The sequence below is a fragment of the Vulpes vulpes genome, chromosome 2, assembly GCF_048418805.1.
Source record: "Vulpes vulpes isolate BD-2025 chromosome 2, VulVul3, whole genome shotgun sequence".
Taxonomy (NCBI): domain Eukaryota; kingdom Metazoa; phylum Chordata; class Mammalia; order Carnivora; family Canidae; genus Vulpes; species Vulpes vulpes.
The window spans coordinates 136477654-136549742 of NC_132781.1; the positions used below are offsets into that span (position 1 = coordinate 136477654).

General features: G+C 42.1%; 1 long non-coding RNA gene across 1 annotated transcript; it reads right to left on the reverse strand.

The window, feature by feature from the left end:
- Positions 1 to 4372: 4372 nt before the first annotated feature.
- Positions 4373 to 43112, reverse strand: LOC112907819 (uncharacterized). The gene is made up of 4 exons (XR_012000038.1): positions 42926 to 43112; positions 35049 to 35158; positions 7426 to 7572; positions 4373 to 4635 (listed from the first exon to the last, which is right to left on the reverse strand). It is a non-coding gene; the product is annotated as an uncharacterized lncRNA (long non-coding RNA).
- Positions 43113 to 72089: the final 28977 nt, after the last annotated feature.

The window sequence follows — 72089 nt, forward strand, 5'->3', positions numbered from 1 at the left end:
TTACTTCAGGTCTGTTTGAGGCATAAAAGTCCCTAAAATGGAGGGATCCTTCATTTGGTATTTTATTCCTAAAGTCGCCATCACTGGGCTTAGTTGTTCGTTCTAACAAACTATGTACAACCTGCTGGTCTGTGGAGTCATAAGACCAGGCCATTTCCAAATCACACGATAGGGCACATGCAAGATACACAGAGAAAATAGACTCAAGAGACGACACTCAAGCTTCTATTTCCAAGTGGAAATAAGCACATCTGAGAAATGGATTGGAAGTGGAAACCTACAGATTGGACAGAGAGTAGAAGCTTCAGCTTGGACGTTGTATTGATACCAATTTCCTCTTTATTGTAGCCTTTGCTGAAGGTGGAATTTTTTTTAAGAGTTCAGATTTTCCTTTGCTTTCCTCAGTCTTTCCTAGTTACAACCACTTGAACCATCTTTTTTTTTTTTTTTTTAAAGTCCCTCTTTGTGGTGTTTGGTTACACCCTCAAATGCTCCTTGGTATTTATTTCCCCCTTCAGGCGTCATTTGGCCAAGTTCTGCATATTTAATTCTTTTACTTTTCCCCATAAATGAATACTTCTGGCCCTTTGATCCTCCCCTTTCCATTCAGGAACAAGCTGAACTGAGCTATTGATGGGCTCAGGCCTCCTTCCCTTCAGATGACGGGAGGAGTGAGGGCAGGTACTTAGTACACTGCTTATCCCAGTACAAGTGCACAGATTTTCTTATTGCAAGACACAGAGGAAGCTGTGGTTTTGAAAGTTATTTGGATGGAGGAATGAGAGATTTGCATGGGGAAGCAAGGAGCAACAGAAAGTTATATCAAAGGCTTGGCTCCTCATATGGGGCCTTCTGGAATTTCCTTGCCTTGGAATTTCTCCCTCTTCCAAATAGGACTGGATAAATAGATCTTGAAAATCACATAGTCTGTGCTTGTTTACCCTGGCTGCTTTATTTGGTCACTTGAATATTGGAAGTATGGTGGGATTTGGTGTGGGTCACTCTCAGAGACTGGTTCCATCTTCCAGAAGGACCTCAGAAAGGGGCCTCAGAAGGACTAGTGAATCGGTCCTGGTGAAGGGCGTTCAAAGTCCAAGTGAAAGGCACACCTTGCTGATTCTCATTGAGGTTTGGTCTTTCAAGTGTATGTTCACACGAAAATCCTTACTTCTCTTTTATTGCCGAATTGGCTGTATTTATGGAAGCACACTGGAGAAACTCGGAACTCCAGGCACGGGGTCTAATTCAGGAATTGTTCTGGGGCATTAGGATAGATCATCAGTGCAGTTTCCCTACCTAATTACAATGGACGATTTTCACCATGAGTAAACAAAGTCTTGTTGTTAAGAGAGCTGAGGTGGGGGTGCCTGGGTGCCCTAAGTGACCGACTCAGCTTAGGTCATGAGCTCAGGGTCTTGATGTGGAGCCCCACTTCGGGCTGTGCACTGAGCATGGAGCCTACTGAAGATTCTCTCTCTCTCCCCCTCTGCCCCTCTCCCCTGCTCGAGGGCTTGTGTATTCTCTCTCTCTCTCTCTCTCTAAATAAACAAACAAAAAAGAGCTGAGATATACAGACAAATGCTGCTTATTGCTGGACCAGCAGCAGTGGGGATTTTCCCTGGGTCTCTGGGCTGATAGGCCGCCGGAGGCTCTCCACGTGCTGACTGGAGTGGGGAGTGGGACTGTCACCTTTCCCTCCTCCTGCCAAGCGTTGGGATGCAGCAAGGACTGGACTAAGACTAAATGTTCAAGGAGAACATTTAGGAGTGGAAGAAAGGATCACAGCAGGACAGAGCCAATAAATGAAGGCTCAGGAACTAGAATCTCTTATCAACCAGAGATAAAACTACTTTTAAGTCCAGTGGTCTTTTAATTTTTTTTTTTCTCCATTTGGAATGTTTCCTGTGTTTTCTCTGGTCTTCTTCCTAGGGATTAGGTTGAGGCCAGAGCTATTTAAGGAATATGGGGAGAACTCCTGGGCCATTGTGGGATTCTCTGCCAAAATGTCTAATACGAGGAAAGTATGTCAGTTGACATAGCCCTGGTTGCCTCTCTGTGTTCATTCACTCTGTCAGCTTTTGGGCAAACAGGTATCCATGTGCTCTCTGTAACTGTTACACACGATTGTACATGTCTCCTTTGCCTGTCTCCTTTCGAGTGTGGTCACAGTCTCACTTTTACACTTTGCAGGTATTCATTCATTCACTAATTCCCCAATTCAATTAGTCAACATATATTTATTGGGTATCTAATATGTGCTTGAGATAGATTCTAGCAAAGGCAAGTGTAACCAGTGTCTATGCTCTTTACAATCCAGGAAATGCAGGCCAAGCTCTTGAAGGGTCCCCTTCAAGCCTGTTCTCTAGGTGTGGGTTGGAGTGGGAAGTGCACAGTGTATTGGTAACTATCTCCGAAGAAATCCTCTCTCCTGACCCCCCAACTTAAACTTCTCAAATGGGTGGGTTTAAGGGCCAATCTCCACCCCCTTGTAAGTTTTGCAAGAATGGTCCAGTATCTTTAAAGCTACGGTTTTGTGTTTTGGGGGGGACTCTTCCAACAGTCTGAGGTAGCAGGAAGAGAGGAAGAACTGCATTTAGCATCTGGCCACACTTAAGTGCCCTGCTATGTGAGAGTATGTGGGGCTGGAGAGGTCAGGGGTGGCTCTCTAAGAGAGCAAAGAAGGAAGAGAACAGGGAAGGACAGGGAGGCAGCAAGAGGACATTAGAGGTGAGTGACTCAGTCACAAGTACAAACAAATCCTGAGTGAAACCAGATGCTCTTTTATTACCGTTCTTTTCTCTGCATTCTTTATCTTGCCCTATTCCATGTGGGGCAGGTAACTTCTCCCTCTGACATTTCATTGTCCTTTCCATTGGCCCTCGTGGGGGAGGCCACATGCCTCTCAGGGCGCAGGAGCCTTTCTTCAGGCTCCAAGAAGATGCCTGCCCTCTCCAGGGGCAGGCTGTACAAGTCAAGCCCAAGTATTGTTGCTTGTCTCTTGTGGATCTTCAGGCAAGTTACTAAGTATTTCTGACTCTCAGTTTTCTCATCTGTAACAGAGGGCATGATAAAGGGGCCCACGGAGCATGGTGGCTCCGAAAACTAAATCAATAAGACACGTGAAGGCATGTGTTAAAGTTCTATACAAATGTTAGTTTTTCCACTTCTTTAGTCTACTGTGTCATTTCCAACATAATGTGTATGTGCACTGTTGTGTATTTACCTCATTAAAATGGGAGAGGGTCAGCTATGATCCTCAAAGTATAATTTGCCTTTCATCTCCTCCGACCACAATTCCCTCTTTCTTTCAGAGTTTGAATTAACTCATGTGCTGGTCTTTGGCTAGATATTGCACGCTCCCTAAGAGGTTGGGCCATGCCTTTGCTATACTCAGTTGAGCGCCTTGCTAGTTGTTGAGAACACACCCCTTCCTCTCTCTCACCCCCCGGCCCCCTGATTTCACTAATTATACCTGCATACAGGAAACAGGATGGATCTGAAGCCACCATGGGACAGTCACTTTAGTGGGGCCCAGGGCTCAGGAGCCTTTATGCTAGCATTTGCTCTCCCAGACCATTTGGGTTTGGTTTTTGCCTTCAGGTCCTTTCTGTTGTCAGGAGGATGTACATAAATAAACAGAAAAAGGACATGTGAGAAGGTGCCAATGAGGGACACAGAAGAGGTGCCAACACTGGCATCACAAAGGCCAGGCTCTTAATTGGCCCTGAAACAGAATCAAAACACAGCCCTCAGTCTTTTCAGGGCCACAGCTGTTTTGGATCAGAAAAACTGTCAGTATGTGTAATGGCTAATGGAAACTCTTCCATGCTTGCCTGTTAGGGGAAAGAAAACACTTTTCCATGTTATGTCTTAATGGACACTGTTATCAGCTCTGTACAAGCAAGGAAATCAGCTGCCAAGATCAGGGCTGACTGGGTATGGCCTGTAAGAGGAGATTAATGTCTTACCACAGGAATTTTTCAGTGTTTTAGTGGAAAATGCCTGGTGATTCTGTTACCTATGACAGGCAAGCTATACATGAAGATTGTTTAATCGTGTGGGTTTTTTTTCCCCACACTGCGTTGATTTCTCCACTAGGTATAGGGTTTGTAACTCATTCGTTGGTGTCTTCTCAGTGCCTAGGATGGTACCCAAGTGGTAGTAGTTGCTCAATAAGTTTCTCTGGAATTAAGTTGAGAAAAGAAGTGCTGACAGCATTAATTATTAATAAATATTAATTAAATAGAAGAAAGTCTGAGAGAAATCCAGAACGTTAAAAAAACCTTGCTGATTCCCCCCTACCCCCCCACCCCCCCGCCACTAGATTAGTGCTATTGGGCACATTTTACCAAAATTGCTTCTGCCTTGGGGCTTGGAAAAAGCAGATGAAATTTTATTAGACCAACAGGAATAGGCATTTTCTGTTTGAAGTAGAGTTGGGTAAACAGTTAGTTGAGAGGTGATGTGCCCAAGCAGCCAGCTGGGAGGGAAGGACGTTAGGCAAGATGAGGCCAGGACAGGAGCATTGTTTTTGACTTGGCTGGGGCTCCAGAGTGGTCTCAACAGGGCTTCTTGTTTCCATGGGAGTAGCTGGCAAGAGTTTCCTCCCCAGCAGCAGCGTGTGGCCTGTGTTGGCTTGGGTGCAGACAGAAGGGAAAAACAAGGTCAGGTTAAAATGGTGCTGGTGGGCAAAGGTCTTGGGGGCTGGGATCATGGTAGCCCGGCCTATTTGAACCTTCTTCCCAGTATTATGTTGTGGTGGATTAAGGGAGAGAAAAGGACAACAAATCTTTTTTTTTTTTCTTTCTTGAGGTTAGGGATTGTAATGAGTTTAAGGAGGCTCTTCATCACTTGCTCAGGGGTAACCCAGTTCTGAAGGAGATTAATACCAAATAACATTGTCCGTTAAAAGCAGGACCCCAAAGACAACAAGGAAACAAAAAAAATGTGTGTGTGGGAAAGATAGAACAAGAAAGTCGAGAAAAAGAATTCAGCTCCCCCCTTCCAATTTTCTAAAACTGCTTCTGTTTCTGAGGGGAGCACACAGATTCCCTCAAAATCTGTTTGCTTGGAGGAGAAGGGAGACCAGCCCAGAGGTCTGGGCCTGCCAGGCATCAAGTAAGGGCTGGATGTGGCCCTCGCTTGCCCTCAGCCTGTGTCTCCCCAGGCCAGTTTTGATTTCTGTTCCAAAGTACATGGGTCCTTATGTGTCATATTTCATTGTTGAGATCCAAGCGCTACATTTAAAACTTAGGTATATCTGTTGAAATAATATTCCAGCTAGAGTGAGAGGGAGAAAGCTGGGCAGTTTGCTTGGGAGCACTCACCCTTTTCTCACTGAATAGCAAAAATTCTAGGAGATCCTGCCAATGATGATCAAGGGCCATCTTTGGCAGAGGTGGGGTAGATTTAATGGAAAGTGCAATATAATGGAAAGGAATGTGGGCTTTGGAGTCAGGCTTGGGTTCAAATCTCAGCTCTATCCCTTACTTAGGGTGGGATAGCAGGCTAGTTACTGGCCTTGGTGTGACCTAAATCCCCTCAGCGGTAAAATGAGGAGTAACAACTACATCATGGTGTTGTTGTGAAGTTAATGTAAGTCAGCATTTAGAAAGTGCCAAGAGGGGGGAGGAGGGTGGGTGGTGGAGGGGAATGGGTGACGGGCACTGAGGTGGACACTTGACGGGATGAGCACTGGGTGTTTTTCTGTATGTTGGTAAATTGAACACCAATAAAAATTAATTAAAAAAAATGTCAAAAAAAAAAAAGTGCCAAGAATGTATCATTGTTGGGCTTACTATGCCCTTGCTACTGTGTTGGTGAAAAGAGAAAAATGACATAATTACATATAAATATATAAGGGACGGTAGAGAGAGGAAAGAGTGACCAGACCCATTGTGGGTGGTAGCCCCGAGTAGACCTGGGAAGTGGCCGGAGTAGACCTTTGGAAGGGCTCTATCTCCTCTGTCTACCATACTCTTGCTTTCATCCCCCACATCCATATTGTCCTTCAGGTTCCCTGGAATCATGGCAGCACAGTGGCAAATGGCCCAAAGGGTTCTGGCCTGGGAAGGGAAGAGGCCTAGTAAATGGACTATTTGCTACCCAGACACCCATGACCTCTTCTGGAGGTCAAGGAGATGTAGTTGCTCTTCTTCGTCTGAGAGGAAGGACACTGGGATAGAAGGTGTCACCAGTCCTGTCCTTCACCCGCAGATGTAATAGGACAGGAGCCTGAGGTCACCCTTGCTGCTTCCTTAAAGAAAAAAAAAGATGGAGGGGCTTCTGGGTGGCTCAGTTGGTTAAGTGTCAAGTCTTGGTTTCTGCTCAGGTCATGATCTTGGAGTCGTGAGATGGAGTCCCGCATTGGGCTTTGTGCTCGGCATGGAGTCTGCTTGTCCTCTCCCTCTGCTCCCCCCCCTCCGACTCTCTCTCTCCCTCTCTCTCTCTCTCAAATGAATAAATAAATAGAATCTTAAAAAAAATAGGACCTTGCTAGAGTCTGAGATGACTAATATGATTCCCCTCAAGCCAAGTTTAAACAAAAATTTCCATGGCCCAGTGACTCTCTGCCAGGACATTTTGCCAAGGACATTCCATATGTTAGATCTCATCCTTCTAAAGGCAGAGAGAGGAGGTCATCATTATTCCCATTTTGCAGCTGAGGAAATCAAGGCTCAGGCTAGAAAGTGGAAGATCCAAAATTTGCACTTAAAGGTATCTGATGAAGCCCTACTGAATACCCCAGAATTATCCCCCCTCATTTCTTGTCATGAACTCTCCCCATCCTCTCAAAGCTCTTGTCTCAGCTAGCCATTCTGACTAAAAGGTAGCCAACAGGCCACATCTCAGTGAAGTGTTAAAGACTGTTAAATCATGCGTCATTCCCCTCGCTGCGATTCTGGGTAAGGGCCTTGGAGGAAGCTAGGAGGTGAGCCAAGGAAGTGAATCTCAAAAGATGGAATTTCACTGACTGTGGATAAGAATGGGAGGGGCAGAGGACACGATCGAGCTGTAGTTTTTCCCCTGGTGTCCATTTGATATGTGGTAGGGCTTGTAATTTGCCTATTTATTAGGTCACTCTGAGTTCCTGGAATTATTAAAATATGAGTGTAACTCATTAGTTTCTGATCTTGTTTTCCAAGTATCTTAGTAAGAGGTCTCCTTTACTTGTTCCACTTTATTTTTTTAATAGATTTTATTTATTTATTTGATAGAGAGCAAGCATGCATGTGAGCAAGTGCAGCAGCAGGGTGAGGGACAGAGGGACAAGCAGACTCACCGCCGAGCAGAGAGCCTGATGTAGGACTCGGTCCCAGGACCCTGGGATCATGACCCGAGCTAAAGGCAGACACTTAACCAACAGAGCCACCCAGGTGCCCCTACTTGTTCCTAGGGTAGACTGATGGGGAGCTTTGTTCTTACCTGAACTTCCTGCGCTCCATTCCACAAGTAGGCCAACTGAGGATGTATGCTCCAACACTGGCTCTAGTTCTTGGAACACAGAGGCCTTGATGCCTTGCCTGTCTTCTGCCTCCACCCACTAATGTGAATTATCATCCAGGTGTTACCCTGTGAGAATCAGAAGCCATGTCATAATAGAAGACAAGTTTTTCAGGAGCAAAATGGTTAGGATTTTGCTCAGCAATTAGGGAACAGGTTCTGGTCAGTGCAGGGAGCCGCTCAGGACCCACAGCAGGGCTTTCAATAGGGAAGACTGAAGATAGGGAATTGGTTAAACATGTTTTAGAAAAAGCAAAAAGGGAGCACCGAGGTCATACGGAAGTAAGAATTGCATGAAGTGGTGGCCACTCTCAGGGCCTGAGGACAAGGGAAGGGATGGAGTCGATCTGAGCCTGGAGGCTCAGAGCTGGGACTCGGCCCTGTGAGAACAGATACCTCAGTAGCTCAGGGCCCAGACCCTGGGACCGGGGGTGATAAGGCTGCTCCCGAATGGGGCACAAGGAGACAGGAGACTGGAACCAGCTGCCCCTTCTGGGATGAGGGGCCACTGTTGGGTTGATGCAGACAGAAACAAGAAGCAGATGATAGAAAGAACATTGCATCTCCTGACTGCTACCTTGCAGTTTCCTTCTAGTGCCCCCTATTGGTAGAGCTGAATATAGAGCCACTTGGCAAAGGACAAATGGGGGTTAATAGTGGTCCAGCCCCAGCATCACTGAGCTGAGTATAAGGGGTTGGGTTTTGAAGCTAAGAAACAAACAGAAACTTAAAAACTGGCATATGGATGGATAGTTACATATGGTTGCCAGTAAATCACTAAAAGGAGCTTCAAACCTGGTGTTGGGAGAGAAGGAGACTGTCTAGTGAAGTGTGCGCTACCTCTGTGGGTCTGGGTACTTTCACTGTTGAGAATATTAACCATGTTATGCGCACGCGTGTGTGTATGTTTAAGGATTAGGAAGAGGGCTTGGCCTTTTTCACGTCTGAAGGAGTCCACTCCATCATGCTGGGAATAAACACTATCACTCTCCTCCGAGTTAATGAGACTCCAAAATAAATGTTTTCCTTTAGATTACACCTTGTAATTTATGATCCAGCCCCAGAAAAGCAACTTCAGTGTACTGGGAAGTGGGAAGAAGAAGAGGGTGTGCTCAAAGAAACTTAATGGGGGCCAGAGCTGGAAGGATTTGGAATAAGGACAAATCCAATTGCCAGTAAACCCCAGTTAAGCTTCATGTCTCCAGATCTTAGAAGCAAGCTCATGGCTTACAGTTTCCTCATCTTGCTTGCATAGTTCCAGGAAGACAGGCAGCCCACAGCCCAGAAAGCTCAGTAACTGAACTTTATGTAACACCTGGGAGCATCAGAGCGTGTGTGTGTGTGTGGGGGGGGGGAGTGATGATGGGCCCATTTGCAGGTTGAAGTTAGTGCCTGGAAATTGTTCATCACCTGCTCAGCAGGCAGGAACACTGGAAACTCAATTGATGGTGATTATGCAAGAGAGGTAAATGGGAGCTGCGTAAACACCGTGTGGAGGGCATTATGATTGTTGAATGGGTTAGAACCGTGGGGGCAACTTCGTGCTCCTTTCCTGAGTCTTGCTAAGGCCAAACGCAGGCCAAGTGGGAGCCCGCCGAGGAGGAGGAGCAAGTGCAGAGTGACTGCAGGTGTGCTGTGAGATACGTTCCTCCCTGGCGCTGGGTGGAGACGTGCTGATCTCACCGACATCACCCCCTGGCATGGTGGTGCCCTGGTACCCGAAACCATCAGCGACCCAGAGAGACGTCAGGGAGGCCACTGTTCATCCCAACCTGTCTGGGGGGTTCCTGTTGGCAGTGCCTTGGGTTAACAGAGTTGAAGGCATTCTTTTTTTTTTTTTTTGAGTTGAAGGTATAATTAAATTCATTTAACAGGAAGGCTGAAGAGCTTGGGTTCTGGAGTCAAATGAACCCTGGTGTCACTCCCCTCCCCCGTTATGTGTGTGTGATCTTGAGCGAATAACTTATCTAAGCCTCGGTGTCTTCATCTCTAAAGGGTGGAATCATGCTGTTGTTTCTCTTGCAGTGCATTTGTGAAGGCCGAATGAGGTGATGCAAATAAGATGTTCAACAGAGTTCTTGGCGCAAAGTAAAAGCTCCCAGAAATGCCTGCTGTTCCATGTTGATTGTTACTATTGCTATTAGTCTTGGTCCTCAATGAGAGCTTACTGTATACTCAGTGGCAGGCTCTAGAGATCAGGAGCTGAATTAGACCTTGCCTCTGCTGCCAGGGAGTTCGCTACCTCCTGCAAAAAAAAAGGTGCTCGAGAGCCTTTATTTAGGGAAAATGGCCCGGCTCAGGTGGCGGTGTGGGGAGTCCCCCTGGGGGATTTTTTTTCTATATATTTTTTCATTGAAGTTCGATTTGCCAACATATATAATGCGTGAGAGAAACAAAAGGGCCTGCAGGAGGAGAGCTGTGGATGCAAGGAGAATGCTGAAAACAGGAAGGGAGCTGCGTGTGCAAGGACTGGCTGGGAGCGACCGAGGAAGCCGGAGGAGATGGTTTGGGGGAGAACATCCCCTTTCTCTACCTTGGCTTCCAGTCTTCAGGACCCACAGGGCTGGATGAGCAGTAAGGGACACAGCACCTCCAACTCGGGGCTTGGATAAGGGAGGCAGTGGCATTGGGCTAATGAGGTCATCATGAAATGTTGTGAATTTTGCCAACCTTCTTGCCGTTAAATGGCTATCCACTTGTGACTGAGATCGATTAGCAAGGAAAAGTGTGAGATGTGTTGATTGCAAAATGGTTGGGAAGACCATGGCCTCCAGAAACGACTCAATCCTTGGGGTACGAAGAAGCAGGTGGGTCTCCTCCAGGCCTGTCAGCAGATCTGCTAGGTCCCTTATTGCTCATGACAAATAGGCTTTCAGTATCTCCCATGAAGAGAAACAGGGTGGCCTGGTTCTAAAAGGCCCCTTGAAGGATTTAAATACACTGCTTTGTAGAAGATGAAGGGTGGCAGGACCCTGAAGGCCACAGAGGACACAGCTGCGTGCTGCCAAGACTTAAGACATGATGCAGGTTATTTTGGGGGCCGTCCATACCTTCCTTGGTAAAAGGAAATAAAGAACCTGTCAATTAAAAGTTATTAATTTTTCCATCTTGCGACAGAAAATTAAATCTCGGTTAACATATGTGTTTACCTGACTGGGTTCTGGGCAATTGCTAGTATTCAGCTGTCAGCACTTCCTTATCTTTAGTGAGTCCCTTGCAAATTCTGTGAGAATTTTTAGGGTTGATAGGCAATCACTATTCTTTTTCATGTTGTTGCAGAAATTGGATAAACCACCGGATTTAAAAACCCCACGAAATACCACCCCAGCAAAAGGGAGATCATGGCTTTGGGGGTATACATTTTCTTTTTTGTACAAACACATTTTTTTTTTTTCTTATATGGAGTCTGCTATTTTGGGTTGACATGTGCAAACAGACGAAAGAAAGCTTAATCTTGGGTTAAAAAAAAAAAGCCACTAAATGGTTTATATTTTAGTGAGCCAGTAAAATCCAGAAGTTTTCCTTCTGGATAAAAGCTCTTTCCACATAGCGTATATTTCCAGAAATAAAAAAAATTGGATCATTTTTTCTGTGTTCTCTCTAAATTGGTTTGGCTCTTGGGAAAGGGAGTGGCATTTGTGAGGTTTATAGTAAATTCATTCATGGGACACTGGAACCTGCTATAAGATATCCCGGAGTCCATGTCATGAAGAAGTCATGGGTGAAATACCTTATAATTCAATCATTTTTCAGATCTCATTTTAGTGCTGTGGTGACCAAACCCCACGGATGCGAGTTCATTAAGAGGCTTTCATAAACACACACGGCAGGCTTGCCCATGAAATAGAGAGATGCTTTACGGAAAGTCAACGAGGATGACATTAAAACTCATTCAGCGCATCACACAGTTTTCTCATATCTTTCCATTGGCCCCGTTTTGGATAGCGTTGGATTTATTTATTTATTTATGGAGTAATTGGGCTTAATTGCAAATGTTTAAAGACTAATTAAAAATTCAAAAATTGTTTCCAGAAAGCAGTAGTTGATCTAAAAGAGGATGCTTTCTCTAACATTAAGGAAAATGACTGTGTTGGCTAGAAAATCAAAAATTCACCCACTGCCAAGCATGCCTGGCTTAGAGCAAAGCTTTTTTAGGAAACTTACTGTCCCTGGCTCCTCTGGTCTGATCATCCTCTCTCTTCTTTTCTCCTCAAATGTCCTTTCTCTCCTGTCCAGAATGCCCCATAGTGTCTCCTCTGATGCTCTAGGTCCCTGGGGTTGTCCATTTGAGTTAGTTTATTTTCCCTTAAATTTCTTCTGCTTAAAATCCTTTATTGTGATAATCTACTTCTCCCTCATTGGTCTATAAAAGTTCTGTTCCTTGGTATTGACAAGGTAGGGGATGGACCCAGGTGGACAGGAGAATGCAAAGATAGGGAAATAATGATAATAACAAAATCGTGGTTATGACTACTACTTATTACTTCATTAACAGCTTTACTGCAGCATTTTTACAGTAGCAACTGAAAATACTCTGAATGTACCTCAGTAGTGGGAATGATGACTATATTGGAGTGCATTTATACTATGGAATTTGGTATGGCTAATAAAATTAAAAGTTAGGTATTCATCTATTGACCAGAAAAGATGGCCAGATTATTTTTAGCTTTTCTTTTAAAAGGTAAATTTCAACATCGTGTGTGTAATAGAGAGTAAAAGAAAAAAGGAAAATGTCTTTAAATATGCATTTTGGTTTTATGAATTTGTGTAAGAGCAGAGAATGGTGTGAAAAGATGCACACCACAGTTTACATGGGCAACATCTGGGAATGAATAGAGAGCAGAGAGGAAGTTTATGAACTTAAAAACTCATCTCTGTGTTCCTTCCTGGTTACAATAAATGTGTAATTTTGTAATTAAAAATCCAATCAGGTTTAAAATGAAACCTAATATTTAATTAATGAGTTCTTCCTATGGGAAATCACTATACTAGACTTTAATAGATTATAAGAATCCTAATAACTCTACAGGTTGGTACTAATGTAGCTTCTACCTTATAGGTGAGGAAATTGAAGCCTAGAGAAGTACCCTGTCCAAGTTCACTGAGTGACAGAAATTACTCTATTATATATGCAAGTGGCAGGAACTGGAGATCTTCTGAGGAGAGTTTAGAGAAAAGCACCAACAGGCATGAAATTATTATTTTCTCTTAATTATTTTAAATAAATGATATTTTATTTTTAGATAAGATTTTATTTATTAAAAATTTTAAATTAAATGAAATACAATTTTCTTTTAAAAATGTTTATTTCTGGGGCACCTGGGGGCTCAGTGGTTGAGCGTCTGCCTTGGGCTCAGGTTGTGACCCTGGGGTCCTGGGATAGAGTCCCACGTTGGGCTCCCTAGAGGGAGCCTGCCTCTCCCTCTGCCTGTGTCTCTGCCTTTCTCTGTGTCTCTCAGGAATAAATAAATAAAATCTTTAAAAAATGTTTATTTCTTATTGAGGTATAGTTGATATATCGTATCCTGTTAGCTTCAGGCATATATCATAGTGATTTGATATTTTTACCTATTACAAAATGATGCCCAGGATGAGTCTAGTTACCATCTATCACCATACAAAGTTATTACAAGATTACTGACTACATTCACCAAGGTGTATATGGCATCCCCATGACTTTTTTTTTATTGTATAGCCGAAATATTTCACATTCCATGTGAAATATCCATACAATGGAATGTTATTAGGCACTAAAAAGGACTACAGTACTGATACATGGTACAACATGATTAAACCTTGAGAACATGATTCTGAGTGAAGGAGGTCAGACACAAGAGACTACATATATGATTCCATATGTCTGGAATGGGCAGATACAGAGAGACAGGAAGTAGACTGATGGCTACCTATGCCCCAGGGGACAAGGGATCAGGAATGATTGCATCTGGGTAGAGTTTCTTTTTGCAGGGACAGAAATGTTCTACGATTAAATTTTGGGGATGGTTGCACAACCCTGTGAATATATTAAAACCCACACTGTTAAGTGGTCGAGTTGGATTGTTTGAGTTATATCTCAATAAAGCTATTATAAAAAATAGCTCCATTTATAAGCATTCTTTACTGGACAGAAGGTTCCATCTAGACCCTTCTGCCTAGATTGTCCTGGACTCTCCTGGCATAGGACAGGACTCGTTTATACTCTGATTTATAAATCGCATTGCTCTAATTTTATAGACATTCTAGGAAACCTGAAAGAAAATGGCAATGGAACAAATGCTCCCAAGGTCTTAATTTTTTAAAAAAAGATTTTATTTATTTATTTATCAGAGAGAGAGAGAGAGAGAGAGAGAGAGAACAAGCAGGAGGAGCAGCACAGGGAGAGGGAGAAGGAGACTCCCTACTGAGCAGGGAGCCCAATGCAGAGCTCAATCCCAGGATCCCGGGATCATGACCTGAGCTGAAGACAAATGCTTAACCAGCTGAGACACCCAGGTGCTCTCCCTTTTTTTTTTTTTTTTTTGGTGTCTTTGGTATCATGTTCAAGAAGCTTACATAGATCTCCCTACTTCCTTATAATGATCTCCTCAGTGGTCTCTTTTTAAAATCAAATGGTGCTTCAATTTGGACATGGTGGGCAAATCTCTCTTGGAGTTGTGAGCCAGGCTTCTCAAGTCCTGGCTCTGGGGTTTATCATTATTTATTTCTTCAGCCATATTTTTTTTTTCTCAGAAACTTCAAAAAATTCAATTTCTCAGTTACTGTCTTTTAAACCTGTCATTCTTTTCACTTACCCTTTCCTCTGACTGATGCATTAGCACACATTCAGTTGTTAGTTTTCAGTTGCCCAAACACTATTAACAACAATTATTGTGTTTTACTAGTAAAATGGTTATAGCTACAATGTTTTTTAAAATTAAAAATAAATTATTACCAGTAACAGGTTAAAATTACTCTCAGAAGCTTTCTGTTACGATATTCACTGTTACCATTTGGGTAACGATTCACAATGCCACCACTGAGATGACTGGAAGAAATAAAAACCTCAATATGCTAATGAGGATGACTGTAAAAAAAAAAATCCAACAAATCTTTATTGAGTGTAGATTAGGTTTAGGACACTGGGATTTTTATGGGAGATTGAAAACCTGTTAAGAACTTAAAATCTTGTAGGGGGATCAGGCTTGAGGGACTGTAAGGTTGAGAAACAATAGAAGACTTAGCAATGAATGTCCCCAATGCTAGAATTGTTAACTGTTCAAAGTATAAAAGGAGGCTCTGTTAATTCATTCACGAAACAACTATTTATTCAGCATCTCCTGTACGCAAGCTCTTATAGATGAAGTGGATCCTTTGTGAAGCTTGATAAAATCACCATCTCTCTCCTTTTCCAGGAAGTAGCATTGAAAACTCCTAAGCCTCAGTGGGTTTACAATCCATGAGAGGACCAGCATGGGTGCAGTGACTCCACTATGACTTTACTCCAGTCCCTTAGACCCGGGCATGAGACCTCTTGCCCTGGGCCCCACCTTTCAAAGGCCCCACATTAGCCACCTCTGTGCAGGGAGGAGCTGATGGGACTATGAGGAGGTGCCCACCCAGCATCCATACGACCTTGCTCTGGACACTGGGCACTAGGGCCCTGGACTTCCCTCCTAGATGGCTCAAGTTAGCTTCTTGGACCAACCGGTGCAGGTTGCTGTTGATGTGAGCAAGAGAAGGAGGGGAGGCGTCAAAGGGCAGCTCTTTGTAAGTGATGTGGACACAGGTTGGAAGTGCAGGTTGGGGTGCTTGAAAGTGCATGAATAAGGTGCATTGTGATATAAGGAAAGAAAGGGAGTGGGCCACAGGCCAGAGGCTGACTCTTCCCACCTACCTGGCTCTGAACTAGAACTCGGAGGAGTTTGAGAATTTTAAATTTCAACTTGGTCTTCCATCTCACCATGAAGGTAATTCGTCAAAGTAGGTAAAATAGGATGAGCCTATTCTCCTTCATAGTCTGTTTTCTTACCCTGGGCCCTGCAAATGTGAGGAGTGAGTCTTTGGAATGTGGTAAGTGTTATGACAGAGGAAGGAGCAGCACCTTCTGATGAGGCTGCTTCATAGGAGGGCTGACATCTGCATTGGGCGTTGAAGGATCTGTGATCAATACCTTCCAGCGCTTGCATTGCGGTAGGCACATTGCTAGGCACTGAAATACTTAGATCTTCCCTTGTCCCTGCCAGCAGGGAATGTGCGATCTAATAAAGGAATGAGATTTGTAAATGAAAACTGCTATGAGGTAAGCTAGGCCCTAAAGTGGAGACTCTATAGGGTGTACTGGGGACACAACAAGGGGCCTGATAGCTTTTCCTGGGAGGTAATCGGTCAAGGCATCACAGAAGTCTGATTTGCTTTCAGATTTGGGTCTTTGCTTTGAGTCCAGAAGACAGTAGGAATTTTCAAGTCGGTAGGAGGATAACTGAAAACCATCCTGGGCAGAAGAGAATGGCATCCCTTTCTGGTGTCATACATTTGGGGAACTGCACATAATTTAGGATGGGTTATAGTGTAGACTTTATGTGTGGACAGAGTGATCAATGATAATTGTTCATCAGTGTATTAAACACTACTTTGGTCAGGCACTAAGAGTTCTAGACTAGGCCTGGTTGGTTAGAGGAGGGGGATGGGTTTGACATTTGATATCATTTGATATGATAAAGAGTTTGACATTTATCCAGAAGGGTAGGGGAACTACTATAGTTATTTAAGTAGGAAACTAGAGGCAAGACAATATAAGAGACTACTGTATTAGTCCAGGCAAAAGATGAGGATGGCCTGAACTAAGGGCAGTATCAATGCTGGCTTGGGGGATGGGGGAGAGAATATTTATGATTTATCCTGCTGATACAATAAAAAGAGGAAAGACCACTTTCAGGTTGTAAGGACCAGCATTGTTTGTGGTGATGGCTATTTATTAGGCTAGGATGAACAACATATTTAGTTGGAGCAAGAATGATGAGAATTAGATTCTGTTTTGGATGTACTGAGTCATTCATTTAGGTCACATAACCATATAGAAATGTCTAATGGGCATTTGGAACTATGAATCTGAGCTCAGATATGAATTGTGAACCAAATATGTAGATTTGTGAGCAGAGATGCAATAGAAAAAAACCCCCATGGGACTAGATGGAATTGTGCATTTATTAAGTACCCAGTGCATATTAGGAATTGTATTAGACTCTGGGGGTATGCCAGTTAAATAAGGTACTATTCCTTTTAAGTATCTTATGGTTTATGTGGGATTCAGATGGTTGAGAGGAGCACAAAATTATGTTCTGTAGGGAAAGATGAATCTTAAATAAGTGTTTTATTTTTTGTTTTCCAGATTCAAAGAAATTGGATAAATAAAGAGAAAGGAGGATTTTATGATCTAGAGGAGAATTGTTTAGATGGAATGACTATTAATACTGGTAGGATAGATGGAAATATTTAGAGAATGGGGCATCAGGTTTAATCATTTAGGACATGAGGATAAGTCCCTGTGTGAACCATGGGATTGGTTGCTGATGTGCAGAGCAAGAGAGAGTGATGGAGTCCAGAAGGCTTAGGAACTGTGAAATCAGGAGTTTGGTGACCCAAAGTCCTAGAGGTTGAGGTGCATTCATCCTCACTGGGTATCATTGGAGAGCCCCTGGAAGTGAAGGGGGGATGACATCAAGGAAAAGTAGAGGTGGTAAAGCTAACTACCATGAGTTTCAAAGGGACAGGGGGTTTCATTGAAGGCTGGAAGGATTAGTGATGGCTTGGGAAGAAGGTTTTACATTCTATTTGTTTTCATAGTATCTCCTGGAGATAGGGCTATAGGGACTTGGTGTTAACATTCCATAATGTGATTCATGGTGATGAGGACCTTTATTTCCAACAAAATTGCATAGGGCTTGGTGGAAAGAATTAGGAGGTAGGTCAACTTTGGGGGCTTCCTTGGGCAGAGACCCAGAGCAATATGGGGAGAAGGTTTGGCAATGGCCTTGGATTTCAGATGGTGACAGGTAAGGGGGGATGCATAATTTCAACCTGGCTCCAGGCTCTGAAACATTCAGAACACTGTCACAAAGTGATAAAACACAGGTATGGCATTTTGGAATGGGATTTGGTGATGAAATTTTTCAGTGATACAATGCAGGTAATGGAGTGCCATTGTTGCAATCAATCTGTTTCTCTTGCTTCACACACCAGTCTGTGTGAATCTGGGTGGGATACCCTTGAAAATAAGTGCTATTTTGGGAATGTTTAGGGTATCATATTCTCCTCTCCATCCAAAAGGACATAGAGCATTCCAAGAAGAGGGATCATTAGTAGTGAAAGCCTGGAAATATAAAACTGTGTGGGACTTTGGGCAGTGACAAGACACTGGGCTCAGAGATTGAAGATATGAAGACTGAAACTGAGGGATACAGCCAGTTCTGGAAGGACCTTGAATGCCACACAGAGGAACTGGTTTTATTCTGGAGAATAAAAGAGGAGAGACATGAGCAGCAGTTCTATGGTTTAGAGATGTAGAGAAATGGGGACAGTGTAGAGGTGGGACAGCCAAGAATACTCAGACCTGTCAAGAGGCCACTTGGTGCTCTTGGCCACTTGGTGATGAAGAATACATGGTACCGGCTTTTGAGGTGATTTTAAGCTAGTCAGATGGAACAAAGTGCATCTACAACTAGTTACAAGGTAGTATGTGATAATGAGGAAAGAGAGATTTAAAATACCATCCTGACCAGCGAAGGGGATCGGGATTTTCTTCATAAAAGAAGTGGCCTATAGTCTACACATGATGGGGAGGCAAGGTTTTGATTTGTGGTAATGAGGGAGGAAAGAAGATATTTTTGGGCCAAAGTGTAGAATGTGTTTGAGGGAAGAAAGAGTGGCCCACTTAGTTTGTAGCAGGAATTCTTTACTATTATTTTGTGCCATGGATCTGTGTGACAGTCTGGTGAAGCCTATGGCCTTCTTAGTATAATATTTTATATGCATAAATTAAAATAATAAGATTGCTAAGAAAAGCAGTTGTACCAAAATAAAGTCATCAATAAGGTAAATACATTTGTAGTCTGGTTATGTACACATTTTACTAGAAATATAATAAATAGCATGGTCTAGCAGCAATCTAATAATGACTGTAATTTCATGTTGATGAGCTTAAGTGATATTTTGGGATATTTTTAAAAACTGTAATGTGATATGAGAATACCTCAGATCTCAATTGTTGACGAAATTACTGGTGCTGTTAATAAATACCGTGGTTTGGTGCCTACAGTTGTAGTTGAAGAAAGCACAAAGTTTGAGTGATTATTGAAAATAAAGATGAATCTTTATCTGAACTTGTATGGGGAATAAAGAGTGAATTTCAAGCACAATGTTGACCAACATCACTGTAGACTCACACCACCCAGGGAAGAAAAGATGAAGTAGAATGCTACAAAGGTCTGTTTTCTCTCTGCCTCCAGGAGCTTTTTTGGTGGAAGGTGTGTCCAAAGGGCCCTGTCTTCAGCAGTGAGATTTTCCTCTGTGCCTGGGGCTCAGAATGGATGGCTGTCTTTTGGTTTTGGGGATACAAGTTCATGCACTCTATAAATTTTATCCATAGATACCTGGGGAATCATGGTCCCCAGTGGGGTTCAGTGATGTAATATACTACAATGCTGCTCTAAATTGTGAGTTCTTCTAGGAACTTTAAGATAGTATTTGATTTACAAGATCAAGGTTTATTCAATACCTCATTCAAGGACCGCACTTACTGAGTATAACCATGAGCACCCACGATGTTTTCAGGCCACTGATATGTTTTGCCCTCTGTTGCCTAAGAAGACCTCTTGACATTATTTACAGAACTAGGAGTGTGTTCTTCACAAGTTTGCGGAAGGGCATCAAGTGCAAGGTGGAGAACAGTGGTCTGAGTACCCTACACAGTCAATGGCACAGTGTGCTGTTTGTCTTCCAAACCTGGGGGAGGAGGTGGAGAACAGGAGAGACACTGCTTGTTGTCCTGGAACAAGGGGCTAGTCCTTGACCTTTTTGTGTGGGGCTGCTTCGCTATTTGTTAGTTGGAAAAATGTTAGTAAAACACAGACGGAGCAGTTAGATGGAGAGATGGAAGGACAAAATAAGCAGAAGGAAAAAGTGAGCTGGGCATTGGAAAGGGTTTTTTGGTGGAAGGTGTGTCCAAAGGGCCCTGTCTTCAGCAATGAGATTTTCCTCTGTGCCTGGGGCTCGGTGTGGATGGCTGTCTTTTGGTTTTGGAATATGACAAAAACTGCAGATATGGCTGCTTACTTTAGAGACAAATAAGGGCCCCTTTGTTTGCAGCAAAGTGGGAACAAAAGGGCTTTACGTACATACGTGGCTCTAGTCATAGCCTGACCACACAGAACGGGAAACCCTGGATGCTGGGAGCTCCTGGAGGCAGAGAGAAAACAGAACTTTGTAGCCTTCTACTTCATCTTTTCTTCCTGGGCCGTGTGAGTCTACAGCAATGTTGGTCAGCATTGTGCTTGAAATTCACCCTTTATTCACTTTATGACTGCTGTTCCTTGTACCTCCTGGCCCCTGGGGACACCTGGCATGGCTTTGAGTTCAAAGTCCTCAGGGCATCCCAGCTAGGCTGCTTCATGGTTGTCAACCCCCATAGATGCCCATGCTCGCAAAAAATGTGAACTGTACCAGTCACTGCACAAAGGACTGATTCTCTCTGCAAAGGCAGAGCGGAAACATCTGATGTTGTAGCCAGCCATCTGGCTACCTTTGGGGACAGAACATGCATATTAATTTAATCTTTTGTTTATTACCTAGTTCACTCTCAAACATGGAGGTGGTGTTAATTGCAGTGTTTGTTAAGCAGCCTCCCCGCTGCAGTCCATCCTTTCAATCCCAATCATTGGGCAATTACTTCTACTAATATACTTCTAGTCCAGTGTACCAACAGACAAAGTGGACTGCCTGCGCCTGTTTCTCTTGGATGGTGATCAGTCAGCTTTTCTGGCTCTTTAGAGGTAAAGAAGGACTGACTATATTATTAAAAGGTTTACTTTTCTAGAGTGAAGAAATTCAAAAGGAGTTTCTTTGGGGGAAATGGAGTGCATTGATGGAATAGTACCATCTGAAACTCATTTACATAAAAGGTATAAAAGATTTGGATAGGTCAGATTTTCACTGGACTTATAGCCAAAATAAAGTCCTAGGACAGATAGTTTGGCCTGTCTTAAATGGGTTCTAGTCATTACTTTGCAAAATCAGTACACTCAAAGACCACATAGCCCATAAATATCCTTTTTCTGCCTGCCAAGGGTATGAACAAGCCAGACCTACAATCTAGTCTTGACAGGGGCACCTGTGTTATCCTGACTTCTCCTTTTTTCTTCTCCTCATGATACGTGAACTACAAGGAACCACCAACTACAAAGAAAAATAGTGTCTGATTCTACGAAGCTGAAAGTCAAGTAGAGAGATACTGGCTGGTTAACCAGATCGCCGTATACGCTAAATTCGTCTCTGTTTCCTCTTTCAACTAGGACAGGAAGATGTCTCTGCAAATGTGAGGTAGAAAGACTTTTTCATCTCAGAAAGTGACTTGGAAGAAGGTACAGAGATAGGAATACAAAACAAATATAAAGAAGCCAAAGAGGAATTTAGGATAAAACCTTGATATATGATATTCTTCAACAATTTTTCTTTGACATTTCAATGATGTGGGGTAAAGAAATCTCTGTATGGAATATTTGTAATTCCTGATCCTAATCTTTCAGGGTATGGAGTTGAAAAAGAGTAGAAAAAGCTTATGACCCAGAGGGGGAAGGGAAAAGAAGATGGGAAAACTTAGGGATTTTTAGAACTCTTTAAGAAACATAATGTTTGAATCTCTCCCAAAGCCAACATTCTGAAAAATAATCAAAGCGTTATGCTTAGCATCTTTTGCAAAGAAAATATACTATATGTACAAAATCATCTTCTATTTTATTTGTTTGTAATGTCACCCACATAGGTAGTGGGGCAGCCATTTGTCTTTCCATGGGTCTGCAGTCAGTGCAAATTTCTAGGTGTCAGCAATAAAACACTGCTTTTCTTATCCTTACTCTCAGTGTCAAGCAGGCTACACTGAGATATACTTCAAGTAGCTTCCAAGGAAACAGGCTGGCAAAAAACCTGGTGACTTAACGTTGTTTCACATTCTGAATTTTACTCAATTCTGGAAATTGAGTAAAAGACCCCATAAGGCAGGTAACATATAAACGTGGATTCAGTCTCTACAACTGGGCTTGCTGGAGATGACTTTTCGAATAAAGACGTTGATCGATTATTTAGCAATTTTTGGCAATTTTACATTTTGTTCCTAAATCCTCTAACATTGTGATTTGCCAATAATTTTTTATCAGATTAGTTCGGAAATTAAAACCATTTACTTGCTTTTTTTTTTTCTTTTTGCCAAGTAGAAAATCTGAAGCACGTAGCTAATCTAATAAATGCTTGTTGCATAAATGCCAAGCTCAGCGCTGAAATCTTGTGACTTTCTCCTGATTCTGGTTATGTTTATAAACACACTATATATTTTTAATGTAATTACCTTTCTCACTAAGTGCGTTCACATATATTCCTCATAGCATTATTATTTTTTTAGAGTAGGATATTGGGATTCATAAGGTTTCAGTGACTTACACGTTTATTTTTTATCTATCATTTCATCATAAAAAATTTCAAGTCATTTCTAATGTTCTTCTTTCCTTTCTGAAGATCCAAATTTCCATCAGTTTGAAGAACTTCCTTCTGAATAATTTTGTGGTTTTGGATGCATTATTAGTGTTGAACTATCTTAGCGACATCCTAGACATTGTGAATTCGGAGGATGAGGGTATTTAAGCTCAAAAGAACTTTGAGAGAAGTAGTGGACAGGAAATTATACAACTCTGTATATAACATTTTATGGTACAGGGCTACTATGGCCAATTCTCTGTTCCTTTTGTCTGGAAATATCTTCATTTTACTTTCACTTTTGAAGGACGTTCTCACTGAGTCTAAAATTCTGGACTTATAATTATTTCTTTTCATAACTTTAAATGTGGTGTTCTTCTGTTTTCTGGTTTGTTTCTGATGAGAAGCCATCTATCATTTGAATCATTCTTTCCCTATAAGTAAGCTTTTTCTAGATTTTTTTTTCTTAATATTTGTGCTTTTAGCAATTTAACTGTGATGTGTTCAGTCATGGTTTTATATTTGTATTCATTCTGCTTGGGGTTCATCAAGCTTCTTGAACTTGTAAATTTATGTCTTTCACTGAATTTGTGGACTTTTTGGCTCTTAATTTTTTCAAATATATTTTCTGTTCATTTTCTCTTTCCTGTCCTCTAGAACTCTGGTTCCATGTATATGTCATAACTGTTACTTTGCTATTTTCCCATGGGTCCTCATTCATTTTTTCCCCAATCTTCTTTCTTTGCTTTTACATTAGAGAATTTCTGTTGATCTATTTGTAAGTTCATTGATTCTTTCCTCTCTGTTACCTCCAACCTGTTATCAAGGTGAATATATTTTTTTAAACCAGTGAAATTGGGTAAAATTTTATTTTACCTAGTGGAAAAATTTTTTTTTCATTAGCCAGTGAAATTTTTCCCTCAGATGTTTTATTTTTAAGTTTTAGAATTTTTATCTGGACATTTAAAAAAAAGTTTCTGGTTATCTGTTGACCTGCCTATCTCTTAAAGCACACTTTTCTTTCTGTTAATGACCATAGTTAAAGTAGATTCTTTAACACATCTGGGCCATCTCATGGTTGGTTTCTTGGGACTGTCTCTTCTCTTGAGAATGGGTGGCATTTTCTCTGTGTGGAGTATATCACTTATTCTGCTATTGTTTTTCTTTTTGATTTGTTCTATTATAGATGAAAATATGAATATGAAAATGAACTTTTTAAAAATTATTTTTTAGGAGATTTTATTTATTTATTAGAGGATGAACAGGGGTGGGGAATAGCAGAGGGAGAAGAAGAAGCAGGCTCCCCACTGAGCAGGGAGCCTGACTCCAAGCTTGATCCCAGGACCATGAGATCATGACCTGAGCTGAAGGCAGATGCTCAACCAACTGAGCCACCCATGAAGCCCTGAAAGTTTAATCATGGTCTCTTCAGGACCTCTCAAAATATGGTGATTAGTGTAGTTGAAGTAGAAGTTCCAGTTTGAATGCATCATTTCATATTTGGGCTGACGTATTATGTAGGAAATTCCTGAAATTTATGTTTTGACTTTGTACCTATTAATTGATACAGGTCTCTGCTCCTTTGAAAAAAGCTAAATCAAATTCTTTTTTGTTTTATTCTTATGATGATATCCAGACTTATTTATTCAAAGTATAAATAGTACTCTGCTTGAAAGTTCTGTGGGTTAAACTGGTTATTATAGTGTTATTCTTTAAGGGTGGAAATGACTTCTTTCTTCTTCCAATAATTATGTGCCCTACACATAGTAGGTGTTTAGTCAGGACATGTTTAACTTGTATCTAGTAGGATGGAAAAACCCTAAATAGTGTTCTTTGGCAATATATTATTTTCATTTGAGAGTTTATTAAATTCATTTCCCTTAATTTTAAGTTTTTAGTTTTAGGATAATTAAATATTGATAGACATGTTATGACAAGTAATATTGCTCCTTTATTTAATGGTCTTTTTTATTTAGGGTAAAGATGAAAGACTTAAAAAAATATTCTCAGGCACTTTCCCAGTAAGGGAGGAAAAATCCCTAAAACTTTACATAAACTAATAAAATCTTTCTAATTTAGAATGCCATTTGAAATGGAAACTATTAAACTTAGGTAAGGATATTGGGATATAATATTCACGCCATCAATGTCTACCAAGTTGAATTGTGTGGTTTCAGATGCATTATTAGTGTTGAGCTATCTTAGGGACATCCTGGACATTGGTGAAGTTGGATGATGAGGGTTCTTAAGCTTAAAAGAACTGTGAGAGAAGTGGTGAGCAGGAAGTTAGACAACTCAGTGTGTGAAAGCTCTTTTTCTTTTTGGATTTTAGCCTACTAAATTGAATATTTTGGGGGCAAATATTTGCTTCGTAATCTGCATAAAAGAGTTTATACTTTTCATTGCTGTGACTGTCATTTTCACATTAATAAAGCAAAGAGCAATATTGCATTTCCCCCCTATTCAACTAGATGTTCTCCCTTCTGTCTAAATAAGGCTATGATTGGATATTGACAGAATCTGATGGTTTGCGTTTGCATTGTGGTGCTGTGGAAAGCTCAGGCTGCCCAATCACATTTTCAGTCTAAACGAGGCACTGCCACCCTCCCCTCTCTTTTCCCTTATTCCCACTCCCTACTTTATAGTTACTTAGGTACAAGGAGTTGCTAGCTTTTTGAAAACAAATACTGCACTTTCCTCATCTTATCCCAATGCCCAGCTTGGGAACTGGTACAGAGTAATGATTATTATGTAAATAAATCACCATAGTTGTAAAAGAATTAACAGTTGATATTTTCATTGTCATTGACCAAATGAGTGGACTGATGTAAAAAGTAATGATGTGTGGCCTCTTCCTTAACAAGATTGGGTAGCTCACTGTGGGGGAATCTTACCCAGGATCCAGGATTGGGAGCCTCATGCCAGGCACCATCAACCTAAGTATTGTGATTCTCAGGCTGCCCTTAGTCTGTGAGAGTGGTCAAATCCTTCACAGATGCTGACAAACATAAGCTAACACGTATTACTTTTGAGACTTGGATTTCTCAGTGTCATTCTATGCATAAATTAAATTCTCCAAATGTTTGCATGATTGAGAGGAAGAAATGAAAACTCTCCTGGTGTTAATGAAGTATGACAAAGAAAGATGTGTATGAATAATTGTCAGTCTGCCTATCTGTTGTTTGGTCTGCCTAGAGTAGCAAATCTGATTGTGATTTGGCTAAATTGAATCGAAGACTGTTTGAGCCTTTTAGCTCTGTGTGTGGAATGTCAGCAGGGGTGAATTTTTCAGAATTTTTCGTGAGAAAAAAAACCACATCATACTCAGCATTCTAGGACAAAAGGAGCACAATTACCAAGCAAGAATTAGTGCTATCTTTATAATCTGCCAACATCTTTAAGCAACACTATAGCAAATGTGTGAAGTAGGTCTAAAATTATTGACATTGACACCAAAGAAATTGTGAAGTAGGCATTAATAATCTTTAAATAACATCAGGAGATTTGTAGAGAGGGCAGAAAGTTGTTTCCTTAGCTCTGCCTCTTTGGCCATGAGCCCCCTCCTGATTGACCTGCTTTTGAAGCAGTGGTTCTTTACTGAGGTGGTGATATGTACTGAGGGCAGCTGCTTCACAATCCTTGAAAACTAATGTCCACTGTGAAAATGGAGTTGCCATACACAAGAATGTGTTGATCCTTATTTCTAATAGAGATATAAAGGGCTTAAGAGAAGGAATTAGGCATGGCGATGGTAAGTGAAGCACGCCCCCAAGATAAGACCATCTTAGGAGGATAGAGGCAGAGAAAAGATGATGATCAGAATTATAGAATTGTGGAATTTTAGAGCTAGGAAATACCTGAGATTTGGGTTGGTATAAGTATGGACAGTAGAGTTGCTAGACTTCCAAAATTTTCTGGTAATGGGAATCAATTAGATGGTAGAATTTTACTCTCAAGAATATGTGAGTCTGAATCCCTATCCTTTGGAATCCCTATCATTTGGAACAGTGTTCTAGAGGATTTGTGCTATACTTTAGTGGTTCTACTACTTTGGATGGTTCATAAAGTAAAAAAAAAAAAATCCTATTACATCTTTATTATAGGACCAACTTGCCCCTAATTCTTCAGTGACATTTGGATTTCAGAGCAAGTTAATTGATGCTGACATCTTGTTTTAGGCAATGAAAAACAGCACCAAAGCAAGAGTGAACATGGAACAATGAATAGGGGCAGTAAGCCCACGGTCTTAAAAAATGATTTTCAGGAACGCTCCAGGAAGTTATGTAACTGTCCACCTCTACTAGTCCATACAGAAGAAACTATGATGAGCCACATTTCTGAAGCACTCATCTGTATGTTCTATTTTAAACCTCCCTTTTCTCATCTTTTGTACTTGTTCTTCTTCCCCACCATTCATTTCCCAGGTCTCATTAGAAATTACAATATCAAGTTGAAGTCGAATGTCTATCTTTTCCCTTTTTATCTATTTTCAGATATTACCTTACCCCAAGACCCAAGTGGTTACTTAGAATACAGAATTTTGCATTCGAGTGCTGGGTATGATACCCAGCATGTAGCAGGCAGCTCTAAATAGCTGTGACGTCATTATAAAATCCATTGGTTTGACTTCTTGTTCTGTGACTAACTCCTAAGAATGGATTGCCTTTTGATGTATGGTCTTCTATGACTTTTGTGAGTGGTTTCTCGAAGATTTTTTTTTTTTTAATTTGGTCTGTTTCCATGTGGTATGCTATCAGAGTACCAAGAGTTCAAGGCTTGAGTTTCATATTGGGAGTTGTCATTAACCTGCATATGTCTGAGGAAACCTTTCTCCCTGAGAATATTCTTCAGTTCTTTGCACTTAAGTGCATCAATTGAGGAAGATGGTGGCATGAATAAAAGATAGACATGGACAGGTGACTTGTAATGAGAAACTTAGGTAAGTGTGCCTCCCCCGGCCCCCCCCACCTTTGCCCAGTGCTTCCCACCAGAAGGTGTGTCCTGTTACAGATGAAGCTGAATTGCGTTTCTCTGCTTGACCTAAACACTGGTGCTGTGCCTCATACTCTGCCCAAGCATACTATTTAGCAGCAAGAAAACCTGGCCCTTCTCTGAAAGTCAAGTGCAATTTTCCAGTGTGTCAAATGGCAGTAATTACAGGCTCTCCTGGAGGAATCAGAAAGTCTTTATCTGGATATGGGGGTTGGACCTGGCCTCAGGCACAGTGAAAACCCAGACACTTAGAGCCAGGAGGGACCATGAAGGGCTAGGGTTGTGACATGTGTGTGGGGATTTGACCTTGGCTATTGTCTGTTTGGACTTATTTAACATTGGGATAGAAAAAACACTCAATTTCTTCCCACCTTAGTCTCATTTTTTTTTTTTAACGTATATTTCTCTCTTCCTTAAGAAGAATACTTCTTCAGGTCTAATTTAAGCAACACCAAATGCCCTGAGCATAATTCTTTATTCTAAAGCAAAGCTCTTCAATGGAAGAATGGCTCATTTAACTTCTGAATACCCTTTTGTACCTGTATTTGCTAAACTTATCTAATTACTACGAAGGCTTTCAGTATGAATCCTTCTTGGGCAGATGAAAGGCTTGTAGAAACAGCCAAAGCTGGCTTGACTTTTTTTTTGCTTCTTTTATTTAAACGGGATAACCTTCCAATCTGTGGAGCTGAAATTCATGATACGGCATTAGCTTTTCTGAATAGAGCAGGGTAGGGATTGGTGCTTAAAAAAAAATTTTTTTTTTCAAATGCTAACTAACCACTATGCAGCTGGACCAGGAAGCTTCTGGCAGTGTAATGGTCTTGAGGAGAAATGTGGTCACTGATCAGTAAAACCCCAATGTGGGGAAAATAACAGGAGGCCACTTGTAATATTGGGAATGCTCTTTTCAGCTTCTTTCTCATGTCTTCTAAGCCTGTGTGTTTATGTGTGGCAGGTCTCTATTTTGTCACATGAAAGTTCAGTAGAGTAACTGTTCTCACTAATTGCTAATGGGCCAAATTGCTGGTGCTCACAAGGAGAGATTCTGAAGACAGATAATTAAGTTTCTAAGTAGTTGAAAGTGTCAGGAGAGAAAAATGACATCTTCACCTCACCAGGTTCATTTTTTAAAACTGTATTAGTTGGGCTTGTTCTTTTTAGTCCCATTCATGTCAATGAGAAAAATCTAGAGAAACTGGAAAGAAAATTTCCCTTGACTCAAGACTTTCTTTGCCCTTGACTTAGTTCTTAGATAAAAAGGGTACAGAGAGGCTCTGGGGGGAACCACCAGTACTGGAATCCTTAAGACTTTTTCTCTCTAGGCCTGCTGTAGCCTCTGCTGAGCAGTTTTTTCATAATAATTGGTGCTTTCTTAGGCCACTTCTTTTATGCAGTGGAAGTAGTGATTAGGGGATATATGTACTCCAGAACAATGAAGGAACACACTAACAATGAAGTCCTCAAAAATTCAGAATAAATAAAATGACTTGGTGGGGGCGGGGCGGTGTGCTATGAGAATTTTAGATTTAAAGGGAATCCTTCTGTGATTTTTTTTTTTTAGTAAAATATTGAATCTTTTTTTGAAGCAAATTATCACATCCCAATTTATACTGTATAAATCTGGAGTGCCACATGGAGATTTGACTTTAACTGGAACATGCCTTCATTAAGCTACTTCAAAGCCAATTCCTCTCCTTCCCTGGTTAGAAAGGAGACTCCATGAAAACAAAGTCCTTGATGTTTTGTGGGCTTCGCTGATGCTTGAGAACACATAGTAGGTATCCGCTAAATATCTGTTGAATCCATGGGACAAATGAGGAGTCAGACACAGAGCTAATATTCTAAACTGTGATCCAAGAAGCAAGATCTGGAATTCGTTGTTAGTGTTAATATTTGAAAGAGGCGTCTTTGGGTTAAAATGGAAAGAATTTGGTTGGAGATCTTAATGTAAGAGCTGAGTACTCGTTTTGCCTCAATGTAATTTCTCTAGACCAGTGGAATCCTTTCTACATTTATATAGGCCGCACACAGTATCTACCCAGAGAACTGAGCTGTGGCCGGCTACCTGGGGAAGTTGGATCACTCATTCTGGTTGGCTTCCTTTTTCTGTGCCAGGACATGGTTGTAAATTCATGCACAGGTCATGAACTGTCAGCGTGTAGGTTTATAGCACTTCTTGTTCTGTGCCATGACATGACCTTTCCTTGAGAAAGTTTAAATGGGAACTGATATGGGGTGGGGGTGGGTGGAGCACCATTAAATGGAAACATGGACATGGTCCTGCTGTATCTCTTGCTTACAGTGAAGCTGGGGATGCAGGCCCCTATAACATGACTTCCTTGTTCATATTATATTCGGGGAAAACCAGAGCCACATGTTTGAGTGGCACCTTCTAAGCTCCTGTTTCCAAATTCAAACTGAGCTGACACGTGGTATACATGATTTCAACTCAGGAGCAGATTTCACTTAATCCACAGGGCATCTGAGTTACATGAGTACAAAATGAGAAACAGACGTGACTGCAGGTGCTTTCTGCCTGCTCTTGTATAACTAACTCAAAGGTGTCTTTGATTTCAATAAGAAATTTGGCAGGGAGCTTGTCCATAAAGCAGGTAATCGCATTGGTTTTTGGTAAAAGGGCTTCTCTCTCCTCCCACCTCACTCACCACACACATTCAAATGCACATATAATTTCCATTAGAAAGAGCAGAATGACTGTTAAAAATAAAATTTAAAGGCCAACCTCAGTAACCTGTAAATTTTCCATTTTCCCTGTAAATGGCCATTGGTTTTCTTGCCCTGGATAGCCTGATTTTAAATGGGTAATAATTACTCAATAGTCCGGAATGGTTCCAAATCTATTGTGTAAATAATATGGCTTTTAAATATATTAATGAATAAATATTTAACCAAAAAACCAAAGCAACTTCAAAGAAGTCAGTCAACTCCAACGGGGACATAGCACATTTTAAAAAAATTGCCTAAATAAGAATTTGTTCAATAGACCATAAACATTCACGGCTCGACAAAGAGTGTGCTACCTTTGTGCTTGGAAATGTTTCTAGCAAAATCCTCATTTCCTGGACCAAAGTTCTGTGTGGTTGATATGAAGCTCTGCCCTATTGTTGCTTCATGGGCTGTGACCTTGGGAAAGACTCTTCTTGTGTTATCGAGCTTTAGCATTTAGAAGGTGCTCAGTAAATGTTTGATGATGATAATGATGCAGAAGTCTCAGTTTGGGGTCTGGGTGAGCTGAATATCATTCCCAATAGTGTGGCCTATTTTGGCCATCTGTTGGAAGCAGAGAAAGTCCGTTTCACCTTTTTAGCCTAGGCTTGTTGAACTTGGGCAAGACACATTGTGTTTCTGGCCTTCGGTTTCTTCTTCTGCAAAACGAGGAGATGGTCTGTTTGACCTTCCAAGTCCCCCCTGGTGATAATTAAGGGTATGATTCTGTGGGAAGTTTGGGTTTTACTGTGTGCATTAAGAATTTTATACAGAGTAGGGGATCCCTGGGTGGCGCAGCGGTTTGGCACCTGCCTTTGGCCCAGGGCGCGATCCTGGAGACCTGGGATCGAGTCCCACGTCAGGCTCCCAGTGCATGGAGCCTGCTTCTCCCTCTGCCTGTGTCTCTGCCTCTCTCTCTCTCTCTCTCTGTGTGACAACCATAAATAAAAATAAAAAAAAAAATTAATTTAAGAATTTTATACAGAGTAGTCCACAACAACTTAGATTTTTTTCCATAGTCTAAAGCCAATATACTTATTATAGACACTCTTCTGACTTAGATACCCTGAATCAACTTTGTCTAAGTTTGGTTTCACCAGTTGTGCACTGCACAACTCCAGGGGGCACCATTCACAGACTATGAAGTGAATGGTCCCCCCCCCCAAATTATGCAACGTTGCTGCTCTGCCTTAAATATACAATATATTTTCTTTCTGGCTAGCGAACAGATTCATGTTGTTAGTTTTTTTTTTTTTTTGACGCCTATGTTTGTTGGAACACTGCCAACTTCTTCTTTCAGACTCCTTTTCCAAGAAGACTTTCTGCCTAATTCTCTTCGCAAGGCTTGATTAGAATGAAACTAACATCTAGTTTAAAAGGTGATCATTCTCAGTCAGATGAGTTCTCCTCAGAAAAGATCCAGGATTGGGGCACTAATTTTCTGCCTCCTTTCTGGCATTGTGCCCATAGAGTAGGATGGTATCAGATGGCAATAGGTTTTTGGCAGCTTGGGAGCTAGGTAGCTTTTATATTTTGTATGTTTTCACTATAAAAAGGAGTCAGGAATAGATTGTTGTTTCTGGAAACTCTGCCCAGTGATTGGGCTAATGGGACTTTTCTATCTTGCATTGTGAAGAGAGTTTGATCTTGAACCGGAGCTGATCCCATTCCTGAGAGGGCTTCGGCTTGGTGGCCTGGGGAAGGTACAAGTGGAATAATAGCTGATTGCCACTCTGCTATGACACTCAGAAGAGGAAAAGATCACTGGGATTTGCTCAAGCTGGTCCTCTCCCCTGTGGGGAGCAGACCTGGGCTCTTTAAAAAAACATTATTGCTTAAAAATAACAAGTAGGACCTGAAGTGCTTTTCAGCTAATGGGTAAAAACTAGCTCTTTCTTACTGAAGGCAAATTAATATTTAAAGTCTGGATTCTGGGCTTTGAAATGTTCTAACTTACTGGAGTTTTTACCACCTGCTACTCATGAGCATTCCTTTGTGCCAACTGTATTCCCCTCTAGAATGTGCTTTACTTGGCTGGCAGCTCTTGCAGCTCTAGACACATAGCTCTAGGATGTGCAGTGTGCAGGAGACAGTTACTTCCCCCTGCCTGTCCAGACCATTTACCTCAAATGATGAGATTATGTGGCATTGAAAGTTAGACCTGGTTTACCAGCCGGCTGTATACACAGCTTCTGAGAGATGAGGAGGCCAGTGGCTGGTGGTCAGCATCATCATAGCAATACATGTTCCAAACGTAGAGGCACAATTCTAGGTAGTTAATCTCTCCTGAGATTTACATGTTGCCTTTGACTAATGTATCAGTAATAATCATGGAATTTTACCCCCAGCAGCGATACCTTTTACTGAGACCCAGCTTGGTAGGGGTTACTTTGGATACATTATCACTAATCCCTCCCCAGATATGAGAGGTTGTGATATTATTATCCTTATTTTTATAGGAGAAGATATTGAATCTGAGAGATGGAAAGGCGTTTGATCAAGCCGAGGTCAGGCTTCAAGGCCAAGGGGAAAGCCTGGCTCCATCCTCTAAGCCATGTTGCAAAACCATCCCTCGTCTTGGTGGAAATGCAAGCTTTCCTGCCACCTTCTCCTGCGTGACCTTTTCTTCTTGGCCCAGCCCCGTTCTCTAGTCTCAGGCCATTTTGTGGGTCTGCTGTTGGCCTCTTCCAATTGCCCTGAGGATTCCTCCTCCTTTCCACAAGATTCCTTTCCGTGGTCACTTTCTGGTTATGCAATTTTGAGAAAGTTACTTAATTCTCTGGCCTGAAGTTTCCTCCTCTATAGAATGTATACCGAATTGTATATATTAGGTTATAGGTTTTATCAAGGCTTAAATGTGATCATGTCTGGGACACCTTTAACACAGTGCTTGACACATACTAGGGTCCCAACAAGGGGCCTTGTATACAAATTGTAGGCGCTCAGATCTTGTGGAACTGGTGCCACATGCATTCCAACACCTGCCACTTAGTGTTCCCCCCACTGTACTACTGTCCCTTTGCATTGCTCATGCACTAATTCAGATTCTCATGATGTAGTGCTTCCACCTATTGCAGCTGGTCCTCAGTTTTCTGCTCACATCCGTTTTTTCCTTTTACAGTCTATCCCACACACTTCTGAAAAAATTAATTTTTACCAAAGCAAAGCTCTAATCACATCACTTGTCTGCTCTGAAACCTTTGATGACACCCAACTGCCCATTAACTTAGACAAACATCATGTGGAAATATCCTCACTGAAATGTCCAGATGTGTCTCTTCTTACTGCCTAAATGGACCCTCACTGGATGAAAGTTTATCCTAGAGCTATGACCACATCTTCCCTGCCATCTCTTCTTTCCACGGAAGCTACCACACCCACAGCCCTTGCTGAGCAACACATATGAGCACAGCTGGTTGGCTCAGAGTCAGGCGCCTGATCCAAAGGCTGCCAATTCATGAGCTGTGTAGTGATCTATAATGTCTGACCCAGCGCTAAAAGATGGACTGGTCCAGTTAGATTTTGTCTTGGGAATATCAAATACAACCTAAGAAGAATTCTTCAGTGAACAGAAGGAACTGAAGCCAAAAAATCATGAGCAAGACCGATGGGAATATGCAAAACCAAAGCCATGTAAATATAGATGAAATAAAGGAGAAGCAGAAATGATAAACATGACTTAGCACATGTTCACCATGACTTAGCACATGTTCACACTCAATAAATAATGAATGAATAAAAATGCCATTTGGAACAGGAGAGGAAGTAGATACATGGTGTGTCTTAGTAGTGTTAATGACAGACTCAAAGGAAGACCCCACCCCTAACGGGAGCTCTGAAGGGCCACGTTGGATCCAAAGCCCTCCTCCAGCTTTGGCCTCTGTGAGACTCAGGCCCTACTATGGCTTAGGTTTTTGATTTCAGAGGCATTGTACTTTGTCACTCCATATGTGTCCCCACAAAAATTCCCTGACTTGAACTGGCCTGAGTTGATTGCTGTTTCTAATAAACCAAAGGGCAGGATGGAAGCACCACTAGAGTGGGAAAAGCATAGCTCTATTGCTGTTTTTTAGTGTCAGTCAGTGAGTATTTATTGAGTGCCCGTGCTGAGTCTGGTATTTTTCAGGAGTGCAGGATATGGTGGTGAACAAGAAAATCTGCTCTAGGTGTTTACGTTCTGTAAGGGTGATAGGCAATAAGCATGCAGACAAAAGAGTGAAATAGTTTCAGCCACAGCTAAGTGCTGTGAAGAACAGGGGAATGTCAGGGAGGGCAACTATGGGGCCGCTCTAGTCATTGATTGGCTTTCTGAGCTGAGACCTTAAGGGATGAGGGAGTGATAGCCATGTAAAGATCTGTGGGGAGAGCAGTCTGAGCAGAAGGAATTACAGAGCAGAGCCAGAGCCAGGAATGTGAACAGTCTGTTCAGGGAGTAAAGATGGCCAGTTTGACTTGATTGAGTGAGAAAGGAGTGGAGGGAACAGGAGGTGGGGACGGCTTGACGGGGTTAGACTGCATAGGGCCGTGAAAGAAGGGGGAGGGCTTTAGGCTTCATTTTCAGGGGAAAGGGGTATGAGATGATGTGTTTGTGCATTAGAAAGATGATTCTGATGACTATGTAGTGTACCTACTGGAAAGAGCAAGAATACGAGGAAGGAGGGCAGTTCAGAACTATTGAAATTAAATAGGCAGGAATTGACCATAGCATCAGTGAGGGCTGAAATAGCAGACATTGTGGAAAAGAGTTGAATTAGTGCTTTTATTTTTGGAGCTTGAGCTAGTACCTCCATTGAGGATGAATGCTGACTTAGATAGGGGGTAAATGAGAAATGGAGCACTAAGGGATCTTGGCCGGGTTTTGGACCCAAGCAACTCTGGGGTGGCAGTACGATACATTGAGATAGAGGAAGTGTCAAGCAGGGAGGTAGGATGGGGGAGGTTTGTGGGAGACAAGCAGCAGCGTGTGGAGAGTGGAGAGCTCTGGGCTGCGAGTAACATGCAGTGGCATTTAAACTTGTAAGACTGGGTGAGGTTTCTCGAGAGAGAGAATGTGGGATAAAGAGAAGAGGAGGCCCACGGACAGAGTGGCGGACATTCTGACTCACCTCAGGCTGGTCACTTCGTGGCTTTGGGTTTTGGTTTCCTCTTCACTTGAGGGACATGGACTAGAGCTCTGAGCTGCCCCCTCTCACTGTGACATTCTTAGGCTCTTTCACTGAAACAAAGAACAAACACATACATCATCTAAATTTGAACTTGAAATTACGTATTGTTAAAGGCAGACTCATTCAGCCACGGCTTCTCTAGCCAAACAGCATCCCGCAGTAAGGTCAGGCTCACTTGGTTGTGAGAAGCTGATTATTATTATTACGTTCTTTGTTCCAGAAGTGGCATGAAAAAAGCTACTTCTGAAAAGTCACTGGTTGGGTGCCGGAAACAGTTATGGTGGGGGAAGGAGCAGAAGTTGCAGTTATAAAGTGGAGACTCTTCCCACCTGTTACCTGGGGTCTCAGTTGCCTAATTATTTTGAATATTATCAGTATTTCATAAAAGGAGTCTGCCCAGCAAGAACAGCTTGTCCTGACTTCAGCACCATTTGTTGATCTGGCTCCTCGGCCGGTGCTGAACAAATGCCAAGGAGCTAGCGGCAGCTGAGTTCCAGCTCAAAGGTATCTGTTATGAGGAGCGAAGTTGCTGATAGGGTGCATGCCTCTTGCTTCTCCACAGAGAGGGCTCTAGCTCTGCCTTTCTTATCTGCGAGGGGCCCATGGACACGAGCTTCAGTGGGCACAGAGCATAACTCGGGTAGAGGAGTGAGGGTGAGAGGAGCAATTAATCTTGGGACTGGTGCAAAAACTAATGACACCAGGCCCTGACACTCTGCGATTACTCAAGGAGCCCAAAGCACTTCATAAACATGGAATAATTTATTCAAATCTCCCAATTTTTCCTGCAAGACAGCTCAGTGTTGTCCTCCCTTCCTTCTACTTCTGTGACTGGAGGAGCTTGACTTACCTCCAATCCCACTGCAGATCAGTTACCGGGTAAAGCATATGAACATCTCAATGCAAGTGTTGTCAGCCACCTTGCTCACTATTTCCCAATTTAATAAAAATCGTCCCAGTTACCTAGGAGACTTGGTACAACTTTGTAGATAGGCTAAGAGCATTTATGAGCAACAAAAGTGTTCAGCTGTCAGCCTGATTTTCCACCCCAGCTGAGACTTACTGGAATCGCTTACATGGCTAAGCCGGAGTCACATGGCAGGTGACTTCCTAGCATTGTGCTAAAGATGAAAACTGTAAGACACTTTTTTCCCCTCAGGATCCATATGCCCTCTGTTTCACCATGATGTAGCCCACTGATCCTCTTACCAAAAAAAAATAAAAATAAAAAAATAAATAAATAAAAATCTGGGATCCACTCCTGACCAGTTAAGTCAGACTCCTTGGGGATGGGATTTGGTCCCACATCACCTTTTGAAGTTTCCCAGTTGACTCTCCGGAGCCTCCAGGGCTGACAACTATGGCTGGAGAAGGATGGACATGGACTCTCCGCTTGCTTGCTGCAAGCACGCCAAGCAACTTCTCTGAACTTTGCTTTCCTCATAAATGGAAGATAGGAATACTTACCTTGTAGGGTTGTTGGCAAGATCAAGTGCAATTACATAAAACGAAGTACCTTATGGTGGGTACATGGGGTTTACTCCAAAAAAGTGCACTCCCTGCTCTCCTTTACCTCGGTTGTTGTGGAAGCAGCTTCTATGCACAGTGTAACCAGAATGGGTTCTTCTTCTTTTTTTTTTTTAATTGAGTTATAATTGACATTATGCTAGTTCCAGGGCTACAGCATAATGGTTCGATATCTGTGCGTATTATGAAATGATCACCCCAACAAGTGTAGTTAAACATCTTTCTATAACAGATACCATTATCACATAAAAAAACACAAGTTCTTTGTGTTCTAGTGTGTTCACTGGAATCTCCAGCTTTGGTTTGCTTGAAATTAGTCTGTAAAGCCAAATGGGTAGGAAGCCAGGAAGCCTTAGGGATAGCTTTTGTAAGGGGCAGGTTCTTTTGTTTCTCACTGGTTCTAAACTGTCCATTTCATGAGGCAGAAACCAGGAGAGAGGATGTGCTCTCCACCAGATGGGCAGGCCAGGAGGGTGCCTGCGTTCCTAGAAGTTTCGCTGACCAGGGTGGTCTGGGGTGAGTAAAGGGGAGATGATGGCTCTCGTTCTCTGAGGCTGGCTCTTAGCAGAAGCAGAACTCTGGCCAGCGGGTGGTATAATCCTACTCCAGCCTTGGCCTTTCCCTTGCTTCATTGAATCCCCTGCCCCTTAGGGGTCCTGGTGCCACTGCTTCTCCTTTCCTGGTTAGAAGATAACTGCCCAGACTCCCAGTGCCTGAGGAGCTCAGCTGTCTCGACTTGATAACACAGCTCTGCTGGCTGGAAATAAAGCAGAGCCGGTGAGATAGCCTTTCCAGAAAGCCAACTGCCTTCCATTCAAAGGCAATTTTGGCCTTTTAGGCTTCATCTAGGGGGAAAAGGGAAACGTTGCTGTCCGGTGCAGATGAACAGGCTGCACCAGGCTCCAGGCCCTGGTTAGCCACATCTGGGATGAACGGGCAGCGTGGGCCCTGCCCAGCTCTCTTGATCAGGCTGGGGGCCCAGGAGAGGCTACACCTCCATGCCCCTCTCCTCACAGAGGGGAGCAACATGCACAGAAATGGGAAGCCTGCCTTGGGTTGTATTAGTGGGGGTCACTTTGTTCCATGGGTGATCCTAACACAGTTCCCTCCTACACCTGCTATGGTGTGTGTGTTTTGGGGGGCGGCAAGTGGATTTCGTCTTGGACAGGAGTCATGGCACTGTCACCATTTGACCTGGAGCTCCTAGAGCTCTGCCTGGGTTCCAGGATCATGCCTCAAGCAGGAGGGCATGGCTGTAGCCAAGCTCTTCAAGATGTACCTCCTGTCATCTGTCCAGTGCAGCGCTGAGGCACTTCCCATCCATCCATCCATCCATCCACCCATCCACTCACCCCTCCCTTCCTCCAGCATAGTCCTGGACAACTGCTGTAGGCCTGGCACTACCGAAGGTCCATGGATGAGAAGACAGCACTGCTGTCAAAGATCTCAGGGTTACTGAGAAAGACTAACAATTGAGAAGGCAGATATTGGTTGCTTAGTGGACTACCATCTGGTGAGATAAGAATGATCACAGTTAGGAACAGGATATGTTGTGATTCTGAATTTTACAGCAGGAGCCCTGAGTCAGGGTCGCGGGAGAGGCCCCTTAGGATTTTCCTGAGGTTCATCAATGCCCTGGGACAACGGACTCACTCAAGGGACCAGCTGCTTTGAGAGGGACCTGGTGGGGATCTGGGGGGTTGGGGCTTGTGTCAGTTCCTGGGTGGAGGACTACGGTTGTCCACTTATCCTCCCAGGAAAGAGCTGGGGGAGCGAGAGCAGAGGGTTGCTCTTTTGTGTCTCATTACCCGGGCTGTCCTCCTAGGGGAAAAAGCCAGGAGACTCACCCATGCCATTTTACTATTTTGGAAGGAGAGAGACAACAAGTGCAGGGATGATGGCGGAGGCTGCTTTCAGGGTTATATTTAGAGGTTGACTCCTACAGTCAAATGGAATCCTAAGCAGCTTTTCAGGTGGGTGGAGCAGTTGCTTGGCTGGGCAATCTTTCTTTGGATACTGGGAACAGGACCTAAACCTTGGTCAAGGAGGATCTTTAGTTTGTCAGCAGGAGGAAATGTAAGAAGGTATACTTTCTGAGCTTAAATAAGCCCCCAGCCTCCACTCCAGCTGGAGCAGATTAAAATTTGTGGCCCCTTGGCATTTCCTGAGGAAATAGAATATTTTCCTTTCTCCCCAAAATGACAGGTCTCTTGTTCTGTCAGGAGGCATTAAGATTTGAGAATAAAGAAAGATGGGCCTAAAATTCATTTTGATTGAAACCAAACTTGGTCTGGTGCCTGTTCACAATGACCTTAGATAATTTTGCCTCATTACCCAGTGTGTTATGTTTGCATGTGGGGGAGGAGAGGGTCCTGGAAAAAAATTACTTGCTTAAGATATGACTAAGATATGGTCACTTGTCATTGGAGTTTGGGCTAGTGGTTCCACTTCTCTTGAGTATAGAAATATGGATGGGGATGGGCAGGAGATGAGAGGCAAGGAAAGATGAGAGCCTGTGTTCCACTTTCCTCTTATAAGGGAGCTCCAGAATGACCAAACATCCCTTTTCCCTCCTGTTACATGGGCCCTAGTTTCTCTTTGGTTTAAAGACTCTTGGCTCACACTGTCCCATTGCCCATACCCTCGTGAACACCTTCACTGATCAGCAGCAAGCAGAAAAATTAATTAATGTTGTTCATGTTGTGGCTTCTCCTCTTGTCCTTGGCAGAGATTCTCCAGGAAAAGCCCAGAGAGGGGAATGCTTCCTTAGAACCGCCATCTTATTTGGTGAATAGCCATAGCCGGGGTCTGTGCAGCTCAACACTCCTTCCTTAAAATCATCTTGTGAGAGTTTCTAATTGTCATACCCTAAGCACAATGTTACTGTTAACCTGAGTCCCCAATGTATTCTCCATTCTATTATATGGAAGTTGGACAACTGACATCAAGAAACAAAGATGATGCAAAAGCCAAATGTTTCTGGCACATGGCTGGTCACAAACACCTTGCCTCTCTCCAGGTTGCTAGTTCCTGTCTCCTGTCCCACCAGTTTCTCAGAATTCATCTACTTTTTCTCAACAGCTAGTGCTGCCAGCACCCTTTCTTCCACATTGAATTATTTATTCTTTCAACAAACATTTAAGCCACTACTTCCTATGTATCAGGGATATGAAGATGGAAGAGGATCTGGCTCTGTTTTCAAGAAGCCTCTAGTCTGGTGGGAATACACACATGCATATGCACTCGTGGTCTATCTTACAGGGGCTGGTGTGGGTGGTGGCACAGGTGTATACAACCTGGTGGTAACATGGAGTGAAGTGAGTATGAGTTGCCGGGAACGTGGAAACCAGGGAAACTACCCAGGGGAAATTACCCTGAGGATTAGGGAATAACGAGGGCTTTTCTAGGAAGATAAGAGAGAACAGAAGGAACAAAAGAGGATGGTAAATTCTGGGACTGGTGAGTAGCTACATGTGGTGGAGCCTAGGTGCCATGGGGGAGATGGCACATGGGGTTTGGCCTCCAGAGCTCCTGGGCTTGCTTAGGAAGCTGAGGAATTTCAGAGAGATTTCGATATTATCTCTTGACAGTTGTACATAGACTGATAGGAGAAGAGTTGACATCCTCCTACTACTCTGCAGTGGATGCTGTAAAATGCCCCCTGATCCTAGGCACCTGCTCCCCACCCCGCAGTCCCAACAAGCCGTTGGGTGTATTGCCTCCTCATGTTTCAGAATGGAGTTCTTCCCAGAAAAGTAGCTAAAGAGGGCTGCTTGTGTAAGACCCTGAGGTTGCGTAAAAGCTAGCTTCAGCCTGGGACAACCTAGGAGGGGCATCCTAGCCTCACGGGCATCCACTGACACTTTTGTTGTGACCACATCACAGCTTAGCTCCTCCTTTTGCCCAATGTCACTTCTTTTCCTCCCTCCCTGTTGGCATCCAAAGAGCCCCACTCAGTGAGCCACCGGCTGACGTATCCCCGTTTCAGAGCCTGGTTGCAGGGATCTCAGCCTGCGACACTCTTCCTTCACTCATCTGGAGACGTGGTGGCCTATCCCTCTCTTGGTTCACCCTCCAGGCCTTCAAGGCAGAACGGTGGTTGGGACTTTGGCACACCATGTTTTGCAAAGTTTCTGATTCTTACTGTACCCCTAAATCTTTCTCTAGGCACTTAAGAATTTTTGTTTTTATTTTTTTAAATTCAAGTATAATTAACAGTGTTGTACTAGTTTCAGGTGTACAATATAGTGATTCAACAATTCTGTACCTCATTACTCAGTACTTATCAAGGTAAATCTACTCTTAATCCCCCCCTAAATCTGTTGTACCTATTATCCCTCTCTAGAACCTTTTGAAGACTCCTCCGGTGTATGGCGAGAACATACTTAGGCTCTTCCCACATGAAAAGGGGAACCTTTGCTGCAGTGACCAGTTGAACCTATGGTTTTGTGGGATTCTCACTGGGAAATTGTGACCTGGTTTATTTGCTTAGCATCTGTCTTGACTCTTAACCGATTCAGAGGGAATCTCTCACTTAATATTTACAAAAGGCCATACAACTTAGAATTAAAAAAATAGGCAATAAATGCATGTAACACAAAGTTCATAAAGGTTTAAAAAAGTGGAGTAAGTAATAAATGCATATATCAAAATATTCAAAAGTGTACAAAATGATATAATGTCAGTATGCTACTTTTTTCCATCTCTAACCCTTTCGATACTTCCCTTTCCGCTCATCCTTACCCTGCACCCCACTGAGACAACCACTGAGAGTCGTTTTTTTTTAAGAAATACTTTTTTTTTATAAATTTATTTTTATTGGTGTTCAATTTGCCAACATATAGAATTACACCCAGTGTTCAGTCGTTTCTGTGCACTTCGCAAAGGTAAGAGATCTCTTCCATCCTCTTAGGTGAATTGATCTCCATTGACAAGGCCTTAATATATAAAGGCTGGGAACCAGGTGTGTTGTATAATTGAACTATTCTATATCTCAGGCTGTAGCTAATTTATAGATTTTTAGTGTTGGAGGGGTCATTAACAGATGCTTAGTTTGAGAAACCTTTCCTAATTTCCCTCAGGAAATGTTTAACCACTTGGAGATGCCACACTTTTGTATTTACATCTCAAGACATACTTTCCTTTTATATGTTAACCATAGCTTTTATCTTTCAATTATAAAATTGTATCACTTCACACCAGGAAATGCAGATAACCCATACCTACACAACACCATTGAGAGATAAACACCTTTACCTTGCTATACATACATACATACTTCTAGAACTTTCTGTGTGTCTACGTACATTTATATACATATTCTTTTAGAAAATAATGTCACACTCTGATAACCGTTTTCAACTTACTCTACTATATACTGTGAATATCTTTCTGTTTAAATTAACCAACATTTATATTGATTAGAGCAACCTGGCTGTTGTTATAAATAGATCTGATCATGCGATGGATGTGCACAGAAGTTTATTTCTTGCTCTTGTACCAGACCTGAACATGAATAGGCCACAAGGGCAGCTTTCCTTTTTAAGTGGGCATTTAGGGACTCAGGCTGTCTAACTATGTCCTTGCCATTCAACACATGACTTCTGGGGGTTGATGATCTTGCCATTTTAACCAGCCAGATGGAGGAAAGGGTCTGCAGGATCTCACAGGTGCATCAGGGCAAGTGGTGCACAACTTTCCATCCACTTTCCTACACTGACTAGGATTCAGGCACATGGCTTTACTTAACACTAGAGGAGGTTGGGAAGTCTATCTGGCTGTGTAGCCAGGAATAAGAGGAAGAATTTGGGTGAAAACCTGACAGCCTCTGTAGCATAGTTATTAATATAGATTATCTATGGTCTCATCCCTACAATACTCTGCACAACAATTGCTGCTGCTCTTTAGGTCTTTGCTGAAGGAATGAATGAAGACTACTAGTTGTGTTGTTCAGGTTTAATGAGATTCTAGTATTTTTGTTAAGGAGTATGCAAGAGACACCTCTCAGATCACGAAGGCAATGTGGAGTAGAAACCTGCCACCTGAGAAGGAAAAACCTTAAGGGAAAGGCAGGGTATTTAGCGTGGACTGGGAATAGAGGTGAAGAGAATAGAAACTTTCTGGAAGTGAAAAAGCATCCTGACTAGAAATAGTTGGATTTGCATTGTTAGGGCACCTGTATGATTTTTTTTTTTTTTTGCAAAGCTGGATAAAGCATATCTCTATAACCTTAATGGATCTGAACTGTAATCCTTCAAGTTTTCGTGGTCTATATATTCATACCTGCTTACCTTTGCAGAAGTTTTTTGTTGCTGTTCCCAAGAAGATGGATCTGCAGATGCATTGTTGAGGGCTTGCTCTGAGAAGTAGGGAAGGCTTGCAGCCTAGAAAAATGCCACAAGCCCCCAGGGGACCAGCAGTGGAGCTCTGGGGTGTACCCAGAGAGCAAGTGATTAGGACAGCTGGTATCCTGGTATTGCTGGTAGACAGCAGGATCAGAGCTTTTATTGATAAAAATAAATGTCAATTTTCCCATGTATTAAGCAATCTTGATAGTGATCCTATAAGGTGGGGACAGGGGCCTATGCCAATTCTCCACATGCCCTCTGCCCAGGAGAGCCTGAAAGGTTCATACTGTTCTGTTCCCCTTCTGCTAACCTAAGGACAGTGACTGGTGCCAAGACAGCTGGCAAAGGCAGCTGAAGCTGGGCTCGGAATTCCCTCCTCACTCCAAGCCTGGGTTTACTGTAGTGTCAGGAGCCAGTGAGTTCAGTGCATGATCTCCCATTCTGCATTGACCACTCGTGCCTTTCACTTTTACTCTGAGACCTCCAGTAGGGAATGGTTGATTTCTCACTGTGCAATCGGATCTCCCCACAAGTATACTTAACTCTTAGAAATCACCTAGATTCGGGGCTAGGTTTCCTCTTCCCTGTAAAAGGATAGAAGAACTCCTCTCATAGATTTTCATTACCAGTGAACTGTACTATTACAAGACCAAGAGCATAATTGCTGTGTTCCATTGTTGGCTTGGTCAGGGAGTGGACTGAGGACTTCTGGGCATCCCAAAGCCTTTGTTTATAGGATTGGTCACAACCGTCTGGGACATACAGAGCCCTGGGGGAATAGAGCAAAATACTGCTTAGCCCCCTCCCCCAGTATATCTTCAGGAGCTGGTGGCTAGCCAGCTAATATCTAGAGGCAGGTATATATCCTTTAAGACTTATGAATCCACCTTCTTGCCTTCTGTGAAGGGAGAGGGGGTGATTGAGCCAGGTAATTTCATTATTGGATAGAAGTTCTGGTCATTTAATATTTTACAACTTACACGAAGTCAGCTTAATGTGTTGAAGGCTACTTGGTTTTTCAGTGGAATTTTTAAATGGTGCAGCAGTTACTTTGGCTGCAGTCAAAGCTTGGAATGAGTCAGGTAAAGAGTATATATAGTTTCCTTCCAGTATTCCAAGTGGCACATGTAGTTATTAAGATTTAAAGCATTTTTGGCCTTCAGATCATAAAATTCCTAGAGCTAGGGGGAGGGGGTGGGGATGAAGGGACAAAGGAAAGGAAGGAGAAGGGTAAGAGGATTTTTATAAATGTCCTTAGCTGTTAAATAATACTATTTTATAGAGCACCGTCCACCTGAAAGCCTTGGAGCCCTTTGTGGGATCATACCATCAATCCTCATACCAGCCCCTCTAGGAGAAAAGAGGCAAATAGCAATGGACATAAAATATGGAAAAAGAAGAAGAAGAGGTGCTAAAGATGGATATTTCAGGTGATTGTCACTCAGGAAGTTTCTCACCATGAGAGTGGGGTCAGGTGTCCTAACCCCTTTTTGAATGTTCAGATTGTTCACATGGCCTTGCTCTGGGCTGAGTAAAGGACGAAGGCTGCCATCTTGCTTTATGATCCATTGCCAGTGGCGAGAAGGCACTGGAAAGGAACATGAAAAATCATTGAGGGTAGGACTAGGAGCAAGGCTCTCAGGCTGCACCAAATGATAGCTTTACTTGCCTCTATTTTAATTATAAAGTTATTTGGACACGGGTACCATTTTAGAATCACAAAAAGCAACCGAGAGCATAAAAATATTCACTATTAAAAATCAGTGAAAGAAATGTACTGGGGATGGGTGGGGGGGGGAAGGAGCTATCATAACCTCTCTTATAACCCTCCCCCAGCACTTGCTCCCCAACCAGTGAATCTCATTAGTTGCTGTATAAGGAGGGAATTGTAATTTAGTCATGGTTGAATGTATCCCATTTCCTTTCAGTATTTAGAGACTTTTTCCCCCCCATAATTATGCTTTTGTGACAAGAGAGGTACTAGGATTCTCTGGGGTCTGGGAATATCTTTGCTTTATCCTGAAAGCACCTGTCTATTCCCTCTGTGCAATGGTTTCTAATCCTGCCTAGGATGGAGAGATACAAAATGGGCTTCTAATTTCATGGTTGAAGTGAGAAGAGATAATATCAGTTCAGTTCCCCGCATAAAAATCATTTCTAATACAAACCTTCTAGAAGTTTCCCTCTGTGGCCACAACACGGTCGGGAGCATCAGCATGTATGTGCATGTAGTTTTTATTCATATGTATTTATAAACAGATCGTGAGAAGGAATTCTTTTCTTAGCCCAAGAATTAAGCAGAGTGCTCTATGTTATCAATGTGAGGGTGTGGGGTGATTTCCCCCCCACCAGGCATTTGTAAAATACCTCAAGGTAGAATCATGACAAGTGTCAGGTATGCCTGCTTTGATGGGGACTGATATTTCAGGCACCCTTTGCAGTGGTTACCTCAAAATGACTGTCCACACATTGGTCATTGGCATTTGCTACGATGTGACCTAAAAGGGGCTGAGAGAGGAGAGGGTTAACGAAAATAAATGGGGTCCGATGTGAACATCTTTCCCCCTTTTCAGCTTTTTAGAAGATAAATGTTTCAGATTTCAATCTGTGGTTCCCAGCAGTTCTTTGGGAACACTGCAGTCGGCCCACAAAAAATCACTACTGCTGAGCCAACCCTAGATAATGCGTCTCAGCAGGGATGACATAATGTGCTAAAAGAAGACTATGATGTAATGCCCATCTCAGAAATCAGAGCCAATTTCCGTTACAAAGCCTTGGAGTGTAGCAGGAGGTAATGAGCTAGCATAAATTGTGCAGCACGGAAAACTTCTAGGTCTGATATTACGATCTGCATGTTTAAAGGCAAAAAAAAAAAAAAAAAAAAAAAAAAAAAAAAAAAAAAAAGAAAAGAAAAGAAGAGAAAAGAAAAGAAATAAGAAATAAAATAGAGTTCCTAGATCTGTGGGGCTCAAGAGCATCTGCTCAGTGAGAAGCTCTGCTCCCTTCCCAGGTGGACAGGCCGGTGTCCCAGGCTGCCCGGATCACCTTGGCCCGTGTGGGAGATAGTTGTCTGGGTCCCTAATCTGCAGCAAGGTGGTGATGTAATGCATAATGCTAAATTTGTTTCAGCAGATAATGTTCAGGCAAGCGGGCGTGGTGCTTGGAGGGGATCGTGCCTTCCGTGGAATGTGGGGGTAACTAGGCTACAATTGCTTCGGAGGAAGTTGGGCGTGAGCAGCATCGAGGAAAGTCAGGTTCACCTTGAAGACGTTACCAGGTGCACCTGCTGGGGCTTGGAGCAGAAGGTGTATGGGGTGCCTGAAGCCCCCAGATAACCCACCTCTGCAGCCTCACGTTCACTAATGATGCGATCCGGCCTCCTGGGGTGTCGCCTGGCCCGCAACCAGAGGCCAGCTCTTTGTCGTGCTTCACATAAATGATGAGAACAGTTATAAGTTCATCTGAACGAGGATCTAGAGTCTCAGAGAATAAGGAAAGGAAAGCGTGATCTTTTGCTTTAAAAAGCGTTCCGCCCCATACCCGCTACCAATTTTCTATTTTAGGTCATTCTTTCCTTCATTTTATTTTTAATTGCACCGAGTGTTTGCATGAGGAACACATTTCTATTTTGTGTGCCTTCTATGTTTTCTGCTGCTTATTCCTCAGTGGGGGCTTGATCCTGTAACCCGCCCTGCATACCACAACTCCCTCTGGAGGGAACAGCAGTGGTTTTGTGTCGCTTCTTGCTGCAGATTGGGCCTTCAGCACCACAGACCTGGGTAGTGACAGCATTGGCAGAGAACTGCTGGCTCCCCAAACTGAATGCTGTCTTTAAATAGGGAATGAACATCGGGAGCAGATGAAATTTTTCTGGTATAAGAAAATGAGAGAAATAAAACAGAAAACATGACATTTGGCTAAAGAAGAATTGCTCCTGTGACATGCAAACTGAAATGGGCATTGCTTTCTAGACTTTTCCGTGACATGCTGGCAAGTCTTTTAAGCATATTCTAAAAAGGCAGGCACCATCACAGCTACCAGTGGTCATTTGCAGACTGATCACAGGTCGGATATTAATACTATTTTTTAAAAAGATTTTATTTATTGACTCATGAAAGACACACAGAGAGAGAGAGAGAGAGAGAGGCAGAGACACAGGCAGAGGGAGAAGCAGGCTACTTGCAGGGAGCCTGATTTGGGGCTCGATTCCGGGAACCCGGGATCATGGCCTGAGCCAAAGGCAGATGCTCAACCATTGAGCCACCCAGGCGTCCCAGATATTAATAGTATTAATGATAATTTTTGTTCAGTGTTTTTTTAGTGCACAGCAGGAGCTGTCCTAGCCTCCCTGCATTAATGATCTCATTAAATTCTTACCGGAGGCCAACCATGGGTTAAGTACTGCTCTTATGACATCCATTTTACAAAGGAGGAAACTGAGGCTTGGAGAGTTTCAGCAACTCACAGGTTCACAGGTAGCATGTGGCTCAGCAGGGCCCGGCATCCCTCCTACCGTAGGACCCTGCAGACCATGTGCTTTACCACTATGCAGCACCAATATTCAGATGACATCAGATTTAGGTAGAGATGGTTCCCGTCTTCAGAGTGAGGTATCCCACAAGGCAAATGAATTCTTTACATTAATATTTGCACAAAGCAAAGGATTGTTGCCTTTTATCTTTTGCTCTGCATCACTGGGTCTAATGCTGGGCATATACCAAGTGCTCACTTAATGTTTGCTAAGGGGTGTGTGTGTATGTGTGTATGAGGAGGTTGGTCAGGACAAAGAATGAGTGCATGGAAGAGCAAAATCCAAATCAGATAGAGGGCTTTCTGAGAAGGATGTGAGTCAGGTTGCTGCCTGTTTATCAGAGAAAACCGCCTGAAGAAGATAGTCAACAATGTATATCTGCATTAGCAGCTAAGTACGACAGAAGGGCTAGTAGTATTTGTCACCAAATCATTTAGCATGTGACTAGGTGATCGAGGCTGCCCCGGGGGGAGGAGTGGTAGAGAAATGTCATGGACAGATTGCACAGGACTCTCCATAGGTGGGTTCTTACCAGTTCTGTAATGTCCATTTTTAAAAAAGATTTATTTATTAGTTCATGAGAGACTGAGACACACAGAGAGAGGCAGAGACACAGGTGGAGGGAGAAGCAGGCTCCATGCAGGGAGCCCGATGTGGGACCCGATCCCAGGACCCCAGGATCACGACCTGAGCTGAAGGCAGACACTTAACCACTGAGCCACCCGGGCGTCCCTGTAATGTCCATTCTTAAAAGGAATCTCTGATATAAAAACAAATGGGGAGAGGAGCACAACCTAACACATAGCAAGGACGTGGTAAAGCAGAACTATTGATTTAGACAGCCTGTAAGAGACCTCCTTCTTTATATTCAGCAGCCTTGGGTCCACCACTGTGGAGTTTCTGTTGCTTTTTTTTTTTTTTTATATATAACAGAAAGGAGATCATGAGATTCCTTTGCTCTTCTTTCATTGGAGCTATGTGATAGCTCATGTCTGTTTGTTTATTTGGGTCTTTCCAGACTATAAAAAAGACATGGAAAGTTACAATTAAAAAAAAATCTCACAGATATCCTTAACCTACACAAATAATCCAATCAACAAACATTAGGCAGCAAGGGGACCATCTCAGTGGTAGGTTTAAAATGTCATGCTTTCAAGTATCCATTTGATACAGCAGAATTTTGTTTTCATCACAAGGATCCTAGGAAATGCTCTTCGGCCTTCACACCAATTTATTCCTGCCCTTCTGCATCCTAATGTCTTCCTTTCCATTCGCACTGCGTGCTCTTTTCCTCTCATTTAGGTCATTGTAAGAAGCCGATCCGTTCCTCTAGCGTCTTCCACCCCAGATGACTGTAGCCCAATTAATTTGCCTCAAGCCTGGCCCTCCGAAAAAGCTTCTGTGTCTGTCCATCACCAAGAGAATTTAGACCAAGCTTTCTAGGTCGTTCTTTTAGATGCTCTGCAGTTTGGCTTCCAACAAGATTTTCCAGCTGTGTATCTGTCTTCATTTATCTATCCTATGCTTCAGCCAAACCAGTCCACTTGCTGTTTCCCAAACAGATATTATATTCTTGTGGCTTTGTGCCATTTCCTTTCTTCTCCAGGAAGCCCAACTCTTCCAGTGTCTTCTTACTGTTTAAGACTTTTGGGTCCTTTAAGCTCTAGCTCAAGATATACCACCTCTTAGATGAAGATTTCTGGCTCCTGCCATTTGGCAATGCCATACACCTTTTCTGGAATCCCGTAATACTCGGGTCAAATCTCTTAGGGCACCTCTCTGTTTCTTCCCTGTGTTATAATTGTTAGTGTGAAATGTCACAGTCTTAGAATTTCACAGCCAAGAGGAATATTTTTCTTCTCTGTCTTATTACATTGTAAGTTTCTAGAGGCAAGACTGTCTTCTTCAGACTCCCATCCCTTAGAATGTGCAGCAGAGTTCTTAGCACATGGCAGATGTTCAGTGGATGTCAGTCAAGTGAATGGGATGAGAATTTAGAATCCCTGTTGCAGTATTAATCATTGAGGCATATGCAGTCCCAAAGCTAGGAAAATAGGGCTCACTTAGGTAAAATTGTCTCTCCGCCACTTTTTGTCCCTTGGATATGGGCAACCAAGGAATTCCAGTGAGACTTGCTGATATTTGGTTTGTCCAAGGAGGGGAAGCCAAAGAGAACATAAAAAAATGGTTGGAGGGCAGCCCTAGTGGCCTAGTGGTTTAGCCCCGCCTTCAGCCCAGGGTGTGATCCTGGAGACCCAGGATCCACCTCAGGCTCCCTGCATGGAGCCTGTTTATCCCTCTGCCTGTGTCTCTGCTTCTCTCTGTCTCTCTCTCTCTCATGAATAAATAAAATCTTTAAAAAAATGGTTGGAAAGAGTGATGACAAGGAGATGGCAAGAAGATACTAATTGATCTTGTTTTTCTCATTAGATTTTTTCACCCTTTGCTTCTCTCTTTTCTACTCTCTTCATCTTCCTCCTGTTCTCCAGACTTTTTGACCATGGTAAGGACCAGGGGGGATTGATAAAGTTTAGAAAGATAATATTAGATTACTTGCTCCATAGAAGTTTTCTGGTTCTGCTGAATTACTATATCCATTGAGAAAATTTAAGTCTTGCTTTCCCATTCTATAAAATGAAAGGGCGTTAACAGATTAGCCCTGAGTTTCCATATAGCATCAGAACTTGTTGAAATCTAGTAAGAGGCAGTACTAAAGACATTTCCTCACTCGGTCAGGCTGTTGAGTTCTTGAGTGGAATATTGACATTTTCTTTGCTACAGATAGCTTTACGGAGCATGTACAGAGTAGAAGTACACATTGCACCAAATAAAATCCATTCATGTTAAAACCTTGAGAAGGTGGAAAGGATTTGAGTTATTTGGTATAAAAACTCACAGGGCTAAAGAAATTCTCTTTAATGAACATTAGGGTGATGAAATGCCCTCTGTAAAATCTAACAAAGTCGATAAAAAAAAGTGGATATTATTGTGGTGAGACTTATATTAACCACAGGGTTAGCTGAATGTAACGATGCCTTTTCTGGGAGCTGGTGTAGGCACACGTTTCTCTGAATCCAAGAAAAAAAGGTACTTTTCTGGTTTGTGCTCAAGCACCTGTTAAAAGACCTACCAGTGAGCCTCTACCCCCGAATAGCTGTGATGCAGATCCACCTCTGACATCCTTAAAGTATTTCCTTTGACTGAAGATCACCACCTCAGCCTATCCAGGTTGATTTGAAGCCAACCGTTTCCTGCCCAAGCCAAAATAACAATGAGCAAAGCCAAAGGTGAGGATAGTTTGAATGGATCAGTACAAAAGATGAGAGTGAGATGAGGATCATCCAGATGTTGTGGCCTCCAATGATGGTTCCCAAGGTCTCCTGCCCATGTTGGGTAAATAGGGAGGAGAGAAGAGACCTCCTGGGAGATGAATGTAGATCACGAACAGTCCCTTGTGACTACCTATTGACACCCTCCTTCCAGGAATGAACTCACCAGCTGACTTCAAAAGGAGCTCAGCCCACGCCTCCCGTTGACCACAGTCTTGTCACCAACACCTTATGGTTAACTGAATCAAAAGCTTCCGACAGGTCTAAAATTAGCCTGGCTAAACATATCATTAAGGAGTTAGGGAGGGGTGTGAATGACCTTTCTCAGCCCTGGTCTCCCAGATCCAGTCAGCTGTGGGGGCTCACTGGAGTGCTAAATTGGGCTTTTAGGTTCTTGAAATAAATGACCCTTTAGATTGATTTTTTTTAATTGCCTGAAGGTAGATATTTTTAGAAAGTTTGGAAGCATTCTGTTCATCTATTTTGAATCATTTGAGTATAAAAATGTGGCATTTTCACACTTTGGGATATTCAAGTCCTCTATTCCTTTTTTTAAAGTCTCTAATATTTTTTTAAACCTTTCAAATTAGTTTATTTAAAGGCCAAGTTTGATTTCCTCATAGTTTCTGAGGTAAGAATGTAACTTTACCAGCTTCGAGGGAAAAGAAAATCATGGTAGTTCATTATAAAGAAGTTATAAATATGCGGGAATACTATTCTAAGCATTATATTTCTGGTAGGAATTTAAATACCCATAGAGAAGAGTGTGGCAAGGCAGGGCCTATGTTTTTACTCCTTTACACTAACCTTTAATGGTAAATTAAAGAAGAAGATTTATTCTTTTTATCTTTGTTACTCAAGAAACTCAAGGACACCCTTATCTTCCATTTCTTTCCAAGTTCCAAGTGTAAAAGACCCAGGGGAAGAAAATGAAGATGACATTGTGCCATTTCTGAACTCTTGTTTGACATGAGCCAGACTGTTTCAATTTCTTTACTTTCCAGCCCAATTATTTTGAAATTCATTTCTCTTCTCACTAAGCCAGCACGTCCTGATGTATGTTTCCTAGAACACCGAGTCCACAGGATGTTAATAGATGTGACTTGAAGAAAGAGTTTTTGAGTTAAACAGATTTCTTTACTGCTGATCTTCTTTCTCAGATTCCCTACTGTGTGTTGTGAATCTCCAAGAAGGGAATATGGAATGTAGTATTTCTGATGCCTATGTATCCTCAATGAACTTTCTCTCTCTCTCTTTCCCCGTCTGTCTCTCTCCCTCTCTCCCCTGCTCTCCCCCTTTTCTATTTATTAAACCAGAAGAAGAAGTAGCTAGAAGATTGGTGTTTTCAGGAGCACAATCTGGGAAGTAATAGAGGGTGATATTTGTAATTTCAAAATTGTATCTCTCTTTCAGTTGACTGAGCAGCTCATCTTCCCAAGTAGTGATTATCTAGCGCACTGGTATGTCCTACCTTTCCCACTGAGGGGTGGTGGCCCTGGATGGTCACTTGTTTTCTCTGAGCCTGTGTTCTTTTGCGTGTAAAATGAGAGACTGGGCCAGATGGTCCTTTAGACCATTACAGTGCCTCCTCTCCAAGTTCCTGCAAGTGGGCAGTATCAGGGCTTGACCACCCTGCATCTCAGCCACAGCTGCTTGGTCCAGGGGCAGAACTGCATTCTCTTTTCAGGTTTGAGTGATGTACTTTTGGCTTAGTCTTTTTTCAGGGATTGCCAAAGAGTCGTTAGTGTCAGAGAATAAATCTAAGACATTTCAAGCTAAGGGAAATTCTTTAACAAAGGGCAGGCATCTGAAAATAGGAGCTTGCTTAGAAAGTAGCTCCTCAGCCAGGATTTTAATATAGGCCTCATAGCACAGCTAAGGTCATTTTTGTGATTTTTAATTAAAGTGTGTCTGTGCTAATGTAATTATAAACAGGCTCTGTCAAGTCAAGGAGCATTTGCCCTTCAATTATTGTATTCTAAGGCACTGACTGCCTACTTTTGACAAGTGAAAAATGTCTTTAGTTTGGAAGTCTGTGACAGGAGGATGTAGCTTTTATAGTTAAGTTTCATATTCTCTCTTGTTCTTCTGCCTCAACCCCAGAGACTGCTACAAACATGTGAAGAGCCCTGCCCATGTTCCAGCTAGACTCTAAATCCCACTGGGCCCTAGCTTCCTGGTCTGTGAGGTGAGATTCTGATTCGCTGTCTCTGGAAGCACACACCTCCAAAGGCTTCTCTTTTCTTCTCTTGATCAAAATGTACTTAGCCCTGGGCCTTGCATTCAGTTTTCCAAGCTAGGAGTCTACCATGATGTTGCAGGGGGTTACGGTGTTCATGGCTGAGAGCTCTGTTGCTCTCTTGGGGACATGGCTCTTGTTCCCTTACTCTTGCACACACTGCTGCAATAAGTGTTTTGGTGGCATTATTCCTTAATATCAATATAGAGAAGTGAGGGTGAAGCCTCATTATTGACACTCTATCCTCAGTCTGGCTCAAATGAGCAGCACAGGATCAGAGCAGTGAATACAACACCTGTGTGCACATAGAGGCCTGGTGAGGAAGATCCTTCTCCCCAGTAGAAAATCGTGGTGTGACTGTCTTGAGTCTACAAGGTGTTCTCTAGGTCTGTAAAGGCAGGCTTTGCTGTGCTAGTTTCTCCCATTGCCCACTTCTCATAAATCAACTCACTCTCTCCAAGTTCCTCCAGTGTAGACAGTAGACCATGTGACTGGCCTTCCTCAGTTCTCCAGCCAAAACTGGATGAGAAGGAGGCATCTGATCCCGGATGAATCATTCTGTAGGCTGAATTGATGATATTTCCTCTCTCAAGAATTTGAATCATAAGACTTAGATTAATGGTGCTTGAAATCATAAAGACAAACCAGGCAACACTAAACTGGCCTACCCCATGGCCATAGGTGATAGAAGCTGAGTAGCTGCTGCTCTTCTTATGGGGCCACGTGTTCCTTTCAAGTCCACCCCACCCCTACCTGTCTTCATGTATGTGACCTGTCTGAGGATCACCTTGCCATACGGTGGCATTTGCTCCTTATCTTAAATCCTCATCTCAGTTACACTTTTGCCTGAACTTATTTTCCTAAATTTTGAGCTGAGAAATTCTTACAGAGATGACCTACCTGTTGGTTTCTTCCCCATCCACATGGAAGTTTGTCTATTTACTATTAGTACATGATGTAGGAACAAGTGGGTGGATTTTTGTCCTATTTGGAGAGTATATGCAGATGGACTGAGTTAAAATACAGTAGATTTGACATCCCTGAAATTCACTTTGATTTGCAGGTGAGTTGCTTTTGGGCCATTGGCTCTGGCTGTGCTGAGTGATGTAAGTGGGTGTAGAGGTTGAGGTAGTTTGGGAACTACAGGAGACCTGGTGGCTATGGCTTCTTTCACAGGGGTCTGAAGAGGGGTGTGGCCCCTTTGATGTTCTGCTGAAAACATTAAGTTGCTTTGGGATTACAGCTGGGTTGAAGGAGAAAATTAGAGAGAGAGAGAGAGAGAGAGAGAGAGAGAGAGAGAGGGAAGAGAAGGGGAGGGGAGGGAAGGAGGAGGGAGGAGAGGAGTCATGATTTCTTTTTAAGAAGTTCTTGGAGACTACATTACCACATGGCTGGATATAAAATAACCCCTCCCTTGTTCTGGATTGTTAAGTGGTTTTTGTTTATTTGTTTGCTTTTGTTTTTTGTTTGTGTTTTAGAGAGAGAGTGGGGGGACAGGGAGGGAAGGGCAAAAGGAGACAGGGAGAGAGAATCTTAATCAATGCAAGTTCTTTCTCACAACTCTAAGATCATGACCTGAGCCAAAATCAGGAATCGGTTACTTACCGACTGAGCCACCCAGGTGCCCCTGTTAAATGTTAAATGGGTTTTAAAAGATGGCAGTATGTATCTAAGAAATTAGAATTTTGGGTGGAATCTTGGTGGTGCATCCTGCAGCAATTTCAATGATATTTTTGCAACTTTTCTGTTGGTGTGGCACACCATTCAATTCTGCAATTAGTTGAACGTTGTTTTAAACATCATGAATTACAAACTTCATCAAGTAAAGGAAAGTGGAAGTGGTTAGAAGCATTCCTTATGAAAGTCCATTTAGTTTGTATGAACATTTTAAAACTTATGGAGCTGCCTTTGTTAGTAGTAGTGGATATGAAAATAATATTTTTCATAAAGTGATAGTTTGACTTAATATACTAAAAATACCTCCCTACCCCCAAATCACACAGAGTGGGCATCACTGACATCTGTGTTTTACTGGTAGTAGTCAAGGAGATTAACTGACTTGCTCTAAAGGATATTGGTGATGGGGGAGTGAGGATTCAAGCCCAAGTCTTTTCCTACAGTTCCTCACATAATTCCATGTCTTGCCCTGTGGTATTTTCTTTTTACAGTTTATTCGTGGTGGAAAATTAACCTGCAAGAATAAACAAAGCAAAAACAATTTGAATATCCAAGAGGAAATGTATATTGGCCAACTCTTGTGCCCTACCTTCTACTATTTACTCTAGTCATTACCATGGAAACCAGCTCTGTCATCTATCTCTCTCTTTGTGTCTCTAGGATTTTCCGACTTGGCAGTGCAGGACAGCCGCAGGAAACTACTAGGCCATTCTCACATATGAACTCAGAATTAATACCTCTGGCAATTCTTGACCAATGGAGGATGGCAGCTGGTCAATAAATGCCCCCTTCTGGATCCCTCCTCCTATATACTTCTGCAGTGTACTTTGCATTAATTTTTCCTCTTTTCCTGTTTCATTTTTTTAAAAAAAGATATTTATTTATTTATTTATTTATTTATTTATTTATTTATCTATTAGAGAGAGAGAGAGAGAGAGAGAAGGATCAGGGGGAGGGGCAGAAGGAGAGGGAGAAGCAGACTTCCCACTGAGCAGGGAGCCAACGTGAGGGTTTGATCCAGGGACTCTGGGATTGAGTCATGGGGATCATGACCTGAGCCAAAGACAGATGCTTAACTCACTGAGCCACCCCGGTGCCTCTGTTTCACTCTTATTAGCTGTCAAGTTTCCTGGATTTATCTCTGTCAATTAACGACTCACATGTGAACCTTTATCTCAGGCTCCATTTCTAGGGGGAAACCCAAGCTAAGTCAAAAGGTTTCTGTAAACTAGTTTTAAGACGGCTCACTAACTGGTGGGAATTTGTTGCTTTTGTCATTCAGTATTCACTCTTCTTAAAGAGAGTCACAGCTTGAATTCCTCTTTTCCTAACTCAGTACATGTGGCTTTGGTGTATCTGATTCTATCCCCTATGTAGTCTAGATTTGAAGGTGAACATGTGACCCAAGAGATGTTCTGAGACTTTTACTGGGATCAGGACTCTTACTCCTGTGCTCTGGGCTAGGCCCCTGAGCAGGTGAGAAGTCTATGCTGCTAATGCCCTTGTATGGACTTGAGACTGAGGAAGGCAGGACTAATTGCAAGGAGGGGGAAAAAAAAGCCATGTCCTGATTATAGTATTTGAGTCCTGATTCCATCTGTGCACCAAACCAGATCCACCCCTGAACTTTGACTTTGTGCAAGCCCAGAATTGCTTAATGGCCAAGCTGTTTACTTGCAATGAAAGAATCTTACCCATTCTCCAAATCTTCAGGATATATAGGTTTGGGCCTTTCCTGGGGCTAGCAGATGTCAGGACACATCTCAGTTTCCATCACACAAGTACCCTCCCAACAACAGGATTAAAGAAATTACCATGGGGAGATAGATTTTTTTTCCTCTCATCCTCATCTATCCAATCAGACTGAAATGTTCCGGGTGAAATAATTTGTGGCACAGTTTCAATTTTCCCTCCTAGAGGAACAGCGGATTTTCAATATCTCTGCTAATGAGATCATGGGAGCTCTGGCTAATATGGAGTAATTTCTGCCTTGATGAAAGGGGTGGGTTAGCTGTGTAGTGATGGCTTTCATATGATTCACTTCTTCTGGAGACCCAGTGTCCTCTTTCACTTTCTAGAATTGCTGTTTTGGAGGAATTCTCTGGACTGGGCTGTATACGGTGTCTATAGTAGGACCCTGCATGCATCAGCATCCCTCGCTCTATCTCTTGCCATACTTTGCACCTCAGACTTCACCTTCTTGTTCTTATTTATGCTTATTTTGCTTATCTAAATTCTTCCATAATCTGTATCTTCTGCAAACCTGTCTTCTGATAAAAGATAACTCAGATTTAGAGCAGTTTTAGCAGAAAGACCTTTTCATTGAGGGGTGGTAGCTCATTGCCCTCCCTTTCCGCTTCTGCTTCCAGGTGCCAGTGCATTTATAATCCACCTAGGGTGTGATGCAACTAAAGGCCTCCTAGGCCTGAGAGTAAGAGCTTCATTCCCGTTTCAGGATAGCTCAAGCTATTGAACATCTCAGAGGGAGCTACCAGAGCTTGTTTAGTTTCTAAACTGCCTCAAACCCCACATCAAAGTATCTCTGTCTCCTTAAAGGATCAGTAAATCCATCTCATCCCTACCATTCTCAGAACATTTTCTCCATAGACTGAACAATTTTATTGTTTTCATAAGTTCTTTGAGCTGTAGAAATCCAAAGAAGATGCACCTAGAGTCACTCTGGGACAAAGAGAAGGGCAGACCTGTAGATGAATGTCCTGAACTGAAAGGAGATTGGTGGCCACAGAAAGGTTTGTTTATCTTGGTGGGCTCCCTGAACAATGCCATCTTCCTGGGGACCAGATCTACTAGTAGCCATCCAATCGTGTTCTCACTCTTGGCTCTGTCTCTTGAAGACAGTGCTTTCCTTTAAGAAAGACCTCTTTATCTCTGGCATCAGGGTTACTGTTATATGTGCCAAGAGACCCTGTGGCTTGTCTTAAGTTCTGAGTGTGCTTATATGCTCCTTTGAGTTATTGTTAATTTTTACTTCTAGGTAAAGAAGTATCATGTATCTGGTTAAGCTCTAAATATAACCACCCTGCTTTTGCCTGTTAGTATAACTTTTGTAACCTTACAGCCAAAAGAATGGGGTCCTGAGAAGAAAGAAGGTAACTGGGCAACAGGAGGAAGGAGGAGGGCACTCCTGGTTATACTGGCAGCCTTGGACTGACTCAAGCTTTCAGTTGGCTTCTCTCAGGCCATTGCTGAGAATCCTGCTGTAACTAGGACCACCTTTGGAACCTGTTAAGATTTCTTACACCTCCTACTTTATATGACTAAATAGAACTGTGCAATTATTACAAAAACGTCCCTTGTCAGAACCATCAGCCATCCCTTAGGCATTTTAAGATTTATAGGTCAAAGGTCTAGAGAGAGAACATCTGACATCACAAAGCTAAGTAAGCTATCTTGAAATGGCCAGTTTTAGGGATTTCTTAGACACCCTGATGGACAGTTACAAAGTTTATCACCAAGTCCTCCAATGGGCTTCTCTTGGTGGTTATTTCATAAAGACTTTAAAGTTGAGCATTAAAAGGTAATGAGCACCTTTTCTGTGCAAGGCACTGTACTTAGCATGGCAAGACAGTACAAAGAAAGGAAAGGGTTCCTGCCTCTGACAAAGCTCTATATAATCTTGACTGGGAAGCCAGGGCACAAGACAGAGGAAATTAAACAATGGAATAAATGTTTTGTAGGAATCCAAGACTGCGGTTCCAGAGATGTTACAAGGCAGCTTGTCATTATTAACTAGGTTTACTGAATACAATTAACTTTTTCTATGAAAATTGTGTCCTTAGTTGTTTTACATAACTTTTGTATTCATCATCACCCAAACATAGATGTAGATTTTATGTCTGATGATGAATATCCTGTGGTTTATTTTGCAGCTAAAACATAGAAACAAAAATGCTGTTGTTATTTTGTTTACCAAAACCAACAGTTGATGGAACTAAGATTGGGTATTTTTATGGCCCAGGAAAAGGTCTGAGCCACTGAGAGTACACTGTCTCATGTCTTCAGAAATTAAATAAGCAGCATGTGGTGACAAAAAAAGGCTCAGAAGAACTAGGTCCCCATCTAGGACTTGCCTTAACTATCTGTGAACAATGTGACCTTCGGAAATTTACTTAATCTCTCTAGTGTTCTGGTTCCACACTGATAAAGCAGGGGCAATGATATCTCTTGCCCAGGGATTTTGAGGGGATAGATGATTTAATGCACATAATGCACCTAGCACAAAACCAATAGGCAATGCATAATGATAACCTTTATACTGATGTTACTATACACATCTGAATTGCCTCTTGTCAGGTCATTTTGAATCTTCACATGGAGTGACCAGGAATTATGTTGAGGGCCCTGGGTAACATGCTGGGCTGTACATTCACCAGAGGTTATAGAGTTTTAAGTGCCAAATGTATTACCATAATAGTTCAAGAAGACTTTACTGGTCTCAGTACATTTTTAAAAATCTAGAATTTGTTTTTACTAATTGGAAGTTGGTAATTCACAATTGGTAAAAACATCTATAATTTTTTTCATAAATGAGACCCATGATGTCTTTCTAAGATGAAAACTATTAATGCAGTTGATACTGTTGGTACACTGATTAAAAACTATGGTTCGGTCACCAAAAAACTTGTCTGTATCCTCATATGGAAGTAACACAAAAGCATTTAGGGAAAGAGTAGTGGTTTAAATTCCTGGTTGCCAGGGTCCCTGGCATTTATATTACATAACATAGCTGACTTCGTTCCAGGAAATTGTTAGGGTACTGCTATCGATCGAATTGTGTCCCTCTGTGCCGAATTCATATGTCAAAGTTCTTATGCCCACTACCTCAGAATGTGGTTATATTTAGGGATAGGGTCTTTTAAAGAGGTAATTGTGGTAAAATGAGGTGGTCCCTAATCTAACATGACTGGTGTCCTTATGAGAAAAGGAAGTGTGGACGCAGACAGGTACAGAGAGAAGATGACGTGAAGACCCAGGAAGAAGATGACCATCTGCAAGGCAAGGAGAGAGGCCTCAGGAGAAACCAACCTTGTGGACACCGTGATATTGGATTTAGAGCCTCCAGAATAGAGAGAAAATAACCTTCTGCTGTTTAAGCCCCACCAGTCTGTGGCTTTTTGTTATGGCAGCTCTAAACAAACACAGACATCAAGATAGTCCTAGAGAATTGGGAGCTTGTAACTTGAGGCCAAGATCATCCTACCCTAGATCTGGCCACTGTTTTTCTCAAAGGAAAACAAAACAGAGTTTGGGAATAGGGGATTCCCTGCACCAAGTGCTTAGACTGCTGAGCCATACTCAAATGTGATATGCAATATGGAAGTCTGAGAAAAGGGTACAAACTATTTGAAGTGATATCATTTAAAATGTGTGAAAAACAGCCGGACTATATGGGAGAATGAGAAGTAGCCATTAAGATAAAGACGCAAACCCTCACCATTCAACATGCGACTTATAAATAACTGTAGAGAAATGGGATTAAATTCTTAAGGTGAATAGCTAGGAAGATCTGAATTCAAATTTAATCTCTCTACATTTCTGTTTTCTCCTGCATAAAAAGGGGTGCTTCATATGGCTGCTATAAGGATTGAGTTAATAATAATTGTGTACATATACAATAAATATAAGCCGTTAGTATTATTTATGTCAAGACTAAAAGACAAAGTTGATTAAACAGTAACTTGCTGATGAGGAAGAAATACATGTTTTGTGGCAAACTCTATGGAGGAACTTTCGCTCGCCCGCAATGGTTTGCATGAGGGGTACCAAATGCCATGGACGTGCTGTGACATTCTTTTCTAATTACTTCAATGGCTTATGTGGAGGCCCCTGATGGTTCTATAGTCTCACTTATAATAGTGATGAATTATCTTACCATGAAATATCCTCATTGCCTAAAAAACTTCACTAAGGGGGCAGGGTGGGCTTCTTTGTACCAGGGCGGGGTGTGGTTAACCGTGGTGTTCTTTATTGATTCTTTTGAGTGGTGGGTGGTTTTCTCTTCTAGGTACCTGAACGTGTATGTTAAAGGAAGTACGATATGGTTAGTGACTTATTTTTAGCTCTCCTATAACTCTTAGCTTTGCCTCTGTTATAATTCCAGACACCATTGCTTCCTTGGTTACCGCTGCTTTGCTAGCTCCTTTTAAACACTTTGTGGTAAACCAGTTGATGATTGAGGCTGAAGAAAATAAGGCATGCAGAGCTAAGGCTGAGAAATGTATTTCTTTCACAGACCTTAGAGAGGAGTAGTGACTCAGACCTGGTGAGCACATCGCTGCTCAGGACCTCTTAAAATAGGAATGTTCTTCCCCCTGCAGCTGTAGGGATTAGTGCTGTGGGCCTGGGGGTTCCTGAAATGAGTGCATCCCGGACTTCTCTAGGGCACAGCGTGGGCCCTGAACCTTCCTGGAGGAGGGTGGGGCCCCTCAGTCCCCATAGACACCCTTCCTGCCACCTGCCATAGTTGAGCTGCCCAGAAAGGAGAGTAGGACAGATTGCGGGGGAGGTGGAGGAAAGAGAGCAGGGTTCCCAGGCAACAAAGCGCCTAGGAGAAGCCTATGGCAGCTCCCTGTAACCCCAGGGGAGGCGACTTTAGTAGGGGAAGATTTCCTCTCTATAGCTGTAGGTATGGTTCACAGTCATTCTTCCTAAGTCATCAAAGCCTTTCTGAGGCAGATCCTGCCTGGAATGTTAGATTCCTTCTCCCAAATAGTGTTTGAAATGAAGAGCCTAAAATCATAAGTAATTTTCCTTCTAGCTTTCTCTTTCCAGAGTGGAAGGCTTTATTATAGAATTCCTTTGGTAGAAATGTTCATGGAAATGTTGGGGCTATTTCCAAACCAAGATGATAATAAAGACTTTTTTTTCCCCCCCGGGCGTGCCAACCCGTGGCCTATTTGAATTTGAAGGAAAATAATCTGAAACATGTACTTCATGGGAAGGAGAAACCTGGAAAGCCAAAGGGGAGTGGGGCTGATAGTGGACAGCCACCAAGCAGCCCGAATGCAATGAAAGGAGGCAGCATGAAAGGCCAGGCCTATTCTGGGACATGTACCCTGAGTCAGAGGAGCAGAGACCAGAGGTGACAGCTGGTCTCTCGGCTCCTTAGTGAGCAAGCATCTGGAGTATCACTCTAATTTTGTAAAGCTCAGTTTAGGAGCACAGAACCTTAGGGAATTTGGAAAAGGGCAAGGAGAAGGAGTAGTTGGAGGTGAGGAGGGCTCAGGGAATCTGATCAGAGGAAAGATTAAAGGAGCTAAATGTGGGCAGCTAATCAGGGGATGGTTATAGTCTACTGATTCCTGACACCCTAAAAGGCAAGAATTATTTGTAACGGTAAATGGTATCATTGTAAGATAGGAGATGAGCATTGAAAGGCTGAATAGCACAAGAAAATGCTATGGGCAATTGTATTAGCTTGCACAACAGGACAGCCACTTCCCCAGGAAATCCAGTGTGTGTGTATGTGTGTGTGTATGTACACCGTTACTTGAGATATGTGACAGTAGGTTTTCAGTACAATGATACTGTAAAGCTTCTCTGGACCAGAGACCATTGTAGCAGAAATGACCATTAGTCATCTGACCTCCAAACTTGGCAACAAGCGTCCTCATGCAGCTTCTAGAACCCAGACATTTAGCAAATTAACCTCAAAATGCTACTGTGAAATGCAGGCTGCTCGAAATAGATTTTGATTTGATTCTTATAGCCACTCTGTAACAGGAAAAGGACTTCTACCAAGACGGAGATGTAGAAGGCTTAGATCTTACACGGAGGGAACATGGTCCTTCCATGGTGGATGTGTAGAGGGCAAGGGCCATGCTCTGGCAAAGAATCCATCAATAATTTTGATATGTGAACCTCAGAGGATGCTCTGACATATCTGGGTCTGTTTTGAAATTCATGCAGGAAGGTATAGTGTCTGCAAAAGCAGGGGTTTTGATTCAGATGGAAATAAGCCTACTTTTTCTTAACTCCAGTTTCAGAAACAAAAGTTTGCTGCTAGGTTTGGAGGACAGCTGGGAAAAGCCTCTGGACTTGGATCCACGTAGGCCTTCTCAGACATCAGGGGCCTATGAGGGGCCAGATATTTTTGCTGTCTATTTTTATTTATAAATAAGTCCTACCTCCCAGGTGCTGGAAAGCTAATCCACACTGACAGATTTCCTTACTTGACCGCCTTGGCTTTCAATGGCTGGTGTCACTGCTATTAATAGTAAACTCTATATTCTTAAAGAGCTTTTCTGTCTGCTTTGCCAGTCCTGGAGCAGACCTTGGTAAGAAAGATCAAGCTGGGGTTAGGCTGGAGGAACACAGAAGCAATTAAACAGAGGGGACAGAGAGGCCCTGAAAGAAGAAAAGCCAGGAATTTCTTGAGCGAAATGAACCTTAAGCTGACTTTGAAACTTTCTTTGATACATTCTTCTAGCAATTGATTTTAAGGTCTACATAATACAAGATTAAGGAGTTCAAGGGGACCCATGGGTAGTGATTCTGATGACCAGATTAGTTGGCTTCTTTGAGAGAGGGACTCAAAGGATGAGCTTGTTGAATGAGCTGCTTTCCTGGCTCCCTTTTCCTTAAGCAAATATAAAAATAGTCTTTTTAAAACAGAGCAATATGTATCTTTTAGCTAGTCTCTTCCTTTGGTTTTCAAAGTGCATTGCATATTTTGAGAGAAATTCCAGGCAATTTTGGTGCTTTTGTGTCTTGCTTATTTATCCTACTGTGGTCCAAGGTCTCAAGCGAAGACAGCGCAGTGCCCCCAAACACTTTAGAAGTAAACCCTTTATTAAGGAATTCTGGGGAAATAGAATTTATGCTTAACTCTTAGTTAAACATAAAACCCTTTTTGCTTTAATCCTTGATGTTGAAATCCTTTTTAAGATGTTTACATTTGCTTTTATGTCTGTGCACAGTACATGGAAATGATCTAATCTTGCTCTGATGAGTCAGCATGTTGTAGCCCCTCCATTCCAATTATGTTTTATTGTAGGGATAAGGGTACAGAAGATTAGAATTAATGTAAGCCTTGGCCAGAAAGACTGCTTCATCTAATTGTGTTTGAATCCTGGGACAGACTGGCATTCCCGGTTAAGTTCTACATACCTGTGGGCTCCAGCCCCAACACTACCACTCCTTTAGCAGGTCCAGAATGAATCCTTTGCTTCCGTGTGCTCTCCTCCTATGAGTATTAGGAAGCCCCGTAATGAAGACTGGGGGAAGAGCTGTGTCTACAAACAAGACAAAATCATTAGAGGACTATTCTCCTGGGGCATGGCTCAGTGCTACCTCACTTTCAGCCCTGAGGCCCCATGCTCCTGAGTTTCTGTCTTAACATGGAGGAGACCTGGATGGGTCCTCGAAGCACATGGGAACTCTTAACTCCTTCCCAACATGAACAGCTGAGGAAGGTGTAAATGTATTCATTTACGTGGGGTAGAGGAGTCACGCTGCCGGCTATCTTGGTGCTCCCTTTGAGTTCAAGGAAAAGTGCCAGGTGGCAAGACATAAATATCTCACCCAAAGAAAGTTTTTGAAAATCTCCTCTTTCTCACCATTTCCATCCTGGTTGCCAGAGTAATGGGCAATGTGGATCACATGGGAAGGACAAGAAAATGGCAGTAGGTCGGGGTTCCTAATTGCCCTGGCCTCTTTTGCTTGTTGTGACAACGAAGAAAGAGCCAACTGATCAAAATGCCTGTGCAACCTCTTTTAGCAAGAGGATTTACCACATTTATGAAGTAAATGGCCAAAAGAATTAGAGCTGGGTCAAGGGCAAGAGGATGTAGCTAAGGGAGCCCCGTGGTTTCTTGCTTGTCATGAATGATGTATAGAATGAGGTAATGCAACCAAAATTAAGTGAGAGCTGCAGAGTCACTTTCCACACAGCTGGGAATGAAGCTTTTTGATGACTATATGTTTTTTTTTAAATGTCCTGGAGCATCAGAAGGCCTGAATTCTAAAATCATATTATCTTGCAACTTTATGTCAGAAGTATATCTGGGCTTCAGGAAAGTGGGGCTGTCTCCAAGGGGGAATACTGCAGATATTTTGACTTTGGAAAGTTTGGAAAAGCTTTTCCTCCAATGGTTCCTTCCTCCCCATTTGTGGTCTTAGTCTGCCAGCCTAGAGAATCAGCATCATTGCTATTGGAAACTTAGGGGAAGGGAAGGGAAGGTTAGAGAGGATTAAGAAATGAAAATCTGAAATGGAGCTCCATGTGAGCTCCAATGTCCAGAGGGAACTCATTGGCTAAAGCAGAGTTTGCAGGAAGATCACCATCCATGAAACACTTAGGAACAGGACTTTTTCCTGCTTTGAGCTTCCCTTTACTTCAGGCTCCATTTCTGATGTTTATTATGGGCTCTACTTTTCTGACTCATGGACTTTCCATCTGAGGAAAGGAGTCAGGGAGATATACCTTAGTCCCCTCTTCTGGCTATTTATCCTTGGCCCTTGTCCGCAAACTGAGAGGGAACATCTGACACAAAAAGTAGTTTTGAGGGTTATTGTAATGTCTGTGGTCAGCAAATAGAAATTCTCTCCTTGCCTCTGTTTTCTCTTTCTGTTTTTTTTTTCCCCCTGTTGACTTTCTTCATTAAACTTGCTGGTAGATGTTTACCTTGAGGCTGATAAAACTTACTTCTAAGTGGGCTGTGGGCCTGCTCTTTCTGGAAACTCTGCTTTAGTCAATTAGTTCTTTTGTAAGGAAAATATTCTGAGGGTTGAGAGAATGAGAGAGAGAGAGAGAGAAACACTACTTAGGGAATCATTTTGGGTGCATGTGAGGATTGAGAAAGGGGTAAGAAAGAGGACATTTTATCCACCATGGGTAAAAATGGAACAAGGTTCTTATAATACACTTGTTTTCTACAGTGTCTTGAGGATTAGCAAGATGTTGCTTGAAAGAGAAGGAAAAAAAATCTTCCACAGACCTGTGCCTGTTTGACATTTGATTTTATTTTGACTACATTATTTGGAAAACCCCAAGCTAAGAAGTTTTTATAAAAAGCTATTTTCTGAGGTTTCTGGTAGAAACAAATATAAAATTGATATAGTGCAATGAACCTTTAATCTCTCAGAATTCCCACATAAAAATACCTGCTGAACATAAGCTCATGATACATAGTTGCAAAATAAATAAGAAAACAATCTACCATGAATATGTGTTAGTAGACATAAAACACATTAGAATTATACAGTTTCCAATAATTTAAAACAGTAGAGTCATTATCAGATGCTATGATAATGAGGTTTTTTAAATGATCAAAGACATAAAATAGGGAATTTAAAATACAAGAAAAGAACAAATGGTCATAAAAAGTAATTAAAAAAAAGGAAAGGCAGATTTTGAAAGAACTTACTAAAAGTTCTTGAAGGGAATGTTACTGAATGCAATTGTAGTGAGAATTAATAAATTGGAAAGTAGCTCTAATTAAATTATCTAGAAACTAGCTTGAGAGATAAATTAACAGGAAATATATGACAGTTGAAAATAAATGTAGAAATAGAATAAAGGTTTATATATGTTAACTGTCATAGGAAGAACAAAGTGAATACTTGAAGAGATAATGATTAATAGTTTTTCAGAGTTAAAAGTAGACCTAAATCTTCATATTTGGGAAGCACAACAAATCCCAAGCAGATTAAGTACAAAAGACACTAGACTTACTGAAATAAAATCTCAGAACTCAAAAGAAAAAGAAGAAATCTTAGAAATAATAAAGAAACAGTAGTTTACTTATAAGAACTGCAGTAGACTAGTCAATAGTAAAAAAGAAGAATATTTTCAATGTGCCAAGATAAAATTTGTATTACACCATCACTCTTGAATGATAATTTGGCTTAATGTAGATTTTTTCATTGACAGATTAAATCTACAAATCGGGAATGAGTTGCAAGAAGGAATGATGAACAGATTGGATAAATTTAAATTTGTATTTAATATAACAATGATGGCATGACTTAGAAACAAAAAGATAAGGTAAAATTAAAAGCTGTACAAAAGTAATATGTAAGACAGGAAGACAGTGATTGGATTTAAACTGTTCTAAGTATTTGTTTTGGAGGAAGATAGAATTAAATTCAGACTTCATTAAAATAAGAATGCATATTGAAACTTTAGGGTAACCATTAAAAAAAATAGAAATTAAACACGTAACTTCCAAACCAGGAGAGAATGGGCAAGGAATAAAAAAAATTCATTTAAGTCCAGTAGAAGTCAAAATAGGAGATAAATATACCTTAGGATAAATAGGAAACACAATGTGAGATGGTAGTAATAAACTCAAATATGTCAACAATTAAACATAAGTGGGCTAAACTCTCTTGTTAAAAAAAAAAAAGATTCTCATGCTGAAATAAAAATCATTTTGGGTGCATGTGAGGATTGAGAAAGAAAGAGAAGACATCTTAACTGGAAACAAAAAAGAAAGAAAACAAAAACTGGAGACATATCTAAAACATAAGGACCCCCAGAGTTAAAGGTAAAGCCATGGCAACAGATATATCTGGCAAATTTTAACCAAGAGAAAGCTGATATAGCTAAAATAATATACAACATGGTATTTAACTAGAGATAAAGATGAGTCTTAAGTATAAAAGAAACAGTATGCGAGAATGATTCAAATTTCTTTCTAGAACTCATAAGCCATTAAAAGAAACACTAATGTATTATTAAAAATGTATTACAAAATACTAATGTAGTATTAAAAATACTAATGTATTATTATAGAGAAAGTCTTAGTAAAAATAGCAAATATCAAAGTATATACATACTAAGTTCTCTATAATGGGATTAAATGAGGAAACAGTAAGTAAAAAGTCTTTTTAAAACAGTAAAAAGTCTTTTCTGGAAATTAAAAGTATTTCTAAGTATATCATGGGTCAAACATGGAATAACAATGGTAACACTTATAATTAGACAGTAATGAAAATGTCAGATAGAAGTAGCGTGATGAGGCTAAAATGCTATTTAGTGTCTAATTTACAGCCTTAACTGCTTTCATTAGGAGTGAAGAAAGTCAGGGGGCACCTGGGTAGCACAGTCGGTTAAGTGTCTGACTCTTGGTTTCGGCTCAGATTGGGGTATCAGGGTCCTGAGATTGAACCAGGTGTTGGGCTCCATGCTCAGTGGGGAGTATGCTTGAAATTCTCTCTCCCTCTGCTCCCCACTCCACTCTTTAAAATAAATAAAGAAACCCTTAAAAAAAAAAAAGAAGTGAAGAAAGCCAGGGCTTAATTAAGAATTCAGTGAAAGAACAGAGTAACTCAAAAAGAATTAAAAGGAAGGAAAATATGAGGTTGGGAGCATAAAGCAATAAGATAAAAAGCTAAAAACTAGGAAATTTCAACAAAATCCCCAAACTGACTTGTGTGCCTTTATGCATCCTGCCCCTAGGCAGGTAGAATGGTTTACCTAATTGGTAAATTCGAGAGGAACACTGACTTTACTCCTATCAGCTCTGCCCTTCTTCTTTCAGAACGAACCTGTGTGGAGTGAGGGTTGGCTTTCCTCTGCTCCTCCATGCTCTCCAGGCCATAGATTCCAGCCAGGCAGCCCTTTGGGGGAATTCTGCTTCCTGAGTCAGCAAATCAGTGGAGGTCTGGCTCTCATATTAAGCTATAATCTCCAGTCAAGGCTTTATAAGTGATTACTTATTACTTATTTGATTTCTCAATTTGTTCATACCCTGGGCAGGAAAGAGGGAAAATACAAAATCTTTGGAGGAATCAATAAGGAAACATCGGTAAGATATAGTAGATACTAAAAAGTGATGAGGGGACTATGGTGATCCAAGTGCCAGCAAATGTAAAAACTTGGATGAAGTTGACTATTTCATAGAAAAATATAAGTTTACCAAAACTGACTCAAGAAGAAACAGGTAAATAGTTGTAATCATTAAAAAATTCAGTCTTTTTTTGGGCAGCCCGGGTGGCTTAGCAGTTTAGCGCCGCCTTCAGGCCAGGGCCTGATCCTGGAGACCTGGGATTGAGTCCCATGTCGGGCTCCCTGCATGGAGCCTGTTTAAAAAAAAAAAAAAATTCAGTCTTTTTAAAAAAATTTATTCATGAGAGATCTGGAGAGAGAGGCAGAGACACAGGCAGTGGGAGAAGCAGACTCCCTGTGGGGATCCCGATTCGGGACTTGATCCCAGGACCCTGGGATCATGGTCTGAGCCAAAGGCAGGTGCTCAACCACTGAGCCACCCTGATGCCCCTAAAAAATTCAGTCTTTTGTAAAAACCTGCACATATGCATGTGCACGTATATACACACACATACATACATTTCAAACTCTTAATTTACAGGCAAATTCTAACAAACACTCATCCTTAAACAAATGTTTCATGTAATTAAAAGTGCTCTCTAACTCATTTTATGAGACTGGTATAACTTTGATGGAAAATCAGATAAACTTGATATTAAAAACAGAAAAAGTCAATATGAAAAAAAAAATTCACAGACCAAAACTCACAAATAAATATAGGGCCAAAAATCATAAATAAAATATAAGTGAGTCAGAATCCAGCTATATCTTTATGAGTTTTATATATGTGTATTTGTGTGCATGTACACACACGTGTGTGTGTATGTGTGTAAACCAAGTGGGGCTTTTTAAGTAACATAAAGATGGTTTAACAACAGAACTGCTTATAATAGAGTTTAACATATTGACTGAAGAAGAAATATACAGGGACAACTGGAGGGCTCAGCGGTTGAGCGTCTGCCTTTGGCTCAGGCTGTGACTCGGGGTCCTGGGATCGAATCCCACATCGAGCTCCCTGAGGGAGCCTGCTTCTCCCTCTGCTTATGTCTCTGCCTCTCTCTCTGTGTCTCTCATGAATCAATAAATAAAATCTTAAAACAAGAAGAAATATATAATCATTTAAATTGAAGCAGTGTTTAAAAACACTTTAAAGATTTCAATATATTTTCATGATAAATTCTTAGTAAAATGGAAAGGTGGGGAGTATTTGATAAAAGTGATCAACCAACATTTTTGAGCAAACATTACCGTCTGCAGTATTCTCTTCAAAGAGGACTAAGCCAAGAATGCCTGTCATCACAGCATCTGTTTATCAATGTATTGCAAGGTCTAGTCAGGGAAGTTAGACAAGAAAAAGAAAAGATATAAACACTGGAAGAAGAAAACACTGGTGTGTGTGTGTGTGTGTGTGTGTGTGTGTGTGTGTGAGTGTGTGTGTGTTTAGACAATGTATATATCCAAGAGAAACTGTCAAATAATTTGAATAATGAATAATAATGGAGAAGAAGGTTCTTGTAGTTTGGGATCCAGGGAAGCAGACTCTGACCTGGTGATTAGCATACAGTTTATTGGGTTGTGTTCTTGATGTCAACACCTATGGAGGGGAGGGTAAGCAGCAGGATGGTATAGACGGAGAAGTTGAGTTGTGATATGGTCCTGAAGAAGGCCCCAGACAACCCCCTGGATGCTCTGAAGCTGAAGAGTCCCTCTAGAATTATCCCAGGTTAGGGTGAGGAGGCCAGGCCTTTATAGTTCCAGGTTGACCAGTATCCAGGTGTGCATGCCCCGGGGAGTGGTGTGGCTCTGGGTTTGGCAGCTCTTTTGGCCAAGACGCTTCTTTAAGAAGGTCTGTGGATGAGGTCTAACTGCTGGCATTACTTCTTAAACCAAGGGGATAAGCTCTTTAGTCCTCATGGGGGACCCTGGAGGCACAGAAATCTACCTTCTTTAGATACGTTTTGGGAGCCATTCCTGCAGGACCTCAGTGGGAGCCTTTTCCTTAGCGGGGGAACGTGTAGGAGGAAGATAGAGTAGGATAGAGTCTGGCTCCCACTGGAGCACAAAGGGCTGCTTTCCTCTGCATTCTAGACCTCCTCTCCTCTCATGGAGCACCTCTGCTAGTCTCAGTGGTGCACCTGCTGGGTGCCCACATCCTTATTTCTGACAGGTGCTGTCATCTGGTCGTGGTGTCCTTTTTTAGGCCAGGGTTGCTGCAGTTGTCCAGTGACCATCAGAATCAGGCAGGATGTTACCATGAGGCACTAGGCATATAACTTAAATGCCAAATGTGTTCTTCCCAGCCCGCTTACGTGACAGCAACCTCACCTTCTCCCGATAATTAGCATGAGCACCCCCACCATTTTGGAACGTGCTACTCACTGTGACGATTCCACCTCCTGGGCTCCTGTTAGGTGCTGCCATCTGGCCTCGATAATTTCAGGGTCCAGTGGCCATCAATGAGCCTGGTTCTGAAATGGCTTCTGCTACTGCCTTCCTGGCCTGCAGAGGGGAGCCACCACTCACTTTCAGGAGGCCAGGGGCCCTCTCAACAGTGCATATTTTTTATTGCTTTGGGCCCTCCTAATGGAGAATTTTCATCCTGTGGATTTTTCAGTCTTATGTGGTAAGTCCCCTCTTCTATCCTCCTTATCTAGGTGTTTTTTGTACTATTTCTTCTACTTTCTGCCTTGAGAATTCAGGCATTTCTTCATTCACTTGGTATGGGCTACAGTCAGACAAACTTTTTCCATAAAGGGCCAGAGAGTAAATATTTTAGGCTTTGTGAGCCACAAACAGCCTTGCTCGCCTATCTTTATTTTTTTACAGCCCTTTAAAAATGGAAAAAACATTCTTAACTTTCAGGCTGTACAAAAATAAGGCACTGGGGTGGTAATTTGTGAAGCCCTGGGCCATTGCTTTTTCATGCATCGGGGAGCCTCCTAGCAGGGTGTTTGCATCATCTCCCAACCTCTGTAACGAGGACCCGTGCTAAATCCCGTGTCCTGCCATAGTGCCCCTAAATTAAGAAACTCCCTTCTTCTACTTTGTAATCTGCCCCCAGTGAACTAGCATCCACAGAATCCAGTCCAGCGCTAGTCTCCTGGCCCTTCCTGGGACAGGTTTTCTGGGTCCTGCAGCGCCCTTTTGGCAAATTCTCTTTCTTTATCAGGTTCAGCCCATGCGGGTGGAGTTAACCTTTATTATTGTCCTAGTTACCGGGAGGCGTGGTGGAGCCTGATCCTAAGAAGGAGGCATGTTGTCCTGTAAGAAAGAGGCTACTTCTCTGAGAAGAGACTTCTTTCTTTCTTTCTTTTTTTTTAAGAGACTTCTTTCTAAGAGGCTTCTTCTCTGCATCTCTGTAGATGGAAGTAAGGGGGAAAGAATAGATGTTAGGAGTGAGGGGTTGGTCACTTGTGCGAGCTCTGATGGTTCTGGGGGAATGTAAAGATTAAAGGGTTCCCGGTGCATCACCCCAGGTATCCTCATCATTCTCTCCCTGCCAGAGCTCTGAACTTACGCAGCTGACCAACCAGTATGAA